Source organism: Tubulanus polymorphus, chromosome 2 (genome assembly GCF_964204645.1).
Source record: "Tubulanus polymorphus chromosome 2, tnTubPoly1.2, whole genome shotgun sequence".
Taxonomy (NCBI): domain Eukaryota; kingdom Metazoa; phylum Nemertea; class Palaeonemertea; order Tubulaniformes; family Tubulanidae; genus Tubulanus; species Tubulanus polymorphus.
The window spans coordinates 12443197-12515285 of NC_134026.1; the positions used below are offsets into that span (position 1 = coordinate 12443197).

The 72089-nt window shown below is 32.0% G+C and overlaps 5 protein-coding genes and 1 long non-coding RNA gene across 6 annotated transcripts; 3 read left to right on the forward strand and 3 right to left on the reverse strand.

Moving 5' to 3' along the window:
• Positions 1-12943: 12943 nt before the first annotated feature.
• Positions 12944-18225, forward strand: LOC141898924 (uncharacterized). Its single transcript, XM_074785071.1, has 4 exons — positions 12944-14131; positions 14373-16397; positions 16475-16885; positions 17047-18225. The coding sequence occupies exons 1-4, from the start codon at positions 12944-12946 to the stop codon at positions 18223-18225; spliced, it is 4803 nt and encodes a 1600-aa protein (XP_074641172.1).
• Positions 18226-18244: 19 nt separating this feature from the next.
• LOC141898925 (uncharacterized) lies at positions 18245-19078 on the forward strand. The gene has a single exon (XM_074785072.1). The coding sequence runs from the start codon at positions 18245-18247 to the stop codon at positions 19076-19078; it is 834 nt and encodes a 277-aa protein (XP_074641173.1).
• A 1366-nt stretch (positions 19079-20444) lies between these two features.
• On the reverse strand, positions 20445-21762 carry LOC141898926 (uncharacterized). The gene is made up of 7 exons (XM_074785073.1): positions 21624-21762; positions 21310-21500; positions 21175-21216; positions 21055-21096; positions 20823-20875; positions 20664-20730; positions 20445-20582 (listed from the first exon to the last, which is right to left on the reverse strand). The coding sequence occupies exons 1-7, from the start codon at positions 21760-21762 to the stop codon at positions 20445-20447; spliced, it is 672 nt and encodes a 223-aa protein (XP_074641174.1).
• A 113-nt stretch (positions 21763-21875) lies between these two features.
• On the reverse strand, positions 21876-22490 carry LOC141900790 (uncharacterized). The gene is made up of 3 exons (XR_012618781.1): positions 22439-22490; positions 22290-22343; positions 21876-21996 (listed from the first exon to the last, which is right to left on the reverse strand). It is a non-coding gene; the product is annotated as an uncharacterized LOC141900790 (long non-coding RNA).
• A 14258-nt stretch (positions 22491-36748) lies between these two features.
• LOC141898927 (uncharacterized) lies at positions 36749-38577 on the reverse strand. Its single transcript, XM_074785074.1, has 3 exons — positions 38274-38577; positions 37672-38159; positions 36749-37561 (listed from the first exon to the last, which is right to left on the reverse strand). The coding sequence occupies exons 1-3, from the start codon at positions 38575-38577 to the stop codon at positions 36749-36751; spliced, it is 1605 nt and encodes a 534-aa protein (XP_074641175.1).
• A 275-nt stretch (positions 38578-38852) lies between these two features.
• On the forward strand, positions 38853-40361 carry LOC141898928 (uncharacterized). Its single transcript, XM_074785075.1, has 3 exons — positions 38853-38933; positions 39376-39462; positions 39673-40361. Exons 1-3 carry the CDS (start codon positions 38853-38855, stop codon positions 40348-40350), a joined length of 846 nt encoding a protein of 281 aa, XP_074641176.1. The 3' UTR covers positions 40351-40361.
• Positions 40362-72089: the final 31728 nt, after the last annotated feature.

Consider the following 72089-nt stretch of genomic DNA (forward strand, 5'->3'; position numbering starts at 1 on the left):
GCACTCATTTCAGCAGACATAGTTACGTAATTATGTTTACCTGCTGTCCGCAATAGAGTCGAATCGAATAAGTAGCCAGCTTCACATTTTGAATCGGGAGCCGAACCAGTAGCCGGCTACCGGTTCCCGGTTCCCGGTTCGGCTCCCGATTCAAAATGATTTTGAATCGGGAGGAAATCGTCACACGCGTGGTGTTAATTCAGACGTCTCGATTAGCCTGGTGGCCGAGGTCAAGGTTGCACTCATTTCAGCAGACATAGTTACGTAATGTTTACCTGCTGTCCGCAATAGAGTCGAATCGAATAAGTAGCCAGCTTCACATTTTGCAATTGAGACGTCTAAACAACCATCTTATCTCTGCGCCAATGTTAGTGGTCTCACTGTTTTACCATGCAACCGTGGTAACTATTGGATTAGAATTTTGTGTGCGCTCTCATCTCCAGCTATTTTCGGTTTAGGGATGAGAAAAATGTTCTTTTATGTTTTCTATGGAATTTGATAGATAGGAAAATATTAAGTTTAATAGAATATTGAAGTGATTGTTTTTTCATCTTTGACAATGGATTTACCCTGCATGAAGGGTGATTTGTGATTTATACGGCGGGCAGAAAGCGTCTGTTTATTTTATATCTTACAATTTCATGGGCTTGCAGATATTGTTTTCTTGGGGATTCGATAACTTTCGTTAGAAACTTTCTCTCTTGTTAACCCTTTCAGTGCTGACTAATCAATACCCTATAGCTCGGGAACAATCGATGGTTTATTGATTAAATGATTCAAGAGGCGAATAACATATGAAGAAGTCGATTCGGTGATGAGAAAAACGACCGAGCAATACGCACGTTCTTAAACCAAGTTATGTTATTAATAGATGCAGTTTACTGACGAATAGCTACATACAGCTGACCGCTCTCGCGGTCGCGTACGCAATCGTGTTTAGACGTCTGGATTGGCTCGCGCGGCATCACCTGGCGATTTCTTGTCAAGGTCGAGGTCGAGTTTGTTTATCAGCAGAGTAGACATAGTTACGTAAAATGTCTGGCCTGCGTCATAGTGTATACCAGCGCCACCTGGCGAATAAGTAGCCAGCTTCACATTTTGAATCGGGAGCTGAACCAGTAGCCGGCTCCCGGTTCCCGGTTCCCGATTCGGCTCCCGGTTCAAAAGCATTTTGAATCGGGAGCTGAACCAGTAGCCGGCTCCCGGTTCCCGATTCGGCTCCCGGTTCAAAAGCATTTTGAATCGGGAGCCGAATAAGGAACCGGGAACCGGGAGCCAGCTTCACAGGGGTTATAAAACATGATTATGAGAGCAACTTCTCTTTTGTCGACACGTTGAAATAAATCCTCGCAAGCGCGAATTTATTCTAATTTTTTTTTCTCACTCGACCATTCAACCTTTAATCTGAACCCCCATATTCCCTATTACTCTTAAAATTTCATGTTTTAAAAGTGAGAGTAAAATGTAAGCATAATAATCTAGAAAAATAAGATCAAATATAGATTTCGAATGATAAAATATAATTTTTAGCATAAAAAGTAACGAGTAATTAACGAGTGAAATAATTCATATTTAAATGATTGAATATTTATATTTATATGCGTTAAATTCTTATTTTCAATATAAAAAGAAACGAGTAATTAACGAGTTGAAGAAAATATCAATTTTAATAAAAATATATATTATACATGGAGCCGGAACAATTACAAACTATCAATATTACAAATAGTGTTATAAATATTTATCATAAGAAATGTGTGTGAATTGAATAAGTCATTTACAGAATTTAATAAACATAAAAAATCTAAAGATGGTAGGCAATGTTATTGCAAAACTTGTAATAAACTATGCAGTAAACAATATCGAGCAAATAATCCAGAAAAATGTAAAGAAAAAGATAAACAGTGGAGAGAAAATAATCCAGAAAAGTGGGGAAAGCTTATAATAAACAATGGAGAGAAAATCACCCAGATTATATGAAAGAATATATGAGAGAATGGAGGGAAAATAATAGAGAGAATATAAATAATTAACAAAATGAAAGGTATAAAACAGATTTTAATTACAAAATGAGAAAATGTTTAAGTTCAAGATTAACACAATTATTCAGTAAAGATAAACACTCAGTTACACTATCTATTTTGCTAGATTGTTCAGATGAATTCTTAAAATCATGGATTATATATCAGTTTAATGGTGAAATGAATATTAATAATTATGGCGAATATTTCCAAATAGATCATGTGTTACCAATATCTAAATTTAACATGAGTGATGAATACAATAAAAAGTCAATTTGGAATTGGAAAAATTTAAGGCCTTTAGAAAAGAAAGAAAATAAAATAACATTTAATAAACTAGATTTACAATTTTATTTAGAACAGTTAACAACGGCAAAGAAATTCATTGAATTATGGAATAGTGATCCAAATAATGAACAATATATTGAATCTTTATTAAGCTGTTAAAGAATAATATAATTCAAATAAAATTTAATAAAAATTACATATCTTCAACTAGCCATTATTTCTATTATATTTTTAAAAAAAATCTATTATTTCTTTTCAAAAAGGGAATACTTTATATCACAAATAAAAGATACTAAAAAAACAATTAAAAAAACTTTTTTTAATCACTCATCACCACAAGTAATTTTGTCCCTAATAAATACAAATGGGAGATAGTGAGTACCAGACAGAAAACAATGATATTAATAAAAATCAATATTATTGTACATATTGTAAAAAATACATTGATAAATCTAATAAATCTCATCATGAAAAAACTGCAAATCATATAAAAAATGTTATAGATGTTGAAACTCCAGAAAATTCCAATGAAAGAAAAGAACAATTAGAAAATATGAATGTGGATGAAATAAAATGTGAAGTTTGTAATGAATTTATAGCAAAAAGGAATTATAAAAGACATCTCGAATCACAAAAACACAATTAAAATTTAAGTAACAAAGTTTTAGGAACAGATTATTTTGATGATAAACCTCAACAAGTAAAAAAAAACCAGTTTCAAAAACTAAATCTATTTCAAATAAACCTTACATGGAAAATGTTTGAAATTACATCGATTCACTAGAAATATAAGATACAATTGAAATTTTAGAAATATTACGCATTAAAATTGGACCTGCGGCTATTATATTTAGATTTTTTAAAGGAGCAACGATAGAAGATTATGGTAAATGTATTGAAATCATGGAAAAAATACTAGATTTCGTAACAGATGTTGAATATCCAAAAATTAGTATCTCTGGGAAAGTAAGTTTTGTAAAATCAAAAGAAAAAATGGATTATAATATTCAAACACACTCTGAAGAAATAATTTCAAAAACACAAATAAAAGAGAAATTAGAAAAAATATTTAATTAATTTAAACGTCATATTGAGGAAAGATATTTTGAAGGTTCTGGCTTATCATTAAATGGAATTATATTTTTAGATTAAAATGTTTATAGTAATAGGGAATATGTTGTTCTAGATCAAAGGTCGAAAGGTCGAGTGGGTAGAAAATGAAAAATAAATTCTCGCACACTCGAATTTATTTTTCATTTTCTACTCACTCAACCTCTCAACCTTCTAGAACAACATATTCCCTATTACTCTAAAAATATTAATCTAATAACTTCTAAAATCAATTTTAATAAAAAATATGTTATTAAAATGGAGAGTAAACAAGTACACAGTGAGAACAACAAATCATTTCTAGATAGAATTAAAGGTATCACAAATGTAAAATCTGTAGATTATAAATTCAAAAAGTTAACAGAATTAACAATTCATGAGAAATATCTAATTACAAATATTGATACAGTTACTTACAAATATGGAGATAAATTAGTTATCCACTTAGAATATGAAGGATTAAAAGGAAATACATATAAATTCAGAACATATTTACCAGATAGATTTCATAGTTTGTCAAGTGAAGATTTAGAAGAATTATGTTCTGGAGATTTCTATTTCATATACAAAGGTAAGAATGAAAAAGGGCACCATGAAATAGATTTCGAATAAGAAAATATGTAAAATCAATTTTAATAAAAAATTTGATATTAAAATGGAAGCAAATAAGTACTACTGTTCAACATGTAAAATTGATATAGATAAATCTCAAAAAGCAAGACACAATAAAACTAGAACACATTTAGAAAATAAATTGAAATTAGAATATAAAGATGATATATTAGAAAATAAATTAGAGGAATTGAAGAATGAAAAAGAAACATACAAATGTGATGCATGTAATCAATCATTCTGTGATAAAAGATATTATAAAGAACATTTAAAATCTAAAAGTCATATTAGAAATATGAATAATGATATTTTAGGTGAAGATTATTTTGATAATGATAATGATAAGAAACAGAAGACAATTAAAAAAATAAAAAATAAATTAAACAATAAAAGACCATACATGGAAGATGTAAGAAATTATATTAATTCATTAGATAATGAAAAAGAAGTAGAGATAACCGAAGCATTCAAAAGTGATATTGGCCCAGCAGCTATCGAGTTTAAATTTCATAAAGGCAAAACATTAGAAGAGAATAAAAAGCATTTAAAGAATATGAAAAATATTATAAGAATAATTACTGATGTTGAATACCCTAAAATAAGTATATCTTTTAAAGTTAAATTTATAAAATCTGAAGATAAACCAATTTATAATATAAATTCTCATTCACAACATATTATTTCAAAACAGCATATAGATGATAGATTAGATAAATGTTATAATGAAATAAAAAGTAAAATAGAAGAGAAATATTTTGAAGGGTCAGGCTTAATATTTGATGAAATAATATTTATGACTTTACATGTTTATAACACAAAATATAATAAGTTCACTAAATCAAAACCATCTGATGAAAATAATTTATCATATTATAAAGATGATAATATTAACGGATCAAGTTATATCCAATTACCATTTAAAACTAATGCTGTTATAAATGTACAAAATTCTGATGATAAATGCTTTCTATGGTCAATAATTAGTTGCTTACATCCTGCAACTGATAATATTTGTAGAGTATCAAATTATAAACCATTTGAAAATAATTATAAGATAGACAATTATCCTGTAAGAATTAAAAATATCCCAAAATAGAAAGAGATAATAATATAAAGAATATAGCTGCAAAGCAGCGATAACGGGTTTTCTGAGCAGGCGTGCTATTCATAATTTGAAAAGTGGATAATAGAAATATATCAATACGGGATACGCATTTGATGTGTCAAGTCACACCAATGCGGTTTAACATAACATAATTTATAGTTATAGTCAAATTGGGGGTAACTCGGGTCGTTTAGTTGTCTGTGGAGTTGAGTAGATTGGTTACCAGTCTGTAACGTTGGTTACGGAAACTACTCGTCAGCTTGATGAGTTGTATGTATTATGATCGTGCGCCACCTGCATTTTCCGAAATAATGTTCATATGATTATTTCAAGGGACGATTGAAATCAATTATCAACGTACATCTGAATATGTAATAGTCCTTAGTAACTTTCTGTTGCAGAGGGCATAGAAAAGATTTTGAAATTATTTGATTAAAATATGAATTTTATTTACGAAAAATAAACTATTATGGTCAGTACAAATTGAAAATTCATAGTGTATTTTTAAGAACAAGCTTACATAGCTTACAGAATACATCACGTACATTTGAATTTTATAAGTGATGGGTAAAAATCAACGTGTGACAGAAAGAAATGTAGTTAATTATTTAACAATATCGAAATATGTGCTCTCTTTTTAAACTAACGGAGTGATACGCAATTAATCACATGGCCTGTATTAAAAGATAGAACATACAAGTTGGATATTTATAAGTCGAAACATGTGAACAGAAACTAAAACTTTGATGTCAGTGACATTTTGAACTTTTGAATGGTCGAATCCCATTTATTCACAGTAACCTGTGATGTGGCGATTCTCGGAGCCATCCTTCTTGATGACGTCACTAACAAGTGGTCACGGCCGTACGCGTGCACTCATTTCTTTGAAAATCTAGCTTCCTCGCGGAGCGGGACCTGGTGACGCTGCGCCCAGCCCCCTTCGCGCTGAGAAATATCTTATTCCCAGTCGGAAAACGATCTTTTCTAACTCTCATAACCCCCTCCGTTTCTGCACATGCGCGGGAGTTTCCGGATGTAAACAAAAAGTGACGTACGCGGAAGTAAAAGCACGTGGTAAAGTTTTCTTGCTTCTACCTCGGTGGTTCGAGTCCCATAGCAGTCAGGCAGGGAGAATAGTTGAAGAGTTTATAAGCGTTTATTGAATGTCATTTTAATAAGTCGTTATTCATTCGTTTAGCCTTGTCTTGATTAAACCGCCAATGCATAACTGATGGGTTCAAAATCCAAAAGAAAACTTTAACAAGATAAATTTATTCATGTCAATATTTCAAGTATTATTTTATATTATAAAAAAGTAACAAACTGCAATTTGTCCTTTCAGCATTAAGTAATTAAATTTCGAACAAATGCAGTAATGAGTTATGAATAATTAATAATGATAGTTATTATAAATTTCGATATTAATATATAAAATCTACCACAGTTTGAGGTCCTCCATTTCGGAGTTGACAGTGAAACCAGTACAATATAGGCTAAAATGATACCTTGTTCCATAACTGACCCGGCAGCTATAGAATTGAACTGATTATAACTTATTGGAGTTTACAAAAGTGACCCGACCGATTAGGAGAACAAGGTATCATTTTATTTTTAGCCACAGATCTAAAAGTATTTAGGATGCTCAGAAAACACCAAAACAATGAAAGATATTGAAATATGAGTACAAAAACAACGTTATTTTATAATATACAGTAGACTCCGCTGGAATCAGAAAAATGTTCAACTCAGATAGTTGTTTAAATATTTTTTGTTACATTAGCGAAGGAATACATAACATCCACTACTCTGTAAAATATAAACATTGTGTAAACTGACAAGAAACAAACAGCTTGATGGCCAGGGAACTACTATCCATCAATAAATAAATGAAAAAGGTAAACCTCTCCTTCCACGTGATTTTGGTGTTCACACGATGGAAACTGAATGTAAATTCACCTTTCAAAGTTAATCTTTTTTCCGGCCTTTAAATCTTCTCTCAAAAGTTTAGATTTTCTTTCCATTTTCTTTTTTGAGCATTCGCCATCAATCTGAATAAAATAAATTCTCGGTTATTACCAATAGTTCAGATGTTTGGGTTTATATCATATTATATATTGGTTAGTTATTGTTCTTATTCACCATAAAATAATTAATTGTAAATAGTCACACATTGGAATTCCAATAGGCCCTATTAAATGTTAACTTTTCTTATTTTTGAAATAGGTAAGTAGCTTCCCGGCATTCAAATTCATATGTACTAGCAGGACCTGGTAATAATGGCAAAATTTACCACACAGCACTCAAAATACTATCGATTACATTATTCCAACATGAATATCACCATGATCGCCTCGAATTTGGGCAAATCTGACCTACAGCCATTCTATCAATTATCCCACGGCAATTGTTTTAAAACCTGCAGCATTTTTTAATTTCAAAAATGCCGTAGCAAATTATCAATTCATTGTAGGGACAAATCACCATCAAAGTTTTTTTGAAATGTCATTAAGACAATGAGTAAATCAACTTATGATGAACAAACTTTATTATTCAACCACTTAATGTATTTATCTATTAGGCCTAAACACTGCAGGCAATAGATTCATAATTTGGGCACCAGTGCATTGTTCTTGTGTTACTACTCAAGCACTGCCTGTCTTATCTTGGAGTAATCATGTCAAATGATTACTCCAAGGTTTTATAATAGAACTGCCATCACCTCTTCTGTTTTTATACAATGTGACAAATGATTGAGTGACAGATCATGATCAAAGCACTTAAAGTCCTAGACAATTAGTATAAACAGCAATAGTTTTACAACCTGCAGCAAATGCCACCTCTGCCATCCTTAATTTCAAGGCCTGTGATGGACATAGAGTTTAACCCTAGTCTATACATCCATGATGACACTTATATATAAAGTACCATTGTATTCTATTATATAATTCTGCTGTTGTAATTTGAGGGCAAATAAAGTTATTACTATTATTAGTTATCAGTTAGGCCTACTTACTTTATAATCAGGAAATTGGATGACTTCTCTAAGTTGGATCTGGGCTGGACAATTCAGTTTTTTAGTATCTTGAATGTGAAGTTTTCTTCTCTGGAATGTGTGATCTGCTTTTGCAGCTTCCTGAAAGACAAAATATTACAAGCATTATTTTTGATGGATCCAGTAGACATTTAGGCCCTACCCATCACATAGAGAAAAGTGCTTTCTAGCGAAAAAAACTGTATTAAAGGCAAACATTTTCAAAATAATTAGAATGCTGTATGAATATAATGAGAACCATGGTCCATTGCCAGTGATAACAGTTGGTATAAGGGTGGTGACTCACTTCTTTTCCCTCATGGTATTTCTTCTTGAAACTTTCTTTCCTATCTTTCCTGTGGTGGCAGTTCAAAAGACAGTTCCCAGTTATCATGAATGGTATTATCATCGCTTTTAATTCCTTCTTTCCAGTTGTTGTTCCGATCACAGGGGTTTGGCGATGGGCTTGGATTTTATTTCCGGGTTGTTGATAATCTCGCGAGAATGGCGCTAAATATGAACTGCGAATAAATTCAAAATATCACGGAAATACCTTGTGTTTATATTGTTTATTTATCCGCTATAAAGTTCTGATAAACGATTGGTCGTTAAGAATCATTATCAGACGGTCGTCACGCTTTACTATATAAAATCACAAGGGATGAAACGCCAGGCCTCCGCTGTACTTAAATTTTCAGCCAGAAAGTTGGGACAGTCACGTGACATTCTGATGACGTCATCGCATTTAAAACTTTAACACGAAAAGTTAACATATTCACAGACCGATATCAATTGTCAGATTATGATTCATATGAAATAAATAACTTATAAGGAATAAATTATGACGAAATATATAATTCATAGTAAAAAAATGCATTTGAATGTAAGTTATTCTCAAATGTTTTTCGTATCATAGTTTCCATCTTATATGCTTCAGTTTCGCGTTCAGTCAAATAAGAAGCGTTAAGTCACGTGACTGTCCCAACTTTCTGGCTGGCACAACTCTGAAGGCGTTTCATCCCTTGTTCTTTTATATAGTAGCGTGACGACCGTCTGATAATGATTCTTAACGACCAATTGTTTATCGAAACTTTATAGCGGATAAATAAACAATATAAACACAAGGTATTTCCGTGATATTTTGAATTTATTCGCAGTTCATATTTAGCGCCATTCTCGCGAGATTATCAACAACCCGGAAATAAAATCCAAGCCCATCGCCAAACCCCTGTGGTTCCGATCTGCATCTTTGAAGAATACCTTGTGATTTCCAAGCTCTGTAAAAATAAGAACCAGAGTCAGAGAAAGTGATGACAAATATTTAGAAATGTAGGCCTAATTAGAGGTCCCAGAAACTTGAAATTTTGCAGTCACAACTATATATCTAATATGAATTGTTAAGGCTGTATAATTGTAATTGTAACATCAACTAGGCTAATAACAGTTAACTGTTTGTAAGTTTGTTAGTGTAGACGCCTACACATGATTCCCGAAAACCTTAAAATAAAAATTAATTTACCTTTACTGTCTACTAGTATTGTTGCACCAAATTTCGCCGTTTCCCGAACTTTTGAGAACCTGCTCAATGTCTCAAGTTCGTAATTCCGAATATGTTCAAAAGCTTGTTCAACATCTAAAGTGAAATTATTGTCCATTTTGAACAACAGAGCTGCCAAAATTTGCTGTGAGCGTGCTGTGTAATAATTGAAAAATGCGCCGCGTACTGTTTACTTCCGCGTACGTCACTTTTTGTTTACATCCGGAAACTCCTGCGCATGTGCAGAAACGGAGGGGGTTATGAGAGTTAGAAAAGATCGTTTTCCTTCCCAGTCAGCAGAGACAGGTTCTAAAGATCATAGAGTGCATCGCTGGAGGGTTTCCGATCCATATAATTGAATTTGAATTGGTGCGGTGGCGCTCTCAATGCGGAAGTTTTTGTCATTCCGAATTTTTTCAGTCGGCGACGGACGTTTATCGTTGTAAGCGATGTAATATGTAAAAAAAATACAGGGAAACCTATCTCAATTTGTTTTTAGCGATGCAATGCAGCGGAACTAATAAGGAACATTTTGATATATAACATGATCATAGTACACTATCCCTGATGGAATAGGCCTAATAAGCTCCACTCGACAAACACGTTCCCGTGCATTTTTATCTCTCACACACACAGCCCCTCTACTAGTCAAGTACCTAGCCGTTGTTCCTGAAACAACGTCTAGGGCGAAAGTGCTCATATAAGGTTAATTTTCGTCCCTCATTTTGAGGGACGAGGCTTTGAGCGTCTATTTCACCCCTTAAAACACCATCAACTTACATCAAACTGACTGTTCTGTAATCAGACGGAAGTTAACTATTGTTTGTGCATAAATTTGTAATCCTAAGTAGCTTTTGACGATCGTAGTAGCTCAAAACTTTTGACTAGTCGCCTCAAAAAACTGTTAAAGTGAAGCAACAGAACAAATATGGCGGCTCTTCGTGGTGCGTGATGGGAGTGTAAATTACGCATTCGAACTTAAACTTGGTGCCAATGCAGATATTATTCTTGTTTCAAATTATTAAGGTTAAAATTGACCGAAATTTATGCGTTTTATCAACAAAAAATAAGATTTAGAGTAATTGTAGAGAGACATATTGAATTTTCACATTTTATTAATTTAGTCCGTATTGGAAATCCCGATAGTGGCAATCAATTCAATTCAAATCAAAACAATAAATTCTCCGGTTCAGGATTTAAATCATCAAAAAATTTATTATAAAACACGTTTTCAAAGTCAACAAGGTAACTAATTTATTTATTTTAGTACAAAGGTTTGATTTGACACTAAAATCAGTTGTTGCATTGCAATTAACAGGAGTTTACCTCTATATGATACTTTAGCGTCAGACGTTTTACGGAACCGTAACAACGACTGGTATTCAGACTACCCCTCTACCTACCATCAATGCCTAACCCATGTTCGACCAACTGTGGGCGTTTTCCTTTGAAACATAAGCCTAATTGTAAAAGATAAGCATTAATCTAAGTTAATGCTGCATCTTTATCATGAAACCTAAGAAAGATTATTCCATTATTTAGGCCTATTCAAATTTTCTGTCCACTACCACGTGGAAAAAAGACCCAGTCAAAATTGTGCATCACGCTTTGACGAAGAAATTGGTTCTAGGCTATAAATTTTATGACTCAAACGAATCTTTTCCTCAACAAAGCCGCTTTTAGTTTGATGCAAAATGTCATTTGCTTTTAAAATGTGTAACTAGGCCTAATCAAAAGGATATTTCAAAAGCAAACTTTGCCGGGCCAAGAGCCATATTGAATTCAATTTTTCCGAACCATTATGCCTCTTTCATCATAACATTATTTATCCTATTTCAAAATCTTAGGCCTACAAGTAGAGAGAGGCCCTACGTTGGGTTCAAATCGGAATTTTAAGATTTATTTCATTTAATTCCAGGTTTTCACTGTAGATTATTAAAGACATGTGGCGTTGTGGGAGTTCATAGTTGTTTGATAATCCATCATTTGTAAGTGTAAAGCTATTTGAGGGATTCGAAACCGACATTTTGTAAATTTTGTAGCTTTATTACGTTTAATTCCAGATGTTTATCATGACACGTTTCATTTTGGGGGTTTGTCAGCGAGTTGGTATGCTGTCGGCGGAAGTAGTTTGATAATTCGTTTCATGTAAGTAAACAGCTATTTGAAGGATTCGAAACCAAAATCTGTATTGTGAATTTTTTAGTTGTATTTTGTTTGATTCTAGGTGAATAGGACATGATTCATTTTGGGAGTTTTTCCGCGAGTTTGTATACTGTCAAATGAAGTTTCTTCGTCAATTTGTCGTATGTAAGTATCAACCTATAGGTTATATAGGCCCTATTAGGGGTTCGATACAGAAATTTGGTGAATTCCTCAGATTTATTTTAATTTATTCCAGGTTGTTATCAGAAAAATATGTACTTTATTTCATAGGTTGGTCTTTGATTGAAAACTAAAAATGGATGATAGCTCTAAATTTGATGTTGATTCACATGACAAATCTAGTAGGGTAACTCCACGTAATTTCGGAAGGTATTTTCGGATGCGCTGTTTTGACGGATGATTTTCGACATGAAAAAATGCCGTTGGAAGGTGGATATTTTTACAGCCTGATATTTCTGCTTCCAACTATTACTCCAGAATCGATTTGAAATATATCCATTAAAATAACTTACCAGTATGTGTTGGAAACTGGTGTATTTCATATAGATATATATGTTGATTTATTATATTTCTTTAGAGCTATTTCTATAATGTATTCAACATTCAGTAGTGTGATTGTACTGTGTTTGAAGCGTATTAAATCCTGCAATTCATCATTTTGTTACGCGAACTTAAACATTTTTCGCGCTTATGACCAGCACGGTATTTAAACCTGTGAATTCTTGGCTAGGCGTCAGTCTGGTTCTATATACCCCTTGTACGGCACAGTTATTGTAAGTATTTATATCAATTTAGATTTGCTGGATTTCAAACTAAAGTTTGGCCTTTTGAATGTTATTTGTCTAAATCTTGTATTTTTTGTACCTTTGTAGCAAACCTCACTCACTCACTCACTCACTCACTCACTCACTCACTCACTCACTCACTCACTCACTCACTCACTCACTCGCTTAGTCGTTCTGTCATTGTAAATAAATGAGCGTATTGGAACTGTGAATTTTTGTCGTCGTTTGTTGAGGATTTAGGACCAGGCTGAACATAGTTTGAATAACTATTACGACCGACGATTCGCCATGAGTGTTTCAAAGGATGAGAAAACGAAACAAAAAGATACTCGTACAAGTTTGGCTGGATGGCTTACCAGAGCAATTAAAGCTGTTGACGACGTTAGGATTCGAGCCGCAGTGGAGCCAGCGAAACAGAGAATCACGTCACAGTTAGGTTCGCTTATGACGGCCAGCTCGAGATATGTGGACAGTCTAGAAAGCGACGAAGAAATCGAAAAAGCAGGATTGTGGCTAGACACGTATTATAATCGAGCGATGGAGGCGCTAGAGAAGTTGGATTCTTTCTCTTACTCGCAATCAGAGAAAGGCCAGCAGGCAAGTTTGAATCCAAGTGCGCATGAATTTCGAGTGAACCAGCCCATGGACGATGGAGAGAATTTTGTACCGGTATCATCAGCAACGCCGGAACCCAATATTCAGGATGCACCAATAAGTGGACAACCAGTTTCGTTCGTGACTATCGACAGTTGGATCGACAACTTAATCGATGAGGTCGAGACCATCACGACCGCTGACACCGCGTCACAACCGTCTCTTGAAGATGCGTTCCTTAGAATGGAGCTCGGACCTTCGGAGCTTCGGCAGGGACCTACCGAAAGTGGAACTCCCCATGTTCGATGGGTCGGCATTTGGCCGCGGTTCATCGAACAATTCTACCTACAAGTACATTGTCGACCGGGAATTGTAGACGCCAGAAGAATGGATCTGTTGCAGAATCATGTAAAAGGTGAGGCGAAAAAACTCATATACGGACTTGTTTATAGTGGTAGAAACTATTCTACGGCTCTCAAAGAACTGAAATTTGTATTTGGACATCGTGTTCATGTAGCTAGAACGTATATTGATTCAATTTCTACGGGTTCTGTTGTAAATTCATACGATTCCATCTCGTTGCGTAGCTTTTATGTATCTGTTAGAGATTGCCTTATTACATTGAAACAAATGAATTATATGTCAGAAATTGGGAGCAGTGATTTGTTATTTAAAGTTACTAGGCGTATCCCAGTTGATAGACGTTCTAAATGGAATGATTTTGTACGTCGAATTTCTAGAACTCGTGATCCCACTCTATTTGATTTAGAAAACTGGCTTCGAGATTGTGTCGAGGCAGATTTTGGACCATTCTCGTTGCAAAACAAACCTAGGAAATCTAGTAATCATGTGAATGTCGCTAATGGTCCACAGAGACCACATGTATTTAATTCCAGGGTGCATGAGCCTATAAAATGTATCGTTTGTTCGGATAGCCATTCTTTGAATAGATGCAAGGCTTTTCAAGATAAGTCTGTCACTGATCGATTCACAATTGTGAAAAAATATCGTTTATGTATCAATTGTTTGAAAACATTTTCTTGCTTCCTGCACTTCTGCTGTGCGGTGCAGAGAGGCAGGTTGCGGGAAAATGCACCATACGATGTTACATCTTCCGTCGCAGAGTAGTCAGATTCCAGATAGATCTATGTTGAATATTCCGTCGTCTGATATTTCGCGTCAAAATGCGTCCTTAGAACGTGGTGATTCTGCAATTAACCAAAATGCAATTTCAACTGAAACTGATTGTAACAATGTGTTTTTCCAGGTGTTGCCGGTTACAGTTCAGGGAAACAATGGACGTCGTATTGCCACACATGCTTTGTTAGACTCCGGTAGCGATGTTACCTTAATTCATGAAGATTTGGCTGATGAGCTTGGGTTACCGGGTGAGAAACAATTATTAACAATAAGTACCCTCAATTCTAGTGTTGCGCGTCAATCTAGGTGTGTTACTTTTACCGTTCGTGGCAATGATCCAGATTCGAAGGTTGTTAATATTTCACGAGCCTGGACTACTCATAACAATATCAATTGTCCGCCTCAGACGTTTTCTGAGGTTTCTCTCAATAAATTATCACATTTGAATGGTTTGTCGTTTACGGACTATTCGCCTTGTCAGGTTAAAATTCTCATCGGTGCAAATGTGCCTCAAGTGCACGTGCAATTAGAGGTTAGGGAAGGCAGCTCCCAGCAGCCTGCAGCTATAAAAACCAGACTCGGTTGGTGTTTGTTTGGTAATATGTCGTATGTAAACTCCTCCGTAGCTAATGTTAATACGATAGTTTCTGACCCTCAACTTATTGGTCATTCGCTTACAAAACAGCTTGATCGTTTTTGGTCGACTGAATCTTTCGCTGTTGCTTATCCTGATCGTGTTGGTTCCGTTGAAGATCAACGGGCTTCAAAAATCCTGTCGAATACGACTCGCCTAGTAGATGGACATTATGAGGTCGGAATGTTGTGGCGAGACAATGAGAGTGTTTTGCCTGATAATTATTCGTTAGCTCGCAAAAGATATGATTTGTTGGTAAATCGGTTGGCTTCTGATCAGGTAATGAAAGAAGGCTATTGTAACACTCTTAATGGTTATATCACTGATGGATATGCGCGTTTATTATCTCCGTCGGAAACTATGTTAAGAACCTCAAGAACTTGGTATATTCCCCATCACTGCGTATTTAATTCGAACAAACCCGGAAAATTCAGAGTAGTTTTTGATGCTGCTTCAAAGTCTCAGGGCTTATCACTGAACGATTTATTAATGACAGGTCCTGATTTGCTCAATAGCTTATTTGGAGTTTTGCAGAGATTTAGATTATATGAAACAGCGCTTGTCGCTGATGTACGAGCTATGTTTCATCAAGTCAAAACATCCGAATTAGACTCCGATTCATTAAGGTTTCTGTGGCGACCAGACGCATCTACTGGCCCACCTAGTACATATAAGATGATAGTACATATATTTGGTGCTAAAGACTCGCCTAGCTGCGCAAATTATGCTCTGAAGCGCTCGGCTTTAGATAATGCACTGGAGTTTAGTGACTTGGCAGTAAATTCTGTTATTCGGGATTTTTATGTTGACGATTTTTTGAAATCGGTTCCAGGTGATGAGGCCGCTGTGCAACTGGCAAGTGAGGTTACAGAGGTTCTTCTTAGGGGAGGGTTCCATCTGACAAAATGGATGGCCTCAAGTAAAAATGTTTTGATGCAAATCCCCCAAGCAGAGCGTGCTAATCCGTCGTTAGACTTAGATTTTAGCGAGTTACCTATTGAACGGACTTTAGGAATAAAGTGGAATGCTCAGATTGATTGTTTCGTTTTTAGACCGGTAATTAAACCTGTCGCACCTACCAAGCGAGGGATTCTAAGCGCTGTATCTTCTGTGTTTGATCCTTTGGGATTTTTATCTCCATTTACGCTAAAGGCTAAATGTTTGATTCAGGATATGTGGCATTGTGGTTTAGGTTGGGATGAAAAGATATCCGGTCATCTTTTTGAAACTTGGTGTGCGTGGCAAGACGAGTTGCTATTATTACACGATTTGAGAATCCCTCGACTTCATTTGTTCTTGTCACCTTCTGCCGAAATGTGGCACGAGCATCGGAACGAGCATTCGGCTGTGTTGGTTATTTGCGTTATAACACGGGTGAGTTTTTTACCTGTTCATTTCTTGCTTCTAAAACGCATCTTGCTCCCGTTAAACATCCTTTAACTATACCGAAGTTAGAACTTCAGGGTGCTGTTATGTCAATTCGACTGGGTGAAACTTTGAAATCAGAAATTTCTGAGATCCGTGATGTTGTTTATTGGACCGATTCTCAAACGGTATTACGGTATATACACAATGAAAAGAAGCGTTTTAAGACATTTGTTGCGAATCGGGTGAGCGAAATTCGTGAAAGTTCATCACCTAATCAGTGGAAGTATGTTCCTTCAAATTCAAATCCCGCTGACGATTGTACCCGCGGACTTTCTGCGGTTGCCTTATTAACATCGTCTCATAGATGGTTTAATGGCCCAGAATTTCTGCAACAAGCTGAAACTAGTTGGCCACCTCAACCTAATGTTGGTTCTATATCTGATCTAGATGAAAATATAAAGGCTGCAACAACTGCGAATCGAACTCTTTTGACTGTGAGGCCGCAATTAATCTCAACAATCTCGTAAATCCTGAGCGATACTCGCGTTGGTATCCCTTATTGCGAGAAACCGCATGGGTTATAAGAGCTATCAAGAATTTCGCCTCAGTGATACCTCGTCTCAGATTTAAAAAGGTAACGACCCTTTGTTTGCAGCTCGATGAGTTGAAATTTGCTGAGGTCTGCTTAGTGGCAGGAGCTCAACGAGAATGCTTTCCCGATGCATACCTTTCTCTTCAAGAAAGTAAGATGAAACTTCAGCATCCTCTGAAATGCTTAGATCCGTTTTTTGACGGCGCGTGTATTCGTATTGGAGGTAGAATGCACGGTGCTCGTTACGTCCCGTTAGAAGCGCGGCATCAATTGCTTTTACCTTATAATCATCATATAACAGAGCTACTAATGCGCAAAGAACATCTTCTAAATTACCACGCTGGGCCTGAGCACGTGATTGCTTCTACGCGTCAGAAATACTGGCCAATTAAAGCTCGAGTCGTTGCTAAACGAGTAATTTCTAGTTGTTTTGGGTGCCGACGTCGTTCGGTCGTCCCTAGGATTCCATTCATGTCAGATTTACCTGCATATCGAATCATGAGTCATTGTCGACCATTTCAGCATTGCGGGGTGGATTATTTTGGTCCCATGTACATAAAAAGAGGGAGGTCTAATTTGAAAGTGTGGGTTTGTTTGTTTACTTGTCTGGTAACTCGGGCAATTCATTTGGAATTAGCGAAATCTTTGGAAACTGATTCATTTCTGCTGGTTCTCTGTAATTTTATTGGTCGACGAGGTCGACCGGATGAAATGTTTAGTAACAACGGCTCGAATTTTATCGGAGCCGAAAAAGAGCTCAAAGAGTGTTTGATTAATTGGAATCAGTCGCGTCTTTCTGAATTTTTAAGTGAAAAGGGTACAAGGTGGCATTTCAATCCACCTAGTTCTCCCCATTTTGGTGGAGCTTGGGAACGTCTTGTAAGAACGGTAAAGGTCGCTCTTAAATCTGTCTTAAGGGGCAGATCGTTTTTTGAAAATGTTTTGCGCACAACACTGATTGAAGTAGAGGCAGTGGTGAATAGTCGGCCACTCACTTATATTAGCTCAAAACCTCAAGATTATACCCCACTTACGCCTAATCATTTTCTCCACGGAGGTGCTACATCTATTACACCCCAAGGTGTTTTTCATGAACGTGAAATTAGTAGTCGTAAGCGTTGGCGGCAGAGTCTGGTTTTGGCAGACCATGTGTGGCAACGATGGTTAAGTGAGTATTTACCTTCCCTGACAGTGCGTGGTAAGTGGTTCACAGAGAACCGTAATGTTAGAAAGGGAGATTAAGTATTATTAGTAGAAAAAGATGTCCCAAGAGGTTATTGGCCAGAGTTGGCCTCTGGTAACTCGGGCAATTCATTTGGAATTAGCGGAATCTTTGGAAACTGATTCATTTCTGCTGGTTCTCTGTAATTTTATTGGTCGACGAGGTCGACCGGATGAAATGTTTAGTAACAACGGCTCGAATTTTATCGGAGCCGAAAAAGAGCTCAAAGAGTGTTTGATTAATTGGAATCAGTCGCGTCTTTCTGAATTTTTAAGTGAAAAGGGTACAAGGTGGCATTTCAATCCACCTAGTTCTCCCCATTTTGGTGGAGCTTGGGAACGTCTTGTAAGAACGGTAAAGGTCGCTCTTAAATCTGTCTTAAGGGGCAGATCGTTTTTTGAAAATGTTTTGCGCACAACACTGATTGAAGTAGAGGCAGTGGTGAATAGTCGGCCACTCACTTATATTAGCTCAAAACCTCAAGATTATACCCCACTTACGCCTAATCATTTTCTCCACGGAGGTGCTACATCTATTACACCCCAAGGTGTTTTTCATGAACGTGAAATTAGTAGTCGTAAGCGTTGGCGGCAGAGTCAGGTTTTGGCAGACCATGTGTGGCAACGATGGTTAAGTGAGTATTTACCTTCCCTGACTGTGCGTGGTAAGTGGTTCACAGAGAACCGTAATGTTAGAAAGGGAGATTTAGTATTACTAGTAGAAAAAGATGTCCCAAGAGGTTATTGGCCTTTAGGTCGGATTGTCGATGTGTATTCAGGCGCAGATAGTCGCGTGCGTACTGTTAAAACCGCTACGTCGGAATATATTAGACCTGTTGCAAAGATTTGTGTTTTAGAGGAGAATATTGAATAATTACTGGGACTGTAATAGGCTAGAATGAAATTAAATGTTGTTTGAGTTTTAGTTTCATTAGTACTGAGGTACTTTTATATTAATATATATTTGATTATTGACCTTTTTTATTGACACCGTTTACGGATGTCAAGGAGGTGCCGTGTTGGAAACTGGTGTATTTCATATAGATATATATGTTGATTTATTATATTTCTTTAGAGCTATTTCTATAATGTATTCAACATTCAGTAGTGTGATTGTACTGTGTTTGAAGCGTATTAAATCCTGCAATTCATCATTTTGTTACGCGAACTTAAACATTTTTCGCGCTTATGACCAGCACGGTATTTAAACCTATGAATTCTTGGCTAGGCGTCAGTCTGGTTCTATATACCCCTTGTACGGCACAGTTATTGTAAGTATTTATATCAATTTAGATTTGCTGGATTTCATACTAAAGTTTGGCCTTTTGAATGTTATTTGTCTAAATCTTGTATTTTTTGTACCTTTGTAGCAAACCTCACTCACTCACTCACTCGCTTAGTCGTTCTGTCATTGTAAATAAATGAGCGTATTGGAACTGTGAATTTTTGTCGTCGTTTGTTGAGGATTTAGGACCAGGCTGAACAGTATGAGACATTTATAGAGACAACATAATTTCGGAAGCCCGGGTTACGTAATTTCGGAAATAGTCAACATAAATTCGGAAATGCATATATTCGTTATTTTTGTGTATGCGTTCTATGAAACTAGGCTAGAACGTATTTGGGTTATACTAATTGCTTCTACAGGGGTGGTAGCATTTAGTAACAGCTGGTTAGATCAGAAACATCTAGGGACAAGACACCATTTGGGTTCGAATCCCAAAAATATTTTTTTTAGTCGAGTGGAATTTCAAGCAATTGTATGAATTTCTACAGCCTACTAGATGGTGGATATGGTAATCCTAATTCACCAAGATAAAAGGATGACCGTTAGAAATGCAGCAACCGTCGAGAAGGTACATGTAATAAACTGATTAACTAATATGTAATGTAGGCCGTAACAGAAAGTAATAAATTTTTATTGCACTATTTATAAACATTTTTAAGACTAGATGAGTAACAAAAAGAGTAACAAAAAACAAACATACATAGGCCTACATAGATACACATACATACATACGCACGCACGCACGCACGCACGCACGCTCACACGCACACACACACACACACACACACATACATACATACGTTTATACAATACAATAGCAATACAACTTTAAGGCCTCCCTACGTAACAAAATGTAGTAAGCCTATTACATACAAGCGAACAAATCGCAAGTCTTTGAATATTCATCAACTTGAAATGCCATCTGCATCCTCGTATTTACCACCTCAGGCGGTTACAAGTTGTTCAATACGTTCTCAACGGGATGCTTTTCGATAATATCCACATCGGGCCAAACGAATAAATTTTTCATGCAGTGTTGTTCAAGAAACTGAACGGATATTAATTCTCCGAAGTCCAATATCTCTAGAATCTGCAAGCAGTTAAACATAACAATCACATGAGAATTGTATTTTTCCATTCAGATGAAATAATACAGCCGATTAATACATACCACTCCAAAGTATAAGTGTTTCCTGCGCTTCTCACCTTCCTGATAAAGGGCAATATATGAACCTTCACTACAAAGTAAGTACCCCGGTACAAATAAATTATTCATCACTAGTGACTAGATATTTATATTTTATATTTAGAAGCGCAGCAAGTAATTTACCTTATGTTGATTTCTAAAACCATGTTGACACCACTTGTCTCAGGCACAGGATCCTGAAATTCAGAATTACACATTATAGCCATTCTCAATATGAAATTTTAATTAAACGGTTTAATTTTTGTTCAATAAACTTATACATAATTTTTAGCCTACCGGTTACCGGGTACCTCAGTTACTCATATTACAAATAAACTGACGAAAGTGAACACATATAACATATTTTTTTACTCACATGAACTACGGCTAATTGTTCCTTGTCTGGTCTTGATGGAGCCTGTACAATAAAGGAATACAAAGTATGAATATTATTTTCATTAAATTTGCTCATTTCAAGAGATCTTTTTCAACTTACAGGATTAATGGAGCAAGTTCCATTTTGTGGTCTTGTTGAAGCCTGCAAGAGTTTTTATTAATTATTGAATTAATTTCTTTATGATGTGTGTTTTTCACCGTTTGATATGAATCGTAGAACTGTTCTTAAACTTACCGTTGTCAAACATTTCTTTTTCCTTCTTTCTAGTTTTTCCTTTTCTTTTTGTTCTTTCAACTTCTGTTTTGAAACCGCATTTGCATATGCATCATCCGCAGTTAGAATGAAATAACGCTTATCATCGCGTTTTCTTTTCTTTTCAGTTGGCATCAGTACGGGATAATCCAGCACATCATTGTCGGGATCAGCTAAGTACATAAAAATTAATCAGTAAGTATATGCAATTTGTTTGTAATTATATATTATTTATACTGCATATTTACATGGCGAATAAGTATTATCATTATTTTAAAAATGATCTTAAATCTTACCTGGGGATGAGTTATCGATCGGGAAGCTATCGATAACTTCAGCTGATGATTTAGTTTTCAAAATTTTCCATGCTGAATACAGTGCATCATTAGTCAAGTCACAGCCTTCGGTGTATCGTTCTTCAAATTTTTTCTTCATTTCCCATGAAATGGCTGATTCCATTGCCTTTAAGGCAATGGAATCAGATAGTTATAGGCAGTTATCAATTGTTATCGATAGTTATAGGCAGTGTCTACAAAATAATATGGTCAACCACTGATTGAGAAGATTATAAAACAATTCACAAATTCAAATATCTCATCCATTTGAAATCATCAATAAAATCTGCAATTATCATTTTGAAAAGGATATATTGTGCTTGGACTTGAGAGACTGAAAAAATCAATGATCATGAAAAAGGTTAGAAACTGTACATACAACACACAATGCAACAAACAATCGAACAGGTCATTAGTCCAAAAACAATCTAAACAAATTAAATAAATCATAAAAAAGTTGAAGTGAAATTAAATCACTATTCACACCTCACGAAATGGTTTTTCGCAGATTCCTAAGTAAAAAGTAATGTGAAGAAAATTTTTTTTTCATCTTTACATCTGATAATATAGAACTAGGTTCTCTTAGATATATTTTAAATTTTTGTGCAAGTTTTACGAGAAAAATACCTTCGATAATCCTGAAAATGGATCTTGCATCGTTTCAATTGTAGGATCTGATACCTAAAACCCATTATAAAAAAAAACATGTAGGCTTACCCCGGTACAGTTAACCTCAATTAAGGGCAATACGGGTTATTTATTATTCAGTAACTCACCACATCAGCAACTCTTGTGCTTGATGGTAAAAAAGCTTCCTTGGGAATTATCTCGGGATTGAATGGAAAAAGACCACATGCTCGAAAACCATTTCTAAGGTTCTCCGGGGTTATACTGAGCCATGTGGGTCTGAAGATCTCAAAGAAACAACTTTTGTTCACTATACGTCCCGGATTTTCGTTATGAAAATTCAAACATAGGCGATTCCATGATGCTTTCAATGTCTAAAAGCATGATCTTCAAAGAAAGTGAAACATTAATTAGTCAGTTGAGGTATAATTTCGTTGGAAGATGTATTCTTTAATAAAATCTGTAAGAAGTGTGTTAACCGATCTAAAGGTTGCAACCAATGTGAGGTATGTTCTGGTAATTCTAACAGTGTTACTCCATTTTCTCTCGCCAGCTCGACCAATTCAAGAAAGTTGTGGCTGTTATGTCCAGCAGATATTAAAATCTGTGGACGAGCCGCTCCAATAGCAGGTAAAAAAATTTTCTTAAACCAAATCGTTGCAATTCCCTGTTGAAATCATGAATACATGAAATTTGATAATGCTTTTCACTTCAGGAGCCTGATTCAAAATGTGACTGACAACTAATTACCTGTTTCGTCCAACCACTCTCCGATACAGAAACTGTGGTACCTGCCGGTGCGTTCATTGTGTCAACTGAGAGTAATGATGCTGCCGTCTTGCCCTTAAAAATAACGTTAGGGGCCAGCATCTGCCCAGCAGCATTTCCACATGCCATGATCGTAACTGTGTCGCCATTGTCGCTGATTCGAGATTGAACATACTTGCTCCCTTTTCTGTAAATAAGAGTTTTGAAAATAAAATTTTCATCGTTATAACGTTCATTCCTAAATCTGTTGTTTTATGACTGTGGTATTGAGTTTCTGTATCTGGATGATTGCTGATAGTCGGAAATTAAAAATACTTCAACAACTCATTAGAATATTGCTGGGCTTAATAACTTGGGTTTAATAAGGGCTATTTATAGACCAACAGTTGAAGTATTTAAATGATAGGCTAATTTAGTTCAAAGCCTACCGTGCAACAATTTTTCCGGGGACATGAGAAAACTGAACGCCAGTTTCATCGAGATTCCAAATATGCATCGGTTGAGCATTTAGCAATACTTTTGTGGCCGATCTAAAGAACATTCCAACCTTCTTAACATTCATGCACTGATGTCGGATTGCCGCAGTGCCCTCTGGCTTTCGGAGTGCAACAGTGGGGTTTCTGGTTTTGAAGCCAGCCCAGAACTGGTCACTTGGGATAATCTAAAAGTAAAATATATATACCAGTATTAATTATAAGGGATAAACAACAACCTTTAAGTGAAAATCGTTGGCCTACCTGTTTAAATGGTGTCCCCCTTTTTAAGGCGAGATCACCTGCATATTTCAATAGATTTCCCTTTGAAAAACCGTAACCGAGGTCTGCACGGTTTTTCGCAAAATCCGCAAGTTTTGATTCATCTGCCTCAGACAGATTCGTCGGTCGACCTAGTTTCCTTCCTGCAGGAATTTTCCCACTTATTCGGTCATGTAATGTTGATTTTGGTACGCCAAAGTTTTTTGCTGCCGATAATATTGACATCCCATTCTGAACAGCCTCAACAGCTTCACCCATTTGCACTTCTGTCCAACGCCGATACACTTTTGACATAGGCCTAAGTATGGCTCACTCGTCTTTGAGAATAAGAGACCTATTGCATTAATCCTTCAATTCAAGTTGCTATACAACCTTTTATACGGATATTTACCTTATATATATAAACATGTATTTGCCATTAGCCATACAATTCAGTAAAACTTTTCCCGTCCAGATTTTGAAACATCATTTGACTCAATTTTTCCTCCTAGAAAATTGCTTTAGCTCATTCCAATGTTCGCAGTAAAAGTGACTGTAGCATGTATGATTCCCATCCATCAATTTTGTCTTGTTTCGTATTTTTAGCGAAAATCTCGAAAAAGTCTGACGTCGAGGCAGGTGGTGGCCAGACAAAGACATATTCTTGGGAAATATTTAAAGACGCATGGCAAACACACTTATTGTTCACTTTTTTCCCATCCTTATTTTGAAATTGAAGTATTGTAATAAACTATTGATTTATTTTTGTTGATCAACGCAACTAGTTTTGTTGTTTTCTTTCTTAATTTACATTTGAATTGGATGGTCATCTTGCGTAGGAGTCAGTTTGTCATCGAAGCAATAGAGTCTAACTTGTTGACGTCTCAGACGCAGCGGGGCAGGGCGGTCATTATATTGTGGACTTATCCAAATTACACTTACACATCCCAACGTGTTTCAGTGTGTAAACTCCGTCGTACTCGGCATTATAGGACAGTGAGGAATTGAGTTTTAGTCACCTGAGCCCTCGGCTTGATTGGACCAAAAAGACCTTAACTGACTTCACAGAATTTGATTATGAGTCAAGGATTTTCTAAATTTCTGAATGCTTTCTCTGGTTTTAAGATCAATTCAAATTCAATCTTCAAAATATTTTATTGAAAGAAATTCTACTGAAGACAGATTTTGAAATGAAGGATATATCCAGGCAAATAATTACAGCAAAATCAACTGATGATCATCAAGGTGAAGTTTTCATTCATCTTCGGCTAATTTGTCTACCCCTGATGATCGAAGCATTTTGGTTACTCGCGCCAATTAGTCAGCCACAGTCGATTTTCATGCCATCTGACCTCTTTCCATCTGTAATTAAGCAATCAAATGTAAGAATTACTTAGGTAAGGAGCGGAATAATATATAGATATCTTATGAGTTTGTTCTGAAAATCTATTACTACAGTCTCGTAGAGCATAGACACCAAGCCACGTGGCATTGGTATTTTAAGGGCTATTCAGTTTACTCCAAAACAAGTCAATGATTAACATTAAAAAAGCTTCATATCAAGGGTATGTCACAGGACTCGTGGCGCCCATGAATTATCATCCCATAATTACAATGAATCCAATTCTGCATGTACGTTAGCACGACTGATTACTAATCCAAATATTGCATTACAAAAAAACAATTACGCAAAACGTCAAGTACTTACAGCATCTGAGACAGTTGCGCTTCAGTTAGAGTGTTAAGTTACGTCTTTGGCTGTCGATGTCGAAAAAGCCTAATTTGAAACATACATTTGCGCACTGTGGTTTAATATTCCTGCAAGAATCCGCAAAGGAATTGAAGACCGTACCAAAAAAAGCTAGGCATTAAGTAAGTAGCCAACAATGATCATTGCTTCACCGAGTAGGCCTACTCATTTGCTACCATACTCATATTATTAAAGAAATCATTTAATACATTCCCTGGTTAACGGATTCTCACCTTAAAATACATAAACTCCGCTGTCGTTGTCATCGATCCGAGTCGTCAACTGAACGCAGAAGTAAAATTCCGTGTGAAAATTCCTACAATTTCTGTCCATATCACATTGATTTGAGCCCGAAATCTTCAGGAAATGTAGCCAACGTAAATTGATTTACGAATAGAATTAATCAATTGACTCATTTTAGAAATCATGGTTTCGTGAAATTCGTTAAAGTCCTAAAACTCGCGATAAATTTAAGCCGAAAATTATTTCAACCATCCACCATGTTGTTTCATTAATAAACAAATTGGTGCGCGCCGGCGCAGCTACGTGTCCTTCCTAAATGCATGGTTTCACTAGGATTCGAACCCTCGACCTCTCAGTTGGGAGTCAAACACCTTATCCACCATGCCACAGGACAGGACACTGTTTTTATCGTTAGTGGGAGTACCCGGACAGGGCGAGTCGCGATTGCTACTATCATCCGGTGTTATCTTTCAGTAAGTAATTTTAAGTTTAAAATAGGACGGAGAGTGCATAGATATAATCTACGCGGAGCGAATGCGTGTTATATTACTATCAGAATTCTACATTTCAATTAGAAGCTGTTAGTTGTCGAATCTGATAGAAGATGAATTTTATGTGCGAAAAAAGTGGAAAATATGTAAGTAATTATAATAACAATCAACAGAATTACAAGAGGGTTTTCGACGAAAGTCAGAAAACCCTAATAAATGTGTTTGATTTAGTCAAATTGCCAAAAACAAAAGGTAATAATATAAAACATTATACATTAGAACCTCTATACTTAGCAAAAGATTATGATTCAAATGATGTTATAGATATATTATATTATAAGAATCATTATATGTGGATTAAAAGAATTGATTTATTTTTCAAATCAGAAATGATTTTGATAATAAAATATATCTATGTAGAAAATGTATAACTAAATTCAGAACTGAAAGTGCATTATTAAATCATAAACAATTATGTGAAAATCATGATCATTGTAAAATAGTTTTACCAAATGACAAGGATAAAGTATTAGAATTCAAAAAATATAATTACAAGAATAAAGTACCATTTGTTATATATGGAGATTTTGAATCATTAAATAAAGAATTAACTGATCAAGATAGAAAAGAAATATATCATAAAAGAAATAAATTAAATTCTAATGAAAATGATGTAATTGATTATTCAGATCCTCTAATAACAAATACTATTAAAAAAATTCATCAATCAGCTGCAGCTTTCGGGTTATATATAAAATCTGATTACCCAGAACTAATTAAAAGTGAATATTATAATTATAGAAATCAAAATGTTATCAATCATTTCAATTAATGAGATATAAAGGCGCAATACCATATTCATTTTATAAATCGCATAATTATTTCAATATAACTGAATTAGTAAAAGAACAATTCTATGATGAATTAAAAAATGAATATGTTAAAGATGAAGCATATAATAGAACATTGAATATTTGGAATCATTTTTAAATAACAAATCATGGACAATAAGTAGATTTATATCTAAAATCAGATGTATTATTATTAACTGATATATTTGAAAGGTTTAGAGATGTAAACCTAAAATATTTTAATATTGATCCTTGCCATTGTTATTCATCACCAGGATTAACTTGTGATTGTGGTTTAAAATTTACAGATATAAAAATGGATTTGTTAACAAATATAGATCAATTATTATTATTTGAAAAATCTATAAGAGGAGGAGTTTCAGGTGTATTAGGTGATAGATATTTCAATGTAAATGATAATCCTGGATATAAGTTATTATATATAGATGCAAATAATCTTTTTGGATGGGCAATGATGGAACCACAACCTTATGGAGTATTTGAAATAAGTGAAGTTTTACAACATGAAAATAATGATAGATTTGATTGGAAGAAAAGAATTCTAGATATTGCAGATGATTCAGAGACTGGTTACTTCTTTGATGTAGACTTGGAATATCCTGAAGATAGAAAATTTAAATCTAGAAATCTAGCATACTATCCAGAACATAAAACTGTAACGCATGAAGAATTATCAAATTATCAAAAAAGAGTTAAACCCGAAAATCATATTCATACAGAAAAGTTAATGGTAACTTAGGAAGATAAATATAAGTATGTAGTGCATTATAGAATGTTAAAATTCTATTTGAATCAAGGATTGATCCTAAAAAAGTACATAGATATATTTAATTCAGTCAATCTAAATGGTTAGAAAAATATATAGATTTTAACACCAAACAGAGAACTAAAGCTAAAACTGATTTTGAGAACGATTTCTTCAAACTAATGAATAATGCATTCTATGGTAAGACTTGTGAAAATCTTAGAAATAGAAATGATATTGAGTTAGTTTGTAATGGTAAAAGAATTAGACATTTACAAACATATCCTAAGTTCATAGGTAACAGAATATTTGATGAAAATTTAGCTGCAGTTGAACATCTATGAAATTTAATAAACCAATTTATGTTGGAGCTACAGTTTTAGAAATATCGAAGTTATTAATGTTTGAATTCTATTATAACATATTGCAACCTCATTTTGGAGAAAAGCATATAGAAATCGTATATTTTGATACTGACAGTTACAAGTATTAAAGATAAAAATTAATAACATAACTGATGATTTAAAAACATTAAAACATCATTTCGATTTTAGTAATTATCCTAAAGATCATGAATTGTTTAACAATGATGATAGAAAGGTGCCTGGTAAATTCAAAGTTGAATTAGGTGGTGAAGAAATGATTGAATTCATTGGTATAAGATCTAAAATGTATTCATATAAAACTAAAAATCATGAATCAAAGAAATTGAAAGGAATTACTAAAAGTGTAGTAGAAAAAAATATTCATTTCAAAGATAAGGCCAAAAAAAGATGTCTTGTTTCTCATGATTTTGAAATCCCGCCCGCATCGGAAAAATCATCGGCAAATTAGCGATAAAAATAAAGTCCGCCCTACCGCATCATAGCTCGAAAATAAAATTTGTTTTTTATAAAAATTAAAATCCGCCCGCCCGCATTGATATAATACGCATATCGTCATCTTTTTATCATTTTATTTCTCTATGAACGTATCGAGAAAAGTTGATCGTATAAATATCATCGGCACCACACTGGTGACTCGAACCCATATCAACGGAGTCGGTTACCGTAGGCCTAAATGTCAAATGCCAGGGTCGCTGTGGAGCTTGATTTCTGGCGTGATTCTTATTTCGAAGCATCTTCACCCGTCAAAAATACTTACTTTATTCATCATAAGGTATTATATAATATATATCTGGTATCATTTCACTTGGACTTTGTATTTCATATATTCCTCCTTCCATTTATAATAAAAAGTTTTATTAAAATTAAAATTCTAATACATAACACAATTTAATTGAGAATTTACAATATTTAATATAAATGTACATTTTAAAATTTTTGATTCCTTTATTCTTTGTCATGAATAATTGTATCCCATCTTTAGTGTTCTGTAATTTTTTTCCAGAACCATGTAATGAATTATCCTCTGTTGTTCTAAAATCTAACCATAATGCATATTTATTACCGGTATAATAATCAATTTGATTAATATTACAATTTTTAGATGATTTTACTTTTTCATTCATAAAATGTTTTCTAATTTCTGGCCATTGATCTATCATTCTCATTCCTTGACAAAATATTTTATTTGCTATACCTTCGATAGTTATTTCTACTTTTGTTATTTCAGGATTATAATAATTATCGACCTGTATTGCGCCATTAGAATATGTTGCAATGGTAAAAAATATTAATATACCTTTAATAGATCTTCTTGGGAAGTTAATATTCTCATTAATTATTTCATCACTTGCATTAATAGTTACAGTTTTAAATTTATCAATATAATAATATAATAATGAAAATCCTTGATTGTATTGAGTTTGAATTATACTTGAAATATTTTCATCAGTTACTGTGTCATATTCTAAACATATATTCGATAATCTATAACCCATATCTTTAACAACGCTAGATAATACAATTTCATTACACAGGAGCAAATGTTATTTCGAATATAATATCTTCTTGAATTGCGTATTTATATAAAGGTGCATTATTATTTATCAATTCAAAATCTAATGGAATTTTATGTTTGCTTCCATAAATCTTTTTGATCAAATTATCTGCGGTACGAGTTACTATTGCGTCATTCGCTCCTGATCTTAATTTATTTTGGTTTCCTGATTGGATGCCTTGAAATATCATATTATTTCTATTTTCTTTAGTTAATAATAAATCTTTGTAATGCATAAATAAATTATAATCATCTAATGAGAAAACTGTTTCTGGACAAATCTTTATAGTTAATTTTTTAATCAAATATCTTCCAACATTATCAACAACATAATTATCATTATTACCAGTTACATTTATATCAGCTGATAAATAAATACTATTTGGAACATAAAAAGTATTTTGTGTTAATCTAGGGATTCTAACATTTAAAGTTTCATCAGGATTACTATTAGAAGGGTTATGAGTAATTGTATGATGAGATCTTTCTGCTTTAATAGCATTAGATATTCTAGGATTCTTAGAAGGATTTATATAACTCCCACTCATTTATTTAACAAAAAATTAATTATCATATTCACTAACCCAAAAATAATTGCACTTACAACTGTAATCAAAAATAAAATAATATGTTCAGCAGCAGAATAAGTTAAGAATATTCCCAGGAGATTTCAATATAAAACCAACAATTGATGCTATAACTCCGGGTAAAGCTGCAGCAGATTTTTTAAATAGTTCCCATAAAAAATTTGCTAATTTTTTTAAACCATCCTTAACTTTATCTTGTATAGAATTATTATCATCTGGTGGTTTATCCGGTTTATTGGGAGTAGGTGTAGATTTTAATGAATTTGATATGGCTAAACCTATTGTCGTGAATACCATAGTTACAGCTGTTAGAATTGAAAGAATTGTTATACCTTCTAATTTAAATAACAATTTTATTCTGTCTGTCGATGATATTTTAGAATTTGGTTTTATCAACAAATCTTTAAAAATAACTTTTGATTTCTTAATATGATTTAGGTCAAATGATTTTAATAATATACCTCTTTCTTTTTCCTGAAATTCTTTGTTATATTTTAAAGAATCTATTTCTTTTTCTAAAGCTAACTTTCTGCATTCATAATCAACTTCATCAATTACTTGAAGATCTCTATTTAATTCTAATTGTTTTAATTCTTCATTTGCATTAGTTAATTCTTTTTCTAACATGGTTATTTTAGAAAATCTCATCTTAATGTTAGCAATTTCACCAGCTGATTTTTGCATACCTTTAATTTCTCTACGTGCTTGTTCATGAAATGCTTCTAATTCATCATCAGTTAAATTAAGTAATCCTTTTTCTAGTAAAGATTGTATTCGATTTATTCTAGTTTCAGTACCGGGTGAATCTAAAACACTATTCATCTCTTCTTCAAATGAATGAACTGTATCGAACATGCTATCAAAATGTTTTACTAATTGTAATTGACTTGAATCATTATCAATTTGTTGAATATCTCTTCTCGATGTTTCTGGTGTTGAAGATCTTAATTTATCTAATCGATCTGCAAAATCTTCATCATTTTCTGGGTCAACAAAAGTAGGTTTTTGATTTGGATTTTTAAGTGGTGAATATTCATTAATATCAATATTCTCAATTGGTTCTTCTTCATTTATTCTATCGATGGCATTCCATATAATTCTGAGAAATTCTGAACCACCTTTTGAACGTTCAATTGTAGATCCTGCATGCATTTCAGGATGGTACAGATCTTCTCCCATTTTAGATAATTTTAATTTAACATTATCACCATTTAAGTCAAGATTATAAAACCATGAATCATTTTTAAATTCTAAATTATTCATGAAATGTGGATCTTTTTCTCTAATGTGAGTTATCTGTTATATTTTTTGTTAATAATTCTTCAATAACTGTATTTGTTACACTATGTTTTATGTATAATAATTCTTTTTTCAATACAGGGTTTTCTGTTCTTTCTGATCTATTAATTAAATCTTTTCTTTCTGGTCTAGTTTTGATTATTATCTCATCGCGGTTTCTTTAATAATCTATTAATTTTTCACTTGTTTCAGTATCATCTTTAAATTTATCATAATCATATAATATAGGCCCACTAGAATCATCTTCACCTAAATTAGTATTATATGCTGCTCCACCATCATTATCAATATTAGTTTCATTAAAATCAGGTTGTGGTTCCTCACTTATACCAGGGGCGTCACCAAAAGTATCCATTGGAATATCTTCTTCCATTTATATAATAAAAAATTAAAATTAAAAATATAATATTCCTCCTATTACAATTCCTATACAAGTAATAGCTAATTTAGCATTTTCATGGGATTTATTATCATTATTAGTTTTAGTTATATCATGTTGAATATTATCAGTTTTTATATCACCGTGTGGGTGCCGTACTGCACCATTTTCTGTAGTATTGTAATCTTTTATTTTAGAATCATTATCCAATTTAATATTCTTAGTTTTAGTTTCTGTTGATTGAATATGTTTTTTAATTTTTTCACCTTCCATTAATTTTGGAGCAGTAATAATCTTTTTATTTATATCATTCAATCCAAACTAACTATTTATTGTTGCAGTTTTAATTAGATTATTATAACCAATTATATTTCCCACCTTTAATACTAAATCATTAGAAATAATTAATAGATTAGGACCTATACAATAATTTAATCTAATATGTGATTTATCTAAATAATTTTGATATCTTACTATATTTTCTGGAATCGATCTATTTTTATCATTATGAATTGAATCTTCAAATAATACTTTGAATTGTTTCTGTGCGTCAAATGAAGTGTTATACTTTTCCAACTATTGGTGATCTTGTTTCAACCTGTACACCTAGAATACATATCAAATAAGTTCTAATAGATTGATTTATTCTTTGTATTCCAGCTTTAGTAAATCCTTCACTATTTTCTAAAACGAAATTAATCCATCCATTTTTATTTTGTTGTTGTATATTATTATAATATTTTGGTAATTCATTCCAATTTAGTGTTATTATATCTGTATTTGTTATTATTTTACCAAATTCTTTAGTATATAATATTCCTAATCCACCCATTGTACCAATTTTTGCTCTAAAATCATTATTTGAATTAATATTAAATTCATTATATATTTTATAAAACTTAGAAAACTTAATATTATTATTTAGTTCATTAAAATATTTTGAACCTGGTAAAGGACATTCTAATTCACTCAATATCAATTTTATTTGAAAATATCTATGAAATCTAAAAAGTGATAATAGCAATGGTAAACTTGGTTTGTTTAAATGATCATTCCAACTTATACCACACCCTGTTGTTGCGCAATAAACAGCAAAATTTAATTGGTTCTGCCAATACTTCATATTAGATTTTAATAACCATTGTTTTGCCTCATTTAAATTTTCAAAATTAATTACGTAAATATTGAATATATTTTCCATCTTTGCATTAAAACTATTAGTTTCAGTAACATAAATATCTAAATTAATTAATGAATTTAAAACTAAATTTTTATATGGAATATCTTTATTAAAATGGAATATCTTTATTAAAATCTATTGCAGGAATATTATATTTAATTGATTTATTATATTGGAAAGCTTTTGGAAACCCCATTTACTTAATTCAAAAATTAATAATTAACTAATTCTTTTAATAATTTATCTTGTTCTTCAACTGTTATATTACCATTTAAACTTATTATATAATCTAGTGTATTTTTAAATTTATTAATTTCTTTTATATTAGTTTTAATTTTTTCTTTATTACTTTTTATATTTAATTTTGAACTTATACCAGTTAAAACACTTGAACTTAATCCTAGCATCCCTAATTGATAGAGCTAAAGGTGTTAATGGTGAGAATATTGCTAGAAATGTTATTACAGAACTAATTGTAACTGAACCACTGATAATAAAATAATAAATAATTTTACTTTTTAAATATTTTTTTTTTCAAATCTTTAAGTCACTTTCAAATTCTAATATTTCTTTTTCTAAATATGTTTTTAATTTAGTTTTATTTATATCATGAGGAATAATATCAATATTACCAACTTTATCATCCATTTATTTAGAAAAGAAATTACTAATTAGTAAATTTATATGCTACAAATATAACAATAACAGTTCCACCTAAAATCCATATTATTTCATATTTCTGTTGTTCCTTACTTGGGGTATAATAATCTGATAATTTAGGTTTATGTAGATGTAATTTTTCTTTATTGGTTACCGCGTTATATAAACTCATTGCATCATCGACTGATTGAAAATCTCTATGTGAAATCTTCTGATCATATAATTCTTTATTGATGTAATCCATATAGTTTTGTCTTTTTTCTCTATATTCTTCTGCTGCTTTATTATTTTTTTCTAATGCTAAGTTATGTCTTTTCTGTTCTGATAATGAACCATTTTTATCAATATGCTTAAATAAATAACCACCACCTGTAAATGCTAAAGCGTTAACAATTGCCGATTCTTTAATAGTTATAATTGTAGATGCCATTTATTCAGCAAAAAATTATGCATTTATATAGGAGGAATATATTTTTGTTTTTCCAAATAATCAATAGTTAAATTAGATAAAGTAACTGCTAATGTTAATTTTAAAATATCATTTATATCAAATCTATCAACATTAACACTTCCCATTTTACATACTTTAAATACCATTGAATAACCAACAGTTCCAACTGATAGTAAGGCACCATTATATAATCCAGTTATTATCCACTTATTATCACTCATTTATTTATTTAAAAAAATTACTATCTTCAAAATATTAAGTTATCTTATTTATAATTATTTCAACATTTATTTCATTACTACTTTTATGATTATCATATATTTTAGATACTATATCTTTGATATAATCGATAATTCTATCTTGATTTAATTCATAATATTCTAAGGGCGTTTTGATTAAATCAATTACTTTTTCTATATTATACTTTTCTTTATTAATTATTGATGCATTGTTAAAAGAATTACTTTTAATATCAGTAATTACATCATTTCTCATTTCTTTACCATGTTTAAAATCAAACCCAAAACATATACTCGGCCCAACAGTTATATTCATTTATATAGTGAAGAAAATTACTCTCATCATCTTATAACTAATTCATATATCACAGGAAAGTTATTCAAATCAATTAAATATCCATTATGATTTCTAATTTCTAATCTAAAATTATTAAATTGAGGAATGCATGGTTTGAAATCACATTCTGTTAAATTATAATTTATTTGCGTTCCAAATTCTTTAACATTCTTCAATGGTAAAATATTTAATATACTAGAATTACAAGTTATATCTTTAGTTGCTTCGAATGTTTTTGTAGGATCGATTAAATTGCAATTAATATAAAAGTGTGTAAAAGGTATTAAGTTAGGTGTAGCATCAATATTTGTAAAAGATTTATCTGGAGGAATTCCTTACAGTTTAGCTATAGGTTTTTTTACCATAGATTTATGTTTTTCAATATCAGCCAACCTTACATTATTTTGTCAGAACTCTCACTTTTTAAAAATCTAATATTAAACCCGGAATTATTACCTGACTTGTGCCAGGCTTTTCTATTATTTCTTGTGCCAATGTATCTAAATTATATAACCCTGGTTTTAAATATATATAGGCCCATTCATTTTTATTTTTATTAAAAATTAAAACGGCTCTATGTTCAACAGTTTTATTCGATATATTGTAAAATGAGTTACATAAACTTATATTTACTAATTTTAAATCAACACAATTCTTAAATTCTCTGTCTAATTGTACTAGTAAATTATGTGATTTATAATTTGTAAGACTTCTTGAATCAACAAATATTCTATATTCTCTTAATTCCACCATTTATTTTACATATTTTATTCGAAATCTATTTCATGGTGCCCTTTTTCATTCTTACCTGTGTATATGAAATAGAAATCACCTGAACATAATTCTTCTAAATCTTCACTTGACAATCTATGAAATCTATCCGGTAAATATGTTCTGAATTTATATTATATTCATTTTAATCCTTCATATTCTAAGTGGATGACTTATTTACTACCATATCTATTAGTAACTGTATCAATATTTGTAATTAGATATTTATTATGAATTGTTAATTCTGTTAACTTTTTGAATTTATAATCTACAGATTTTACATTTGTGATATCTTTAATTCTATCTAGAAATGATTTGTTGTTCTCACTGTATACTTGTTTACTCTCCATTTTAATAACATATTTTTTATTAAAATTGATTTTAGAAGTTATAAGATTAATATTTTAAGAGTAATAGGGAATATGTTTTTCTAAATTAAAGGTTGAGCGGTTGAGTGAGTAAAAAATGAAAAATAAATTCGAGTGTGCGAGAATTAATTTTTCATTTTTTACTCACTCGACAACATATTCCCTATTACTGTTTATAATACAAAAAGAAATAAAACATCAAAAAGTAATAAAATGTTTAAAAATGATTCAAACTTTACAACAGAAAAGGATATTAAAGCATCATCTTATATTAGATTACCATTTACAACAAAAGCAGTAATAAATTGTGAAAATGAAGATAATAAATGTTTTCTATGGTCAACAGAAGATATTACGCATAGTTTTAGAATAATATATTACCGGAAATATGAAACATTATATAAAATTGATCAATATCCTTGTCAAGACGCTGTAAAAAGGGGGCAAAATCCTCCCCTCGAAAAACTAACAGGTTTTCTCTTTAAAGGACTGACTATATAAATGTCCCGTGGTCACCTGTTAGAATGTCCAACCAACGCAGTAACGCATGACTGCCCATATATAAATAAATAAACATAAATATCCGACATTCTCCGGGGCCACAAAGAGTTACAAATAAATTTCGGAAATTCGGAATAAATCGATTAATCGTCTTCTTCTGATTCTTCATCATGGGCGATTCTTCTGATCTTGTCTCGTGCCTTCGTTGCGGCACCTCGTGGTAACCGAGATAGCAACACTTCCGCATCAGAATCGTCTACTTCAGCATCTCGTCCAGACTGTGGACGGGACACGTCACCCTTTGTAGCTTCTCGGACCTCCAAAGGATAAAGTTTCGATATGGAGCGATTGGTTGAACCATTCTTAGTACGTAGTGACACGAAACGTACTAAACTGTCTCTACCATAATGCAGATCTGTAACGACACCCATCTGCCACTTTGACCTTGGCTCTTCATCCTCGATCAGCACAACATCTCCGCGACTTATGAATAGTTCATTCTTGCCGGCTTTCTGTTGATAGTATTCACGCAAAGACGCCAAGTACTCTCGCGCCCATCTATTCGAAAAGTGCTGCATAATTACAGACAGATGTTTCGATCTCGATTCTGCGACGCAAGGCTTCAGCTCAAAGTCTGGGTCCTCTAATTCCCCCGGGGCCACATACGAATGCGGCAATGAGGTGACACGCCTACCAACCATAAGCTGAGACGGAGTTAGAGGATTCTCATCCGACGGGTCTGACGACAAATAGGTTAACGGACGATCGTTCACGACGCTTTCTACTTCGGTTATGACGGTTCGAAACTCATCGATAGTTAAAAGCGCTCGACCAACGATTTTCTTCAAAACACTCTTCACGACTCCTACTAAGCCCTCCCAATAGCCTCCGACCCAGGGGGCACGTTTCGGTATAAAATTCCACGATACGCCGTTTTGACTAATAAACTCCTTAGCCTTAATGATTTAGAAGCATCGTCCGACAATATTTTCTTCGGTAGTGATCTTCTCGCAACAAATCTTCTAAACGCGCGAATAAACGATGCGGTTGTTAGGTCTTCTGTCACCTCGAGATGTACACCACGACTAACCGAACACGTAAAAAGACAAATATATGCCTTTCCGATAGTAGACGGAGTTCTGACGTTAAACGGTCCAGCATAATCCAGTCCGGTATAAAAGAACGCTGGAACTCGAGCAACTCTATTTACTGGTAGCGGTGGAGGATCCGGAAAACGGAACGGACGGCTGTTGAATCTACGACAAATGACACATTGACGGAGGCGACTTTTAACCAGTTGACGGATGCACGGTATCCAGTACATCTGACGTATGTACGATACAGTAGAATTTACTCCCAGGTGGAATACCTTCTCATGCGCATCTTTGATAACGAGATTACTAAATGCATGTAACTTCGGCAGCAGACACGGATATTTCGTAGAAGAAGCAATATCAGCGTTATCGATTCTACCGCGAGAGCGTATAAGCCCTTCTACGTCCATATAAAGCTGCAATTGACGGATTATCGGAGTTTTGACTTTCACCTGACCTCCTGACTATACGGAATGAACATCTGGAAACTCAGAACGTTGCAAGTCTCTGATTCACGACAATCGCGCCGCTTCTATCTCGGTTTGATCCAAAGGTTCACGGTTTTTCAATTTACCTCGCGTATTGTCAATAATTCGACGCACCCAGGCGGTGACGCGCAACAACTTGCGGAGACTCGACATCCTAGTCGCATCCACTATTTCAGTAACACCAACTTTTTCACGTGGAACGGCTCCCTTAACTGAGTTCACATCAGTACCCACTTCCATAGCAGAAATAAATGCTGAATATGGCGACCATGTCGGATGACTCCCAGAAACCAACCATTTTGGTCCATGCCACCATAACGAATTACTATGTAGGTTCAATGGTTTCTCAGTAGAAATCCTGTACAGTACAGATTGGCTGTCCGACCACATGTACAATTTCAACGGTTGACCGATTTCCCGAATAATACTACTAGCCAGACGTGACCCTATACACCCTTCTCGTAACGTGGCGCTTTGTTGCGGCGGCAACGAGAACTAACTAATAGTGACGTCATTCGGTGAACGATTTTACTTCCGCGAGCGCGGTACTCTACCCTGTGATCTCGTGATATTAATCGCTGCTAGTGCTAGAATTATGGTAAGTATGGGTAAGCAGTATCAACCATATCAATTATTGTTATCACCAGTAATGTAATGTGCGATTAATGCCAGTGTATGACCTCTTTATCGGCGAGAAATCGACCGAGATTCAACTTGAACTACTTAACAAAATTCCGGCGAGGTTTGTAGGTCACCTCCGCCGCACTGCCACAGATAAGACATTTGAGTCATTTCCTTGAATCTTTTTTTTGAACTGTTAGATTAAACGATCTCTCAGCTAATAAATTACTTATGTACCAGTACTCAATAATAACAGCTTCGGAAGTCAAAATATTGTTGTTAGGCTAGCCTCTAGTGAATCAGTATATAAAAACCTTCTTGGGTATCATTCATTTATTACGTACGCATAAGATTTGAATATTTCACCCCCCCCCCCCCCCCCTGTACGCAAAATCGGCCGTTTTTTCATATACATTAAGCATTACAGTATGCAATTGCACTTACCCCTCCCCCCTCCCCTAGTGCGTATGTAATAAATGAATGACCCCTTGTTACTTAACTGTCTTAAGACACAGCAGGCTAGATAATACTAACAACTAATACAATTTTATTCTTTTGATTTTTTAGGATGATCACTACTATTCATTTAGTTTATCGAAGGATTATGAAACCGAGAGCCGTGACGAAGATTCAAGGAGAAAGAAAGGTTCTACGGTTAGTAAAATTAATTTGTACATGCCTAATATTCAAGAGCAAATATTTTTGATTTCTTGATAAAATTCTAATAATCGTACGTTCATAGATTTATCATAAGACTGATAATTAAATAAAATTTGAGCTTTATCCCCTATCTGTTATGATTAATTTACAATGCCTTATTGAACAATTTGCAACAATAATTTATATCGATTTAATTTTTTTTAGAGTCGGAGAAGCTGCTGCGTCCCTTATTGCACCAAATCCGGATATTATCATGTTGAAGGCCACGGTGTAGTTTCATATTTTAGTTTCCCATCAGAACTTGGGCTGAGAAAACAGTGGTTGGCCCGCATTAAACGTGATGAAGGAGACCTGTTTGAAATAACGAAAAACACATTTGTGTGCTCGCAGCATTTCAAAAAGGACGATTATCGTGATGTATCCAGTTATTCAGGACGTAGATATCTTAAGTCAACCGCCATTCCGTCTGTGTTTTCTTGTTGGGAAGGAGAAGTCACGAACTGGAACCCAAAAAAACTGAGGAAACCAAATAAACTTGTTAACTTATGTGATTCGCGCGTTCAAACTACATGTACATCAGTAGTTCCAACGGAGGATACTTCAGAATTTGCCCCCACGTGTGAGCCAATTTCTTTGTTCGAGGACGATGGACCGGATTTGCTTGAAACAACTGTTACTGATAATGGCATGGACTTGATGTCATGTAGTACTACAATAACTCATAATGATTACACAGAACTTTTAAACAGGATATCTAACCTTGAACTAGAAAATGAAAAGCTCCAGTCTCAGGTGGAAAGTTTGCAATCAGAAAACAGATTTACCATTGATAGACTTAGTGTTGATAATATAACATTCTATATACAGGTTTTCCAAATATAGAGACTTTTAATTCAGTGCTAAAATTTTTAAACCCGGGAGAACTTGGTGAAAATTTAATAGTGGCTAAATCAGAACCCTCTGCATCAGTTATAAAAAAGGGTCGGCCATTTGCTTTGTCTCCTAGGGACCAGTTTTTTTCTGTTTTTGACTAGGATACGACTTGGTCTATTAGAGCAAGACCTAGCTAACCGATTTGATATCTCAGTTGCTACAGTTAGCCGTTTGATTATAACCTGGGCTAATTTTGTTTATCTTAGACTTGGCGCTCTGCCAATTTGGTCTTCAATTTGCCCTTTGATCAGGGTGATGACATTATGGCAGATAAAGGGTTTGATATTCAAGATTTGTTGGATCCTATGGGTGTTCATCTTAATATTCCGCCATTTCTTCAGATGCAAGACCAAATGTCTGCTGATGATGTTGCCAAAACACAGTCAGTGGCAGCTGAACGGATTCATGTCGAAAGATTGATTAATAAGGTCAAAACCTTTCATATTTTTGATCAAGTGATCCCATTGAGTTTAAGTGGATCAATAAATCAAATATGGACAGTATGTGCTCTTTTAACACTGTTCCAAAACCCAATTATATCTGTATCTGATTAATGATTATGTATATATGTCAAGATGTGTGAAATATTTTGAAAAAATGTATTTCTGCTTAATTAAAAACTTGAAAAATAATGTGAAAATCCTCGTATTATGCTGTGAAAAATGTATTTGATAACAAACTGCAAGTCCATTGATATATTGGAACTCTCATTTTATTGCTTACAAAATCAATTTATCAGTTAAAATATACTGTACGTGTGCACATTCTTATGGTTGTTAAACTTAATTTTCATTCATGGCAGGAAGGAAATATCTAATGAAGAAATTTGCTAATTTTGCAACCGCCTCATTCCAAAATTCAAGATCGAATGGAACACGGATTATCAACATGCCTTTACTTGTATAAACCAGAAAGTCACACCAAGTTAACCCAGTCAAGGCCATCTGGTAAAAATACAGATACATCCAAAATACAGTCGAATGAATGTTGGTAGTTGAATTAGCCAGGAAAATAAAGAATAAGCTATCTTTTAATTTTTGGTCTTAAAGGCCTACCTCATTGCACGTGAAATTGTCGTAACCTAGATCGTAGACGTCAGCTGTAGGCCTATCATTACCAACAAGTGTGCTAGTAATAGGGGTAATGGGCTTTCATACCAAAGGTCGAAAGGTCGAGCTCATTAAAAACAAAACATTAAAAGTAATTTAAAACTATAATATATTTTCATAACCGTGTACATTTTATATTATAACTAAATATTTATTCTAAGATATCAATAATTTAAAAAGCATATTGTATTAAATCAATTGGTCGCGGAGCGGAGCGGTAGCGAAGCGAAATTGATTTATTTACAATACACAAATTCATATAATCAAATATAATCAAATAATAATAATATTCAACTGAAATACACACGGTTATGAAAATATATTATAGTTTTAAATTACTTTTAATGTTTTGTTTTTAATGAACTCGACCATTCAACCTTTAACCTGAAAGCCCATTACCCCTATTACTCTTAAAATATCCATATATATGAATAAAATATAAATGAATAACTTCTAAAATCAATTTTAATAAAAAATTTAGTATTAAAATGGAAGCAAATAAGTACTACTGTCCAACATGTAATATCAATGTAGATAAATCCCAAAAATCAAGACACAATAAAACTAAAACACATTTAGAGAATAAATTGAAACTAGAATATAAAGATGATATATTAGAAACTAAATTAGATGAATTAAAGAATGAAAAAGAAACATACAAATGTGATACATGTAATCAATCATTCAGTGATAAAAGATATTATAATGAACATTTAAAATCTAAAAGTCATATTAGAAATAAGAATAATGATATTTTAGGCGAAGATTATTTTGATAAAGATAATGATAAGAAACAGAAGACAATTAAAAGCATAAAAAATAAATTAAACAATAAAAGACCATACATGGAAGATGTAAGAAATTATATTAATTCATTAGATAATAAAAAAGATATAGAGATAACCGAAGCATTTAAAAGTGATATTGGCCCAGCAGCTATCGAGTTTAAATTTCATAAAGGAAAAACATTAGAAGAAAATAAAAAACATTTAGAAAATATGAAAGAAATAATAAAAATAATTACTGATGTCGAATATCCTAAAATAAGTATTTCACCAAAAGTAAAGTTTATAAAATCTGAAGATAAACCAATATATAATATAAATTCTCATTCACAACATATTATATCTAAACAACATATAGATGATAAATTAGATAAATGTTATAATGAAGTAAAAACTAAAATAGAAGAGAAATATTTTGAAGGATCTGGTTTAATATTTGATGAAATAATATTTATGACTTTACATGTTTATAACACAAAATATAATAAGTTAACTAAATCAAAACCAATAGATGAAAATAATGTATCATATTATAAAGAACCAGATATTGAAGCATCGAGTTATATCAAACTACCATTTAAAACTAATGCTGTTATAAATGTACAAAATGAAGATGATAAATGTTTTCTATGGACAATCATAAGTTGTTTACATCCAACAGAAGATATTACACATACTTATAGATTAACAAATTATAAACAATTTGAAAATAATTATAAGATAGATAAGTATCCTGTTATAATAAAAAACATCCCAAAAATAGAAAGAGATAATAATTTAAGAATAAATGTATTTGATTTATTCAAATTACCAAATACAAAAGGTAACAATATAAAACATCATACATTAGAACCTTTATACCTATCAAAAGATTATGATTCAAATGATGTTATAGATATACTATATTATGAGAATCATTATATGTGGATTAAACAAATCGATTTATTTTTTAAATCAGAAAATGATCACCATAAAATATATCTTTGTAGAAAATGTTTACATAAATTCAGTAATGAAAGTACATTATTAAATCATAAACAATTATGTGAAAATCATGATTATTGTAAATTAGTTTTACCAAATGAAAAGGATAAAATATTAGAATTCAAAAAATATGATTACAAAAATAAAGTACCATTTGTTATATATGGAGATTTTGAATCATTAAATAAAGAACTAACTGATCAAGATAGAAAAGAAATATATTATAAGAGAAAGAAATTAAATTCTAATGAAAATGATTTTTCAGATGAACCACCAAAAACAAATACTATTAAAAAGATTCATCAATCAGCTGCAGCTTTCGGGTTATATATTAAATCTGATTATCCAGAACTAATTGAAAGTGAATATTATCATTATAGAAATGAAAATGTTATCAATCATTTTTGTGACTTATTAATTGAATATGAAATAAGATTTAGTAAATTATTGAATACAAATATAGTAATTATAATGACAGAAGAAGATAAAGAAGCATTTGCGTTTGCAGGTAAATGTTATTATTGTGAAAAGACATTTAATTATAAAGATAAAAAAGTAAGAGACCATGATCATTTGAATGGAAAGTTTAGAGGCGCTGCACATGAGAATTGTAATTTACAAGCTAAGAAAATTAATTTTGTACCAGTTATATTTCATAATCTATCAGGATATGATGCACATTTATTTATCAAACAGTTATGTCATAAAATAGAAGAAATTAATAATGAAATAGAAAGATTAAATTCAAATAGATCAAAAGATAAAATACGAACTTATAAATTTAGAATGTTAGCTAAAACATCTGAGAATTATATATCATTCCAATTTGGTTGCCTAAGATTTATAGATTCGTATAGATTTTTAAATAGTTCATTAGATAACTTATCAAAATCATTAGTTGATGATGAATTAAAGATATTAAAACAACACTACCCAAATAATGATGATTTTCAATTAATGAGATATAAAGGAGCAATTCCATATTCATTTTATAAATCACATAATGATTTTAACATAACTGAATTATTAAATGAACAATTCTATGATGAATTAAAAAATGAATATGTTAAAGATGAAGTATATAATAGAACATTGAATATTTGGAATCATTTCAAAATAGAAAATCATGGGCAATTCGTAGATTTATATCTAAAATCAGATGTATTATTATTAACCGATATATTCGAAAGGTTTAGAGATGTAAACCTAAAATATTTTAACATTGATCCTTGTCATTGTTATTCATCACCAGGATTAACATGGGATTGTGGATTAAAATTTACAGATATAAAAATGGATTTGTTAACAAATATAGATCAATTACTATTATTTGAAAAATCTATAAGAGGAGGAGTTTCAGGTGTATTAGGTGACAGATATTTCAATGTAAATGATAACCCTGGATATAAGTTATTATATATAGATGCAAATAATTTGTATGGTTGGACAATGATGGAACCACAACCATATGGAGTATTAGAAATAAGTGAAGTTTTACAGAATGAAAATAATGATAAATTTGATTGGAAGAAAAGAATCCTAGATATTGCAGATGATTCAGATACTGGTTACTTCTTTGTTGTAGATTTAGAATATCCTGAACATATTAAATTTAAATCTAGACATCTAGCTTACTGCCCAGAACATAAAACTGTAACTCATGAAGAATTATCAAATTACCAAAAAAGAATTAAACCCGAAAATCATATTCATACAGAAAAGTTAATGGTAACTCAAGAAGATAAATATAATTATGTAGTACATTATAGAATGTTGAAGTTTTATTTGAATCAAGGAATGGTTCTAAAAAAAGTACATAGATATATTTCATTTAGTCAATCTAAATGGTTAGAAAAATATATAGATTTTAACACCAAACAGAGAACTGAAGCTAAAACTGATTTCGAAAAAGATTTCTTCAAGTTAATGAATAATGCATTCTATGGTAAGACTTGTGAAAATATTAGAAATAGAAATGATATTGAGTTAGTTAGTAATGGTAAAAGAATTAGACATTTACAATCATATCCTAAGTTCATTGGTAACAGAATATTTGATGAAAATTTAGCTGCAGTTAAAATGAGAAGAACATCAATGAAATTTAATAAACCGATCTATGTTGGCGCTTCAGTTTTAGAAATATCAAAATTACTAATGTATGAATTCTATTATAATGTATTACAACCACTTTTTGGAGAAAAACATATAGAAATATTATATTTTGATACCGACAGTTACATATTAAAGATAAAAACTGATAACATAACAGATGATTTAAAAACATTAAAACATCATTTTGATTTTAGTAACTATCCTAAAGATCATGAATTGTTTAGCAATGACAATAAAAAAGTTCCCGGTAAATTCAAAGATGAATTAGGTGGTGAAGAAATGATTGAATTCATTGGTATTAGATCTAAAATGTATTCATATAAAACTAAAGAACATGACGCTAAAAAGTTAAAAGGAATAACAAAAAGTATAGTAGAAAAGAATATTCATTTCAAAGATTACATCAATTGTATATTCAATGAAGAAGTTAGAAAACATAAGATGAGATGTTTAAGATCTGAAGATCATGAAATGTTTATTGAAGAAATTGAAAAGATAAGTCTAAACCCATTTGATGATAAAAGATATATTTTAGATGATGGAATTCATACAGTTGATTATGGTTGCAATGTAGATGAATACTTAAAATTTAAAAGAGAAGAAACAAAAGAGAACGAGATAATGAAAAGAATTCTAACGTGTTAATCAAATTTTAATAAAAATATGTTATTAAGATGGAGAGTAAACAAGCGAACAGTGAGAAAAACAAATTATTTCTAGATAGAATAAAAGATACTACAAATATAAAATCTGTAGATTATAAGTTCAAAAAGTTAACAGAATTAACAATCCATAAGAAATATCTAATTACAAATATTGATACAGTTACTAATAACTATGGAGATAAATTAGTTATACACATTGAATATGAAGGATTAAAAGGAAATACATAGTAATTCAGAACATATTTACCGGATAGATTTCATAGATTATCAAGTGAAGACTTAGAAGAATTATGTTCTGGAGATTTCTATTTCGTATACAAAGGTAAGAATGAAAAAGGGCACCATGAAATAGATTTCGAATAAGAAAATATGTAAAATAAATGGCGGAATTAAAAGAATACAGAAAATTTGTTGATTCTAGAAGACTTACAAATTATAAATCACATAATTTACTAGTACAATTAGATAGAGAATTCAAGAATTGTGTAGACTTAAAATTAGTTAATATAAGTTTATGTAATTCCTTTTACAATATATCGAATAAAACTATTGAACATAGAGCCCTTTTTAATTTTTAATAAGAATAAAAATGAATGGGCCTATATATATTTGAAACAAGGGTTATATAATTTAGATACATTAGCACAAGAAATTAATAGAAAAGCCTGGCACAAATTAGGTAGTAGTTCTGGGTTTAGTGTAACCGGCTGGTTGTTGTATCGGCAGGCTGGCTGGGGAACTAGCATTTACACCAGCGGTACAGGATTCCATCCATCAGGAACAACAAGGCAGTTAAACCTTATATGTACAATCTTTATTGCATCCCGGAATGAGAATGATTATCATAGCTTTACATAGTCTTTATATACAGAATCATGAGTATAATGTGAGAATTAGGTGTCAGACAAGTTGTAGACATCAGGACTCACAAACAAACACCTAGTGACATGTTTGAGAGACATTAATTAATTATCGATGAGCACTGACTATAGCTAATTATTGTGAAAACATATTGAGTAATGTCACATGTTGATTACGACCTTAAAGCACATATTGACACTATAGTCATAAGTTATATTATATTATTATTATTATTATTATTATGTAGTAGTAGAGCTATGAAATGTTATGAACTGTTCGATATGACATTGTAGATCTATATGATTACGAAATATGCAAATTATATCAGGGTGACATTAGTATTAGATTTTTAAAAAGTGAGAGTTCTGATAGAATAAAGATAAGGTTGTCTAATAGTGAAAAACATAAATTTATGGTAAAAAAACCTATAGCTAAACTGTTAGGAATTCTTCCAGATAGATCTTTTACAAATATTGACGCTACTACACCAAACTTAATACCTTACACACATTTTTATATTTATTGCAATTTAATCGATCCTACAAAAACATTCGAAGCAACTAAAGATATAACTTGTAATTCTGGTTTATTAAACATTTTACCATTGAAGAATGTTAAAGAATTTGGAATGCAAATAAATTATAATTTAACAGAATGTGATTTCAAACCATGCATTCCTCGTTTTAATAATTTTAGATTAGAAATTAGAAATCATAATGGATACTTAATTGATTTAAATAATTTCCCTGTAATTTATGAATTAGTTATAAGATGTAGAGAGTAATTTTTTTCACTATATAAATGAATATAACTGTTGGACCGAGTATATGTTTTGGGTTTGATTTTAAACATGGTAAAGAAATGAGAATTAAACTAAATGATGTAATTACTGATATAAAAAGTAAATCATTTAAAAATGCATCAATGATTGATAAAGAAAATTATAATATAGAAAAAGTAATTGATTTAATTAAAACGCCTTTAGAATATTATGAATTAAATGAAGATGGAATTATTGAAGATATCAAAAACATATTATCCAAAATATATGATAATCATCAAAGTAGTAATGAAATAAATGTTGAATTAATCATAAATAAGATAACTAAATATTTTGAAGATAGTAATTTTTTTGATAAATAAATGAGTGATAATAAGTGGATAATAACTGGATTATATAATGGAGCATTACTATCAGTTGGAACTGTTGGTTATTCAATGGTATTAAAAAAAAGTATTCAAAATGGGAAGTGTTAATGTTGATAGATTAGACATCAATGATATTTTAAAATTAACATAAGCAGTTACTCTATCTAATTTAACTATTGATTATTTAGAAAAACAAAAATATATTCCTCCCATATAAATGCATAATTTTTTTTGCTAAATAAATGGCTTCTGCAATTATAACTATTATAGGATCGGCAATTGTTAACGCTTTGGCATTTACTGGTGGTGGATATTTATTTAAACATATTGATAAAAATAGTTCATTAGGAGAACAAAGAAGACATAACTTAGCGTTAGAGAAATACAATAAAGCTGCAGAAGAATATAGAGAAAAAAGACAAAACTATATGGATTACATCAATAAAGAATTATATGATCAGAAGATTTCACATAGAGATTTTCAATCAGTTGATGATGCAATGAGTTTATATAACGCGGTAACAAATAAAGAAAAATTACATCTATACAAACCTAAATTATCAGATTATTATACCCCTAGTAAAGAACAACAGAAATATGAAATAATTTGGATTTTAGGCGGAACAGTTATTGCTATATTTGTAGCATATAAATTTACTAATTAGTAATTTTTATTTCTAATTAAATGGAAGATAAAGTTGACAATATTGATATTATTCCTCATGATATAAATAAAACTAAATTAAAAACATATTTAGATAAACAAATATTAGAATTTGAAAGTGACTTAAAGATAAAAAAGAAAAAATATTTAAAAAGTAAAATTATATATCTTATTATAAGTGGTTCGGTTACAATTAGTTCTGTAATAACATTTCTAGCAATATTCAGTCCATTAACACCTTTAGCTATATCAATTGGTGTGTTAGGATTAAGTTCAAGTGTTTTAACTGGTATAAGTTCAAAATTGAATATAAAAAGTAATAAAGAAAAAATTAAAACTAATATAAAAGAAATTAATAAATTAAAGAATACACTAGATTATATAATAAGTTTAAATGGTCATATAACAGTTGAAGAACAAGATAAATTATTAAAAGAATTAATAAATTATTAATTTTTTAATTATATAAATGGCAGACAGTTTTCCAAAAGCTTTCCAATATAATAAATCAATTAAATATAATATTCCAGCAATAGATTTTAATAAAGATATTACATATAGAAATGAAGTTTTAGATTCATTAACTAATTTAGAAATTTATGTTACTGAAACTAATAATTTTAATGCAAAGATGGAAAATATATTACATGTATATTTAATTAATTTTGAAAAATTGAAAGATGAAAAACAATGGTTATTAAAATCTAATATGAAGTATTGGCAGAACCAATTAAATCTTGCTGTTTATTGTGCAACAACAGGATGTGGAATTAGTTGGAATGATCATTTGAATAATTCTAAATATAAATTAATTCAAAGTTTATTTAGATTTCATACATACTTTCAAATCAGAATAATATTAAATGAAGTAGAGTGCGCTTTACCAGGATCTAGATATTTTAAAGAATTAGATAATAATATTAATTTATCAAAGTTTTATAAAATTTGTAATGAATTTAATATAGATATAAATAATTCTGATTTTAGAACAAAAATTGGAACAATAAGATCACTTCCTTGCCCTAAAAAGATTGCTGAATATTGTGCACTTCCCATACCATCTAATAGTTTGTATAATATCTATAGTAATAAATTAGGTTATGGTAAAATAGAAACTAAGGATTTAGAAACATTAAATTTCAATAAATTACCGACATTTTATGATAATTTAAAACAAGAAAACAATAATGGTTGGGTTTATTTCATTTTAGAAAATAATGAAGGTTTTACAAAATCAGGTATACAAAGAATCAATCTATTAGAACTTATTTGATATGTATTCTAGGTGCACAAGTTGAAACAAGATCACCGATAATTGGAAATTTAAATACATCATTCGATACACAAAAACAATTTAAAGTTTTATTTGAAGATTCCATACATAATGATAAAAATAGATCGATTCCAGAAAACATTGTAAGATATCAAAATTATTTAGATAAATCACATATTAGATTAAATTATTGTATAGGCCCTAATCTATTAATTATTTCTAATGATTTAGTACTAAAGATGGGAAACATAATTGGTTATAATAATCTAATTAAAACTGCAACAATAAATAATCCATTTGGGTTAAATGATATAAATAAAAAGATTATTACTGCTCCAAAATTAATGGAAGGAGAAAAAAATAAAAAACACATTCAATCAACTGAAACTAAAACTAATAATATTACATTAAATAATGATTCTAAAATAAAAGATTACAATACATCAGAAAATATAAGAACTGATATTATTCAACATGATATAATTAAAACTAATGATGATAATAAATCCCATGAAAATGCTAAATTAGCTATAACTTGTATAGGAATTGTAATCGGAGGAATATTATATTTTAAATTTTAATTTTTTTATTATATAAATGGATGTAGAAGGTGGAGAAGATATTCCATTGGATCCTTTAGATGAACCTGGTATAAGTGATGAACAACAACCTGATTTTAGTGAAACAAGTTTTAATGACGGTAATGAGCCAGAATATAATACTAATTTAGGTGAAGATGATGATTATGATGATGATTATGATGGAATTAATTCCGAATTACGTGAAAAATTAAATAAATATTTAAAAGCTCCTGAAAGTGGTAGAATTTCAACTAGAAGAGAAAGAAAAGAATTTATGGAACTATTAGAAAAACAACAAGAAAAATATCCTGATAAACCTATGGAATTATATAGAATGAAATCTAGAGTAACAGATACAATTGTTAACGAATTATTACCAAAAGTTGTAATAGATGAAATTGATACTGAAGATGTTGTAGAACAAATTTCAAGATGACCCATATTTCACGAATAATTCAGAATTTAAAAATGATTCATGGTATTATAATCTTGAATTAAATAGGAATACTGTATCAATTCAATTATCTAGAATGGGTCAAGAAAATATTTTTGAACCTGGAATGCGAGCATTATCTACAATTGAAGATTCAAAAGGTGGTAGAGAATTTCTCAGAATTATATGGAATGCAATCGATAGAATAAATGAAGAAGAACCAATTCCTAATATTGATATAAACAAATATTCACCATTTAAAAATCCAAATCCAAATCCTACTGATCTTGATCCAGAAACTGATGAAGATTTTGCAAATCGATTAGATAAATTAAGATCTTCAACGCCCGAAACATCGAGAAGAGACACTCAACAAATTGATAATGATTCAAGTCAATTACAATTAACATTTGAAAAACAAATTGATAGATTAAGAGATTCAGAAGAACTGATGAATAGTATATCAGATACATCTGGTTCTGAAACTGGAATAAATCGAATACAATCTTTACTAGAAAAAGGATTACTTGATTTAACTGATGATGAATTAGAAGCATTTCCTGAACAAGCACGTAGAGAAATTAAAGGTATGCAAGAATCAGCTGGTGAAATTGCTAATACTAAGATGAGATTTTCTAAAATAACCATGTTAGAAAAAGAATTAACTAATGCAAATGAAGAATTAAAACAATTAGAATTAAATAGAGATCTTCAATTAATCGAGGAAGCTGATTATGAAAGCAGAAAGTTAGCTTTAGAAAAAGAAATAGATGATTTAAAATATAACAAAGAATTACAGGAAAAAGAAAGAGATACATTATTAAAATCATATGATCTTAATCATATTAAAAAATTAAAAGTTATTTTTAAAGATTTGTTGATAAAACCAGATTCTAAAATATCATTGAAAGATAGAATAAAGTTATTATTTAAATTAGAAAGAATAACAATTCTTTCAATTCTAACAGCTGTAACTATGTTATTTACAACAATTGGTTTAGCAATATCAAATGCTTTAAAATCTACGCCTACTCCCAATAAACCGGATAAACCCCCAGATAATAGTTCTATACAAGATAAAGTTAAAGATAGTTTAAAGAAATTAGCAAAATATTTATGGGAACTATCTAAAAAATCTGCTGCAGCTTTACCAGGAATTATTGCATCAATTGTTGGTTTTATATTGAAATCTGCAGGAAACATTATTAACTTTGCTGCTGAACATATTATTTTATTTTTAATTACAGTTGTAAGTGCTATTATTTTTGGGTTAGTGAATATGATATCAAAAAATATCAAGTAAACATGATAAAAAATAAATAATTAATTTTTTTGTTAAATAAATGAGTGGGAGTTATATAAGTCCTTCTAAGATTTCTAGAATATCTAATGCTATTAAAGCAGAAAGATCACATCATATAATTACACATAATCCTTCTAACATTAATCCTGATGAAACTTTATATGTTAGAATTCCTCGATTAACATAAAATACTTTTTATGTTCCAAATAGTATTTATTTATCAGCCGATATAAAAGTAATCGGTAATAATAATAATTATGTTGTTGATAATGTTGGAAGGTATTTGATTAAAAAGTTAACAATAAAGATTGGTCCAGAAACAGTTTTCTCATTAGATGATTATAATTTATTTATGCATTATAAAGATTTATGGTTAACTAAAGAAAATAGAAATAATATGATATTTCAAGGCATCCAATCAGAAAACCAAAATAAATTAAGATCAGAAGCTAATAGCGCAATATTAACTAATGCTGTAGATAAATTGATAAAAAGTATATATGGAAGCAAATATAAAATTCCATTAGACTTTGAATTGATAAATAACAATGCACCTTTATATAAATACGCAATTCAAGAAGACGTTATATTCGAAATAACATTTGCTCCTGTTAATGAAATTGTAATATCTAGCGTTAATAAAGATATGAGTTATAAATTATCGAATATATGTTTCGAATATGATACAGTAACTGATGAAAATATTTCAAGTATAATTCAAACTCAATACAATCAAGGAGTTTCATTATTATATGATTATATTGATAAATTTAAAACCGTAACTATTAATGCAAATGATGAAATTATTAATGAGAATATTAACTTCCCAAGAAGATCTATTAAAGGTATATTAATATTTTTTACCATTGCAACATATACTAATTGTGCAATAAATGTTGATAATTATTATAATCCTGAAATAACAAAAGTAGAAATAACTATCGAAGGAATAGCAAATAAAACATTTTGTCAAGGAATGAGAATGATAGATCAATGGCCAGAAATTAGAAAACATTTTATGAATGAAAAAGTAAAATCATTTGAAAATTGTAATATTAATCAAATTGATTATTATACCGGTAATAAATATGCGTTATGGTTAGATTTTAGAACAACAGAGGATAATTCATTACATGGTTCTGGAAAAAAATTACAGAACACTAAAGATGGAATACAATTATTCATGACAAAGAAAAGAGGAGACAAAAATTTTAAAATGCACATTTATATTATATCTGACGCGCAATTAAATATTGTAAATTCACAATTACATAGTGTTATGTATTAAAATTTTAACTTTAATAAAAATATATATAATAAATGGAAGGAGGTAAAGTATATAAACATATTCCATACATCGATACACATGAAAATAATGATGGTTTATATTATGTAATACCTTGTAATATAGCTTTGATATTTGATCCTATTTTCAAAATTTATAAAACTAAACTAATAGAAATCGATAATAATAAAAGTGAAGTTGTTGATAATTTAAGTAATGTAATTGATAATAATGTAATACCTACTACAGTAATACCTACTACAGTAATACCTACTACATCTAATAATGTAATACCTACTACATATAATAATGCAATAATATTAAATGTTAGTGAAAATAGAAATTATTGTGATTATTGTAAAGGTGAATTTTCAAACGCTCCATCAAATTGGAATCAACATATGAATACAAATTCACATATTACTAATGTTATAGAACGTGTTGGTTTAAAAGAATTTATAGAACACCCATTTAGATATGTTACAAAGTTTGTTTCAAATCAAAAAGTAAATGGTAAAGAATTATATGAAGATTTTTTATTAGCAACACCTAATAAAGATGAATTAGATTTAACTGATGCTAATAAAATATTAGGATCAAACATTGTAAATGAAATATTAGGAGCAAACACTAAAAAAGATGATAATGAAAATGGTGCCGTATGGCACCCACATGGTGATATAGTTACAGATATTGATATTAAAGATTATGTGGACACACTTTTGGTGAAAGATAAAGAAGAAACTTTTGATGATGCGGTAGGAAGGATGAATAAGTATAACAATAAAACAACTATTGATGATGATACGGTAGAGAGTTTGAATAAATTGTTAGGGTCTGATAGTGAAAGTGATTAAGATATTAATTATATTTAATTCAAATAATAATATTAGTTGAAAATTGTATAAAATAATAGAAAATAAAAAGGGGGTTTTAAGTATTTAAGGTATCTAATACATATCTAATACATATTATTTGAAAATACCTTAAATTATATTTCTTTTTTAAATTTATGTTGAAACCTCAGTAATAATAAATAACCTTTATTATTTTCAAACTTATTCATACATTTGTTGAAAAAATAAAAATAAATTGGTTGAAAATTGTATAAATAATATTTATTTTAAAAAGGGGGTTTTAAGTATTTAAGGTATCTAATAGGGTAACAGGTATTAGGGTATCAGGTATTGGGGTATCTAATAGGGTATCTAATACATAGGTATATAAATAGTTATTTTATAAATCTATATTCATATGGAAATTGTAGTCTCAGTAATAATTTTGAACCTTTATTATTCTTTAATTTATTCATATATTCATCATATAATTCAGTAGGTATAATTTGATTTTCTTCCAATGATTGTTGCATAGATTTTCTATCTTTATTGTAGAATAAAACTAGAAATCTTATATTCTCCCTAAAGTCTTTAACAATTGAATTATATTTTTGATTTATTTTTGATTTCTCTAACTTTTGAATCATGTAAATTTGCGCAATCATCTACAATGAATAATGTATTTGATCCTTTATAAGTATCAATTGCTATTTTTATACAATTATCTAAATTTCTTTTACTGTTTTAGGATCTAATATAATAAACTTTTGTATCTTAACTATGCTTCTATTATATGTTTTATTCATTTCATAAGTGGGGCAGAATAATATTATATTATCAAAATGATTCTTATAAATAGTTTCTAACAAGTCTAATATGAAATGTGTTTTACCACAATTAGTTACACCAGTTATTAACATATTATGCGGTTCAAATATAAATAAATCTTTATTCATTTATTCTTTTAATTTTACTAGATAAAATCCATTCATTAAATTTATCATCGTATCCTTTATATTTCACCAAAGAATACTTTTTTCGTTTAAGAGTTTTTGTTTTCAATACTTTTTCTATTTTGTATTCTATTTCATCTGGATTTGGTACAAGTGATAATTCTTGTTCATAGAAATAACCTAATATTTCTTCATCTTTTAGATCTTCTAATTTATAAACAAAAGGTTTAGTTAATATTATCTTTTTAATCTTGAATATTTCTTCTGTAAAATTTGGGGTATAACCTTTATAAAATGTTTTTCTATATTTAGATATTCTTACGTGTTGTCCAATTTTAAATTTAGGTTCTCCGAAATCATGTGTAACAAATGCTCCATATAAATTATTCCAAACTATTTCCGAATTATCTTCTTTTCTAGCTTGTATAGGTTTCATATTTATAGAACTATGTTTAGAATTATTATAACCTTTCACTAAATCATCTAACACATCGATATATTTATATGTTTCATTAGCAGTAAAATATTTCCACATTCTAGTTTTCAATGTTTTATTAAATCTTTCTATAATAGATGCTTTTTTATCTGAATGTGTTGAAAAATAATCTACATCGTTATCAGATAATAGTTTTTTAAAATGTTTGTTATAAAATTCCTTACCTTTATCAAATTGTATCCTATCTGGAATAGCTTCTTTAAATATTGATTTAAAAGCATTTGTCACTTCTATAACAGTTTTATTTTTGATTGGAATTGACCATGCGTATCTACTGAATATGTCTATAACATTCAGTATCCAGAAATATCCTTTGTTGTATTCTTCTAAGTTCTTCATGTCAATTAAATCAGCTTGCCATTGTTGATCGATATATGAAACCATAACTTTTCTTGTTAAATAAGTTTTATCCATTTTCTTGTGGATTTGATATGTTGGTTGATTTTGTAACCATGATTTTAATTCACTATATTTTATATCACCGTGTGGGTGCCATACGGCACCACCACCATTTTCATTATCAGATTTAATTTTATCCCATAATTCTGAAACGTTAGAATATGATACTTCACTTTCTGGGTTATAATATAAATCTCTTAAATATTGTTCTTTTTTCATTCTATTTTAATCCATTAATATTAATCTTGGTTTATTTTCAATGACTTTATCATTTGACTTATTTGGTATGATAGGTTTGTTGTCATTGGAATCATTATTGTTATCATCAGATTTGAATTTTGATTCATATATTACGCCGGAGAATATAATAATTGTGATTAACCCAATTGTAATATATAAGTAATTATGAGCTGTGCTGAATCTATTAGATGGATTATTATTTGAATCAATATCAGATAAAGTCTGTGATTCATTTATATCAGTTAATTTCTTTTTTTTAGCTTTTTTTAATTCTGAAGATCTTTTACCTAATTCTCTTGCCCATTTCATTTGTTTCTCTATATCAGTTAATTTCTTTTTCTTAGCTTTTTTTAATTCTGAAGATCTTTTACCTAATTCTCTTGCCCATTTAATTTGTTTTTCAGATCTAGCCTTTTTCTTAACGCTATCACTCATTTATTTTAGTTAATTTTTGTTCTGATTCATTTTCTGTTTCGACGTTTGGTTGTAGTACATCTGTTTCGTTCTTACCTGATTTATATTCCATAGGCTTGATGTTCGAAAATGTAATGACACCAGTAGAAATTAATGTCATAACCGATCCTAATTGGAATGAAGCATAACCAACCCATTTTTGTAATAACTGTCATAACTAAGTAGTCATTTTTCAAATCACTATATAATTTATTTTCATCATCAATTGGTATTAACTGGTTACATAACTTAGAGTAACATTTGACAATACCATCTGAAATAGAATCATTTATTCTAGCTAATCGAGCTTCTTCATAAATCTTAAAATATTTTATTACTTTATCGGGTTTCATAGAGTCTAGTTCTTGAAAAGTAATGATTCTATTTAAAACTCATTAGTTTTTCCACCGGCAATCAATAGTTCTATATGGTGCTTATAATATAAATAGTATTCATAATCTTTATTGTTATTAACTTGAATAGAATTAGAAACAACTGTATCTTTATTATCACTAATACCCAAATCATCTAATGTCTTTTCAATATCAATACTATTCTTATTAGATTTCTTTGACATTTATATTAGAGAAAAAAAGCAAAAAAAATATTATAAATATTCTTCAAATGATACTAGATAGTTAAAGTTAAAGAACTCTAGTATTGACTACTGATACTAGCTATTTGAATTTAAAGAATATCTATTTGAATCTATTCAAAATATAAAGTATTCTCTTTTGAAAAGAAAGTATTAAAAATATAATAGAATTCACTAGCTAGTTGAAGTTATTGTTTTTTTATTATATTTTATTTGAATTAGGATTTAATATCTCACTACTATTGTCTATCTATAGGAGCGGTAACTATAACTGTCCAGATAAGTCATTTCGGATTCTCGATAATAAATCCTAAAACTGAAAATAAATTCAAAGAAACGACTGGTGGAAATATTATTTCATAAACACATATATTTATTATGTAAATTTTAGCGATCGATAATAGAACAATGGAGAACAATAGAAATGCGGTCCAATCGGACCGGTTATTGCGCAATACACGGTTATATTTTTATCCTGTAAACTACAACATTCACACATAGAAATGTAACCAATCAATATTGAGCAGCTGTTTCAGTCAACAACGATCAATAATAGAACAATGGAGAACAATAGAAATGCGGTCCAATAGGACCGGTTATTGCGCAATACACAGTTAACAGTAAACAATACAATACAGAACAACCGCCGCCATTAACAACGATCAATAATAGAACAATGGAGAACAATAGAAATGCGGTTCAATCGGACCGGTTATTGCGCAATATTTAGTTAACAGTAAACAATACAATATTAAAACAGATATATACAATCGGGATTACATTTTTGATATCTATATTACAAAGACCTTCAGTGTTATAATTTATAATTTTGTCCAGAATTCTTTAATTACTGGATTGTTTCCAATCATTTCTTCAATTTCTGGTAAATATCTGACTACTTCACTAAATGCTAATCCTAATATTTTGAATTTTTCATATTTTATTAATCTACCTACTCTTCTCAGTTTTCTTTCAAAACCGGCACTGATATCTCCACTCATTTTCTTAGTTTTCGATTATTTGAGTCCCAACAGCAATTTAAGTCGCGTTGCTGGTAATTTTGGTAATTGTAGTTCGCGCGGTAATTGTTTATTATGTATTACATCACTCAGAGTTTTCACCATTTCTTGATGATAGTCCAAATGTTCTTATAATTTTGTGAAGTTTGTTCGTCAATTACGAGAGTTTCATCCTCCATTTCTATTGATTCCTGAGTTTCACTATCCGTCGTTTCCGGTTCCTCATACGTTGGTTGGCTTAGAATTTCTGGTCGATCTCTGTATTCCATTTTAATCTAAAAGATGTCGTGAAAATGAATGACTGTACTTAAATATGTTTAAAGGTTTCCCTACTTCATAATATATGTACTTACATTTAGATTTAGAACTGTAAACTGTGTTTTGAGAGAGAATATCCAATACGTACTATGTATGTGAAAGTTGATTTCTAACTGCCGACGTGGCGCACGTTCAACCAAACTAATTACTTCTGCATGTTTGCCTGGATTGTAACAGATGTTCCTTTGTGATTAATCCTTTTCAACTGAAATAGCACATTCGATCAATATTCAAATGAGGTGCGCCCCATTCAACTGAATATGAAATACGGCACAGATGTTTTTGTAAACAACCTAATACAATTACATACAGGCGGTTTGACATAGATCGAGAGAAACCGGTTTTCTAAGCGTTTAACATTCAACGTATTTTTCATTATGTGTTGAGTTCCATAATTCAACAAATGTCTTTGCTTTATCCAGTTGATCTAAATATAACTGTATATCTAGTTTATTAGATTTAATTATATTTTCTTTCTTTTCAAGAGGCCTTAAATTCTTCCAGCACCAGATTAGCTTCTTATTATAATCATCACTCATGTCAAATTTAGAAATCGGCAACATGATCAATATGAAAGTATTCACCGTAATTATCTATATTCATTTTATCATCGAATTGATATATTATCCATGATTTGAGAAATTCATCTGAACAACCCAATAGATTAGATAGTGTTTCTGAATGTGTTTCTTTGTTGAATAATTGTGTTAATCTAGATCTTAAGCATTGTTTCAATCTAAAATTAAGATCTGTTTGATATCTTTCTCTCATATATTCTGTCATATAATCATTATAAGCTTCTCTATTATCTTCTCGGTATTGTTTGGTATATAGTTTAAAACAAGTTTTACAGCAATATTGAAAACCATCTTTGCTAATCTTACGCTTACTAAATTCTGTTAAAGCTAATTTATCTAATTCACATTTAGAACACTTCTTGTAGTATATGTTTATAACGCCAGTGTTATTTGTAATATTTATAGTTTGTGGTTGTTCTGGTTCCATTTATTATATGTATTTTTTACTAAATTGGTTAATATTTTAGAATCCTCTTCCATTTCTTCGACCAACGTCATCCTTTTTCATTCCTCGCTGCTTTTGATAAGTTGTTTCGATTCCTTGATATCAAATTCCTCAACGTATTGTTCATTATTTGGATCATTATTCCATAATTCAATAAATTTCTTTGCTTTTGTTAACTGTTCTGAATATAACTGTAAATATTCTAGTTTCAATTTATTATCTAAATGTGTTTTAGTTTTATTGTGTCTTGCTTTTTGGGATTTATCTATATTGATATTACATGTTGGGCAGTAGTACTTATTTGCTTCCATTTTAATACTAATTTTTTTTTTTTAATTGATTTTAGAAGTTCAATGATTTATATTATGCATTATTTCAATCACACTTTACTAACACTTTTAATGTTTAAAAATCTAACTCATACAAATATGAATATTGAAATAATGTTGTAAATATATACTTTTATATTGAATAATCTGTCAATTTAAATGTTATTCATTTATATGAATATTTTAAGAGTAATAGGGGTAATGGGCTTTCATATCAAAGGTTGAAAGGGCTAGTGAGTAAAAAATGAAAAATATGAAAATAATAATAATTTCTATTTGAATTAGGAGTGAAACTCATATAAAATGAAAAATAAATTCGAGTGTGCAAGAATCATTTTTCATTTTATATGAGTTTCGCTACTAATTCAAATAGAAATTATTATTATTTTCATATTTTTCATTATTTATGAGCTCGACCTTTCGACCTTTGGTATGAAAGCCCATTACCCCTATTACTGTGCTGGCCGCAGCATATCCATGATCAGCTGTGCTAGAAGCAGCATCCCCTAAAAAGTGAAGTGGGTATATTGATTTATGTGATGATTCATGTTACGATGACTCTCTGACTGTCGATGAAATTCAGGATTCAAAAGTATAGAGGTATTAATTAGACCTACAATACGCCTGCAGGCCTATAATGTTATATGTAATTCTAAATATTAATCCAGTCTAGGTCATAAAATGAGGCCGTCACAACCAAGCGCGGATTTCTAAATAGATCAGTCTCAGACTGACTCTGTCTCTCTGACTCGGCCTAACTGACGACCCGGGCCCGGCCTAGTCAGTAACCTGTCTGTGGTTTAGTTTCACGATCGGATATTTTCACAAACCACAGTCAGGAATGGGAAGGTCATTTTTGTATGAAATCTTCGTCAGCCAATTTGACTGACGAGTAATTTGCCTGGCATTTCATTGTCTCTTAAGATATCCGTCTAATTTTTGCTGTAATCGACGCACAACAGATTCGTAGTTTGTCTGATACCTATAACACCTCACCTGACGATCTTAATCCATGTGCAAATCGGCCGTAAAGTGAGAGTAAATTTCCGTCCAGTCAACAGCTGCCATTTTGAAAATTACTGGAGGTGCTGGCACCTGTGGACTGAGGCCAGGACAACAGCACAAACTCACGATTCTCTCATTCGTTTACATGCATGATTTGAGTGCTTTAATGATGATAAACAACGCAATGTTTCTCCTGATTACTCACCAATATTTGAAACGAGCGCCATTATAACACGGAAGTATTTTTCACCGTATGACGTCACGGCTAAATTATCGATCGGTGTCGCCATCTTTACGAGAGTCGTGTATAACTGCAGCGATAAGTTCCAGTTGTGGTACTGTCAAAGGTTTGACGGGCGCGACTTCGACATCAGGAAACTCGACTGCCCCTGACGCTACAGCAACATACGACTTCTCGCTGGCGTCCGCGAAACATGTAGTTCGTAGCTAGATATTGAGTCTATTCCAGTGTCAAACAAGTACCTAGGATAGGATCGGTTCAGCATCGACGTAATATTATGAACCGCGGTTATCCATCTACATCTAATTTCGTCTGGTACAGGTTCATCCTAATAATATCCCGATTTCAAAAGATCTTGCATCAATAACTTCGGTGTCACTAAGACCGGCGAGATAAATCCTAACGGATCATAAACTTTCGCTGAATCGCTGAGTATCATACGTTTAGTTTCGACATCCTGATCCATAGACCGAAATGGATTTGACCGAATTCAGCTCAATTTCACCGGTTCCTGAACTTCGCTGAAAAAGCTGAAACACTGAAAAGCTGAAACGCTGAAATAAAAACGCTGAAATTTCAGGGAATTTCCGAAAAACGCCGAAATTTCAGGGAATTCCCGAAAAACGCTGAAATCGTGCTAGGTACCGACAATACACGTTTTGAAATTCTTTCCGGGCCGGTGTCCGCTGCCGAGTCCTGAACCGTCTTTTAGACTCTACCTTCGGTTACGGAGACATGCCTTGAGGTCGTCGTCATGTTCGACTTGATCGATTGCGGATTGCGTGGATTGTTAGATGTGTTTTTTGTTTTATGCGCATATACCGGTACGATCTAACAATGAAATTATCACTTCATTTGAATAAATTCTTAATTACAGTAATATTAATTCTCAATATTTTTTCTTATATTTGGTGATTTCTTCCAACTTATCATTGCCAAGTCTCATACAAAAGTAGTAGCTGAATGAAAGTACAGCTAGTAAGGCTGAACCTGATAACCCAAATTAAGTGCTATCATTATGACTACTTTGATTCTATTTTGGTGTGAATAAAGGTTCAACCGTCATAGTATACTGTACTTAGCATTACTACGATTGGGTGCCATATTTCTACAATCTCTTCAAGGAAGGAGTCTTGGAGTGTCTTTCGTTCCCGGGAAGGCATCCTCGCTTGCCAGGAGACCAGTATCGCTCCCAAACTCGCTTCCACCTGCCCCCTGGCCTCACGACGCGCGATTTCATTACCGGCGTTTTAGCGAATGACGTCATATATCAACACGCGACAATACTTCCATTTTCGCTACGTATTCGCTGATTGGTCCATTTACCGGGAAATTCCATAGATGCCAAATGTCGTTTGTAACAAGCGCTGTGATTGGCCCGACCTGATTCTGGTCGGCTAGTAACGACTCGAGGTCAAGCGGTTCGGAGAACAGCTTTAGTGTAGTGGGTTCGAATCCCTTGACAGGTGAAGATGCCGGGTAGGGTACGGGGTAAAACCTGGTTTACTTTCTCTGTCTACTTGCTGGAGACTACTATCTGCAATGTATTGCAAGTTTTTACTTGTCTGGCTTATGAGAGTCGAACAACGTTTTCCCATACACAGGCTTGGCTTTAGTACTAGATGAAGGCTAGGCACTGCACATTGTGGATTGACTGGAACTCTAAACTCACAAAATTAAACGAGTCAACAAGAAAGATCCAATAATTTGACGTTTGTCTAATTATATTATTTAACAGCTTAAAATAATACTTAACACATTATAAGAATACACAAAAGAAATCAGTTCTTACATTATATCAGAATCAATAGTTCGCTTAACTCGGGCTTCAATTCTGGTTCCATTGCTTTATATTCTAATGAAATTCACTAGCATACCTTAGAATATTGCTTAGCTTAAGATAAAAAATTTGGTACCAGGAAAACGGGGAAGTAAAGTGGGTGTACTGTACATCCCCAATTGACTTATTTCTCTCTGGTTGAATCAAGTTATTACTGAAATAGCATTCGAATAGCCATTTTGTTTTTAAAAATTGTGTCGTTCAGCTATCCTGCTGCAAATTTCGCAGTTCAAGTTAACTAGTGCCATCTGATTTCTCAGTATCTCAAATTTGCACATTCTTAGCCCGAGTCTAAAAATAGAAAAAAAGTGCATTTAAAGTAGGAAATAAAAGAATAGTGGCTAACACACTCTGGAGATATAGCCTATGGGGTGGGCCTAGTTTGAAAGCACTGAGGTCCGAGGGAACAGCACTTAGTAAATAAATACTGAAATCAAACTTACAAAACACCCAATACTTGAGATGATGTACTTGACAAGAAGTGTGTCCAGCTGAGCAAATCAACTTTATCTATGACTCCTCCTTTTATAGATACCGTAGTAGTCTAAAAATAAGAATCGGTACATTTTTCTAACAGTTGGTATGTCATTTAAAAAAAAAAAACCTATTATTATCACAACACAGCAAATAAATTTCAGTTGTTGAATGGTTTGCCCGATTTAGATTAATTGGTTGACGCTAATTAGTATGACCTATAAGTAGGGGCCTACTGCATGTCATTGGCGTCAATCCATTCCATTCCACGGTGAATTAAAAAGAAATTTAGTTAGATCCCTTTTGTCCAAAAGCTGCATCATTTATATAACTAGCTGTCAAATTTAATTTACCTCCTTCAGAGAATACCATAGTCCGTCGCCCATCAACGTGTTGACAAAAGAAAAGTTGCTTATAATCCTGTTTTATACATGAACGATAGAAGTAAACCATATTCTTGGAATATTGAGCATAGTGTTTAAGTTGGCTTGCACGGTTTGTGAATGGGTTTTCCTCATCATGCTGCCTGTATGCATTAAAAATCCGGATTTCAAGCGAATTAATTTGTTCAACAAGTGGCCCTCTAGAAGTATACTCCACACATACTGCCCATGCATGTCTCTGTAACCGAAGGTGGAGACTAAAAGACGGTTCAGGACTCGGCAGCGGATACCGGCCCGGATATTATTTCAAAACGTGTATTGTCGGTACCTAGCACGATTTCAGCGTTTTTCGGGAATTCCCTGAAATTTCGGCGTTTTTCGGAAATTCCCTGAAATTTCAGCGTTTTTATTTCAGCGATTCAGCGTTTCAGTGTTTCAGCTTTTTCAGCGAAGTTCAGGAACCGCAATTTCACCTACGCTTGCATCCCATTTTACACCTAAGACTTTTACTTTTGACGATTACTCATCGACGCAATCAATTTCCGCCAAATGCTGAACGTCACGACTATTACTCGTCCACGAACGCAAGTTAAATCCACCTTTGCCTAACAGTTCCCGAGAATTCCTGTAGAAATCAGTTAACTCCGCCTGACTGTTCATGCTACTGATTACATTGTCCACGTAAACGTTCCTCTTAATTACGTCACTCGTCACGCTCGGATTCATGTCCAGATGCTTCAGTACGGTAGCGTTAAGTATAAACGGCGAACACGTAGCCCCAAATAAAACGACTCGAAACCTGTACGTCACCAACTCACTGTTAGGATCTCCCGCATCTTTCAACCAGAGAAAGCGGTTAAATTCTTATCTTCATCAGCCAATTCAATTTGAAGAAAAGCCTTCTCGTTATCAGATACGGCAGCAAACTGTCCTAAACGAAAACGCAACAAAATACCCAAGACATCGTTATGAAGAGACGGTCCTGCTTCCAAGCAGACCATTAAGCCACGTGGAATTGGTATTTTAAGGGCTATTCGGTTTGCTCCAAAACAAGTCTCTGATAAACAAGCTTCATATCAAAGCTGCGAAAGCAGCAGAAACCCTAATAAACTTGTTTGATCCTTAGTAATACAACAGCACCGCAGGTTTAGTAACAATAAAGTGGACAGAACAGAATTAAATTTTCATTTTAAGAGATTGATATATGAAATAAAACGTGCATTAAAACATCATATGCAAAGCTTCCAGTGAGTTCCGTACAGATTGAGACTGCCTAAGACTGGCTTCACAAGAGATTACACAAGAGATCACAAGAGATTAGGTTATTGTCATAACCTAGTATGTCATCATATCAACTCAGATTTTTTCTTATGAATATATAGACTGACCGCACCTCGCCGACTAATTGAGTCGTAATAAATTTCTTTTTATATATATTTGGAACCTCGAATGTTTCGAGGGCTTCTTCAAAGTGGTCTGAGAATTCCTCGACTGATATGTCGTCTTCGCTGTTGAACTTTGGTAGTTGCGTTATGATGGTTCGAAGTTGTGATTCACCGCCCTCCCCCAGAAAATTTTGATTTTTAAAGGCTCCAGCGATGCCATTTTCTGCATTTTAACCTTGAAATATGAACAATACTTCCACTGCTATTTTCCTGTGACTTCGTTCCTCGGGTCTTTTTTTTAACGACCATGGGGATGATGGCATTTTCCCTGATATATCATCTGAACCTGAAATACGTATGAACACTGTCATTCCACATTCTGGAATTTGGAGTGAATTACTCCAATTTATTTCACACCGATTTCGAGAATTATTATATCAAACCGAACAAAAATAGCAACACTTTATATCCATATGGCTGTTTTTTGAAATTTTATTATGCACAAAAAACCCACATAATTTCTAATACTTTTACTAAAATTTCATACTCTAACACTTGATGAAGCAAACTCCAGGATTTTGATAATTTTAACCTCTGGGCCCGGTTTTATAGACTGGTATTATCTTTAACTCAGGGGCTAACTTAATTAATTTTCAATTGAGTTAACCCCCGGGTTAAAGTTGATACCAGTCTATAAAACCGGACCCAGAGGTTAAAATTATCAAAATCATACACTAAATTAGTTTTTTTCAAAAAATAGAAGTAAAATTCTAGAAAGGAGTGTTGAACAGATACTTTCACTGCATACAGATCAGCTACATGATTTAAATGGTTCAGTTATTTTGATTGAAATTCAACAGGTAAATGATACATAGATAATTATTGCAGAGCGGAGAACTAGAGTATAGTGAATTGCAATGAGACTACACTCTAAAACACACATATACACAAAAATTGGAGGCCACAGAGCCAATACTGTTATCTATTTAAGTAACTATAATACTGAGAACATTTTGACTGATAATCCTGTAAACAGGAGGGGTACCTACGTCTATAGAACACATTAAACAATTTCGAAATTAAACACTATAATTTCAACAAGGTATATTTCTAAAAGGAAATATACTGCGACAGGTGGTTTTGTTAAGTTATATGACAATAAAATTAATAGGCTCAAGAAATATAAGTGTTGTAGTCCTGTAGGCATTAGTTATAAAGAATGAATGATCAATAATTAAAGAATGAACAATTGAAAGTATGAAAATAAATGAAACAAGTTTATTTAAAAAGGAAGCACCACAATGTCAATATAACGTGTAATTAGAAAGGAAATATTACATTATTTACATAATCAAACAGAATAAAATGAAATATAAATTGTAGCAAGAGTCACCAAACATCAAGAATTAGCCTTACACTGAATGTAGGCTTATGTGTACACCTTTATGAAATTGCATCTAAATTTGAATTGTAAAAAATTAAATCTTAGCAAGAATTAGAAATATACTGTGAAGATTGGCTTGCAATATTTAAAAATGAATGTTAAGATAAGAAGTAGAAACCACATTGAACTGAACTTCAAACCTTTAAGCATGAGTAGATGTTTAAATAACATCAGAGATATATAGTTATATACAAAAATAAGCTGTAAGAATCAGAAATATCCGTAATAAGATAAGATAATTACAAACAGAACTAAATCTAGTGTCCGCACCGTCAGATAGAAGTCTATTAATTTACAAAAATACATATTAAATGTAAGAATTAAAAATCAGATTACATAATTTCATGTGAAGCTAACTCTTAAGCTTAACAGAAATTACAGTCAAGATGCAACAGTTTCATGCAAAATCAAAGAGAAATCTAGTAAGGTACAAAATATTACTCTACATGTATGAATCAGAAATCAGAGTAAAGATTGTCTTAAACTATGCAAAATTTACTCTGAAGCTTATCAAAAATTACAGTCATGATGCAACAGTTTCATGCAAATGTGATGTATGTAGCTTTCGGAAATTAGTTTGACTGAATGAAGACACTTCCGTTTAGAGTACAATGAATGGCGTTAGAGTTCATTGATAATCGGCCAGCAGGAAACGTCACATTCTTGGCGACGAGGAAAATTTAATATCGTTCTCCAACCGAGTGTAGAAGGAATGAGTATGGCTTCTGCTTATATCGGTTCGATAAATGAGTATTCTCCGCAAAAGGAAGAATGGAAAAACTATCAATGTAGACTCGAGGCGTGGATGAGGGTAAATAAAATTTCAAATGAAAGCAAAACAGACGTCCTTCTATCAATGATTGGGCCTGAAACTTTCGAACTTTTAGTAAATCTAACCATGCCAAAGGCTCCTTCCGATGAAAAATACGAAGATCTCACAGCCTTGTTAGAAGCTCACCACAAACCTCCGTCCACAACAATGGGTGAACGGTACAAATTTAATATGAGGCGCCAGTCCTCGACAGAGACTTTGTCGGAATACAGTGTAGCTCTGAAGAAACTTGCTTTGTCGTGTGAGTTTGGAGTATCCCTGGAGGATCAACTCCGACGAAATCGGTTTGTCGCTGGAATTAGAAGTGAACCTATCCGCAAAAACTACTTGGTTCGTCAAAATTAGTTTGGAAAGAAGCATGCAAGGATGCCCTTGCTATGGAAACGGCATCCCTGGTGTCAAAGCAGATGTCAGTCGGGTCGACTTCGAATCCCAGTGAAGGCGATGTTAATATGGTCAAATCGCGTACCGGTAATAATAATAGTAACTTTGGTAGAAAGCTGCAGATTAATCAACAGTGCTTTCGTTGTCACGGAACGGACATTTAGTGGACAGTTGCAGATTTCGTGGATCTGAATGTCACAAATATAATAAAACTGGGCACATCGCGAAAGCATGTCGTACAAATTTGAAAAACACCGATAGGAGAAAAACCGCCGCTCGTGTTAACAATCGTACAAGCAGATCGTTTCATGGTGGTGCTACTTCGTATCTTCAAGAAAATTCTGTTGCCGATACAGATAATGATTACAACACTAGTTTTGACGACTTGTACACCGTGAATGGTAAAACTGGCAATTGTAAAAATGTAATCAAGGGTTACACTGCAGAGATAGTTAAACAGGAAACCGATGATATATTTTTCAGAGCTAGACCTACACCGTATGCATTATTAGACAAGGTATAAAACAATCTTAAAAGATCTGTTGAAATGAATGTTATGAGTACAGTTGAGACTAGCAAATACTCGAGTCCAATTGTAGTTGTCCCAAAAAGAAATGACGATGTGAGAATTTGTGGTGATTTTAAGGCGTCTATCAACAATTTCATCAATAGTGGCCTTTATCCCCTGCCCACACCAGAGGACATTTTCTCAAAACTAAGTGGATGCAAATACTTTTCAAAGATTGATCGTTCAAATGCGTATCTTCAACTGGAATTATCTGATAAGTCCAGAGAATTGTGCACTGTTAATACACCATTTGGTCTTTTTAGGTACAACCGTTTTCCATTTGGAGTCAAAACATCTCCAGTTATTTAGAGATTTATGGACAAACTACTCGTATTCCACAGGCAGCAGCAAGCCAAGACGATATATTGCTTGCTACTGTTACTGCAGAAGAACATGTGAGATTGTTGAGAGAAATTTTTAGTAGATTACGTAAACATAATGTTACTGCAAGTTCTAGTAAATCTCGGTTCTTTGTACCTGAAGTAGAGTATTTAGGTCACAATGCAGATAGTGAAGGTATTCATCCAACATCCAAGAATGTTGAAGCTATACATGCAGTACCTACTCCTAGCAGTGTTTCTGAGTTGCGGACTTACCTTGGCATGTTAAATCATTATGGTAAATTCTTACCAAACCTGTCTACGTTATTGTATCCTTTACATCAATTTCTCAAAAAGGATGTTAAATATGTGTGGAGTTCAGAATGTGAAAAGGCATTTTTGGAGTCAAAAAGGTTGTTGACAAGTAACCAGTTATTAGTACATTTTGACCCTAAGGCAGAGCTAGTTCTAGGCTGTGATGCGAGTCCGTATGGTTTAGGTGCGATTCTTTCTAAAAAGTTTCCAGATGGCTCAGAGAAACCCATAGCATATGGTAATCGTAGTTTGACTCCTGCAGAATGCAATTACTCCCCAATTGAACGTGAGGCTCTTTCAATCATTTACGGAATCAAACACTTCCACAAATATCTATACGGTAAAAAGTTTCTGTTGGTCACTGACCACAAACCTCTTGTAACAATTTTTGGTTCGAAAACAGGGGTTCCGGCCCTGGCAGCTCTGCGTCTGCAAAGGTGGTCACTTATTTAATGGCATACGATTACGAAATTGTGCATAGAAGTGGTAAAGATCATGAAAACTGTGATATGTTGTCTAGATTTCCTAATCATAATGCTGAGATGGAAGCAGTGGAACTGGATATTAATTATTTTACGTATTATTGTCGTTATTGTCACATTGATCACATTTCCCTGTAGTGAAAATGTTCATGTAAATAGTAGTCGTGAAGATGATGTAGACAATCGACAAGATGATATGCCTAGTGTTACTGTACCAGTGATACCTCCAGTCAATACTGATCTGGGTACTCAACAAGGTTTAAACCCAGATGTTGAGAGTGGAGTTAGAAGCTCAGGTGATTTGGTTGAAGTTTCTGATCAACCCCAAGCCCATAGTGTTCCTTTAACTGTCAGGAAATCCTGTCGTGTTTCTGTACACCTAAGAGGCTGATCGAAGAAACTTAAATGTGGATTTCCTGGGTTTTATTATGTCAGTTTTTCTTATAATTACATTTTAAGATGTTAATATGGAGCTTATGCATTTTAAGATAACTCCTAGTTCTTTTAACTAGTGTGGAGGAGTGTGATGTATGTAGCTTTCGGTTAGAAACCAAGAGTGAAGGTTACACAATATGATGCAAAACCAGATCTAGGCTAAAAAAGCCAAATCAGAGACAATGCTAGTCAAGTATTAAAATGAACTCTAAGAAATATATGTAGAAAGCAGTCAAAATGTAAAAAGTTAAAACATAACCAGATGAAGATTACACAATATCATACAAAACCAGATCTCGGCTTAAAAAGATTGAGTAGTGAAGATTTTCAATATTTCTAAATTAGACGAAAATTGTCGGAAGCATTCGGAATAGTTTATGATTTATGCTGTTATCTGCTTTTTGGTAAGTGGCTCATCTCGGTGAATGAAACAATTTTTGACAATACAAGAGTCGAAATTGCCACTGATCTGAATAGGAGTTTGGTTTGAGATGGCTTTGAGAAGTAATTCGCGGATGTTTTCGACGGACCATTCAATATTGTCTTGAAGATCGCTTATCAATTGATTTAATTGCTGGTGGAACATAGTCCACACTTTCAACTCATTGTTGATAATGAAACCAAGTTTTACTCGATAAATCATCAGTCCTGTGTTTGGTGAATATTGTAAGCATTTAGGGCACTTATTCGTATCGTCAAGTTTCTTGCGCAAGCAGTTTTTTCGCAGACAGGTATAATATGAATAAACTGAATCTAAAGCGACTGGAATAGCTCTGTGGTAATGAATGTTAGATTCAGATGCTGCAGGACAATCACCTTCGTCGGAGAGATCATCTGTATCAGAGATGTTAGCAATATCAGGATACACTTGTGGAGATAATATCTGAAAGTGAAGAAACAAAAGTAAAAGGTGACTGTTATGTTCTATCATATAAGAAATGACATAGTTAAATATTTGTTGATACTAGTAGTGTAATAATCATGATCCATGTAGGTCAATAAATGACTAATTAGAATATCTGTATCAAAGAGATTAGGTATGAAAGAACAAGATATTATCTCCAAGGAAGCGTTCATTGCTTTTGCAAGTATGGTTTTTTTGTTAAAAGACGTTTTATGGCAATTCTTTATATTCACAATATCTCCGGGTGAAACAGATGACGATGCTACAGGAGGCCACAAAGATATTTTACACGAAGTAGATTGATCCTTTATGTGAAGATTTCTTAATTCTATTTCTTCCCGGGTTTTGCGGTTCGTAACTGTTTTGGTTGGAGTAACCTGAAAAATAAGTATTGAAATTGGAAGATGTATCATACTGCAGTATGACAATGATAAAAATAAATGGGTAGTATTATACTACTAGTAGAACTCGGTTAAGTCAAATCACTAGGGACCAGCAAATTTTGCCACAATTATACAAAAACAAAAATGATGTGGTCTCATTTGAATAGAAATAACCTAGAGGGGACTGGAATTTTAGTCTTTAATCAGTGAACATCTGAATTAAAGTGATCTGAATTAAACAAGTTATATATACTGTATGAGAAATACATTGTCCTTATGTAATAATGGTAGAAGGAATATGAAACATTATCATTTTTGAAATACAGGTGTGTATAATCTATTTCAAGTAGACTTGAGAGAACATCGGGTGTCCTAGGCCACATGATGTCATCTCAAGTCAACTTGAAATAGACCTTTAGAGTAAAAGA

Bases quoted from the DNA above. Each gene is read 5' to 3' on its own strand.
- LOC141898925 (XM_074785072.1), top strand. From the start codon at position 18,245: ATGTCCCAAGAGGTTATTGGCCAGAGTTGGCCTCTGGTAACTCGGGCA.
- LOC141898927 (XM_074785074.1), bottom strand. From the start codon at position 38,577: ATGTGGTCGGACAGCCAATCTGTACTGTACAGGATTTCTACTGAGAAA. The intron at 38,160-38,273 runs GTAAATTGAAAA...CCGTATAGTCAG, and splicing joins AATTATTGACAATACGCGAG to GAGGTCAGGTGAAAGTCAAA. The intron at 37,562-37,671 runs GTGACAGAAGAC...TAAATCATTAAG, and splicing joins GTCGTGGTGTACATCTCGAG to GCTAAGGAGTTTATTAGTCA.
- LOC141898926 (XM_074785073.1), bottom strand. From the start codon at position 21,762: ATGAAGAAAAAATTTGAAGAACGATACACCGAAGGCTGTGACTTGACT. The intron at 21,501-21,623 runs GTAAGATTTAAG...TTATGTACTTAG, and splicing joins GATCGATAACTCATCCCCAG to CTGATCCCGACAATGATGTG. The intron at 20,731-20,822 runs GTAAATTACTTG...CTTACTTTGTAG, and splicing joins GTTTTAGAAATCAACATAAG to TGAAGGTTCATATATTGCCC.
- LOC141898928 (XM_074785075.1), top strand. From the start codon at position 38,853: ATGCCAGTGTATGACCTCTTTATCGGCGAGAAATCGACCGAGATTCAA. The intron at 38,934-39,375 runs GTAGGTCACCTC...TTGATTTTTTAG, and splicing joins ACAAAATTCCGGCGAGGTTT to GATGATCACTACTATTCATT. The intron at 39,463-39,672 runs GTTAGTAAAATT...AATTTTTTTTAG, and splicing joins GGAGAAAGAAAGGTTCTACG to AGTCGGAGAAGCTGCTGCGT.
- LOC141898924 (XM_074785071.1), top strand. From the start codon at position 12,944: ATGAGTGTTTCAAAGGATGAGAAAACGAAACAAAAAGATACTCGTACA. The intron at 14,132-14,372 runs GTATTTAATTCC...CTTCCGTCGCAG, and splicing joins ATGGTCCACAGAGACCACAT to AGTAGTCAGATTCCAGATAG. The intron at 16,886-17,046 runs GTGAGGCCGCAA...CTTTGTTTGCAG, and splicing joins CGAATCGAACTCTTTTGACT to CTCGATGAGTTGAAATTTGC.